The 72089-nt window shown below is 38.5% G+C and overlaps 1 protein-coding gene across 4 annotated transcripts; it reads right to left on the bottom strand.

Moving 5' to 3' along the window:
• Positions 1-16086: 16086 nt before the first annotated feature.
• On the bottom strand, positions 16087-57392 carry TTK (TTK protein kinase). Of its 4 annotated transcripts, none has more exons than XM_068551659.1 (22): positions 57308-57392; positions 56037-56177; positions 53458-53680; positions 52987-53093; positions 50662-50805; positions 49873-49984; positions 49637-49709; positions 49452-49546; positions 47543-47630; positions 46341-46461; positions 42310-42458; positions 35250-35386; positions 33762-33888; positions 30361-30453; positions 26763-26920; positions 26479-26630; positions 25030-25154; positions 23618-23698; positions 20282-20458; positions 19690-19774; positions 19290-19387; positions 16087-17563 (listed from the first exon to the last, which is right to left on the bottom strand). In XM_068551659.1, the coding sequence occupies exons 2-22, from the start codon at positions 56173-56175 to the stop codon at positions 17477-17479; spliced, it is 2571 nt and encodes an 856-aa protein (XP_068407760.1). In that variant the 5' UTR covers positions 56176-56177; positions 57308-57392; the 3' UTR covers positions 16087-17476. The 4 variants fall into 4 exon arrangements, with proteins under 4 accessions (XP_068407760.1, XP_068407762.1, XP_068407761.1 ...); XM_068551661.1 differs by having other exon boundaries at positions 35250-35383; XM_068551660.1 differs by lacking the exon at positions 57308-57392 and adding an exon at positions 57153-57280.
• Between the last annotated feature and the right edge of the window lie 14697 nt (positions 57393-72089).

Here is a 72089-nt window from a genome sequence, read left to right as displayed (position 1 = left end):
ATTAAACATTTTTAAAAGAAATATTACCAGTTATACAAAAAAATTTTCCCAGATACAGAAGACGAGGTAATGCTTTCCAGCTCATTCTGTGATGACAGCATTACCCTGATATTAAAATCAGATAAAGACATTATAAGAAAGGAAAGCTGCAAACAAATATTCTTCATGAACATAGATGCAAAAATACTCAACAAAATTCTAGAAAATATAATAAAGCAATATATAAAAATCATGACCAAATGGAGTTCAACATGGGAATGTAAGGTTGATTTAACATTCGAAAATCAATCAATACAATTCACCATATCAGCAGGCAAAAAAAGACCCCCAAAAGGCCCAACAAAATGCTGTTTACAGGAGACCTATTTTAGATTCAAAGACATGAAAGTAAAAGAATGGAAAATGTTATATCATGCAAACTGCAACCATAAGAAAGGTAAGGTGGCTATACTTATATCAGATAAAATAGACTTTAAAACCAAAAAAAAAGTTTCTAGAGATAAACAGGTACCTTTTATAATGATAAAAGGGTCAACTCATCAGGGAGATATAACCATTGTAGACACATATACAACCTAACAACAGAGCACTAACATATACAAAGCAAAAATTGACAGAAATGAAGAGAGAAATGGACAATGTAACAATAGCAGTTGAAGACTTCAGTACTGTACTTTCAATAATGGACAGAACTAGGTAGACGATTAGCAAGAAAATAGACAACTTGGGCACACTACTATATAACAACTAGACCTAACAGACATCTATAACATTTTGCCCAAAAAAAGCAGACTATACATTCTTCTCAAGTGTACATGGGACATTCTCCAGTATACACCAGGTGTTGGGTCATAAAATAAACCTCAATACATTTCAAATAATAGAAATATTATAAAGTATGTCCCCTGACCACAATGGAATGAAATTAGAAATCAATAACAAATTTGCAGCACTTACAAATATGTGAAATTAAACAAATAATCAATGGGTCAAAAAGAAATTATAAAATACTTTTCAGATGAATGAAAATGAAGATACAATACATCAAAACTTATGGGAAATAGCTAAAGCAATGCTGTATAGCTTTGCTAATAGCTATAGCAAAATTTCTCTCTGTAAATGCCTATGTTGAAAAAAAGATTTCAAATCAACTACCTAAACTCTCACTTTAAGACACTGAAAAAAAGTAAACAAAACCTAAAACAAGCAGAAAGAACGAAATAATAAAGATTAGAGTGGAAATAATGAAATAGAGAATAGAAAAAGCAGCAGGGAAAATCAGTGAAACCAAAAACTAGTTCTTTAGAAAGATCCTCCCAAAAATGAACCTTTAGCTACATTGACCAAGAAAAAAGAAAAATCAAATTACCAGGGTCAGAAACTAAAGAAAGGAAATTATATCAGAAAGAATGAAGAGGATCAAAAAGTGGTAAATAGGTGGGTAAGTATAAGAGCTATCATTCTTTTTTCTTAACTCTATCGAAAGACAAATGAGTGTTTAAAGCACAAATTATAACATTGTATTGTGAGGTTTACAATGTATTTAGATGTGAAATGTATGACAATAATAGTACAAAGGATGGGAGTGTGAATGGGATTATACTACTCAAGGTTCTTACTGTTTGTATGAGGTGGTTTGATATTGAGTCTACGTAGATGGTGATAAAGGTTAATTGATAAGTTTGTTACATTGGAATCATCATCATACTGTGAAAGAAAAATGGCTACATAAATAAATCAGGGTAGGTTAACTGTCACATAAAGGCAGTGAGAAAAGTAATTGGTTTAAATAGCAGTTCTTCCATCTCCGGCTGTATGACCTTATTCTCTCTCAGTCTCGTGGGGAGAACATGAAAACTTACCCAGAAGGATGTCATGATAATAAAATCACATAATATATAAAAGTTACTGGTACACAGCTGTCACTCAATAAGTGCTTGTTGAGTTAATTAATTAACTAATGAACACATATAAAAGGTTTGATACAGTGACTGGCCCAGAAAAATGTCGAATAAATATTAGCTATTACTGTTTTTACTAACAACTCACACTTGGTTTTAGAGTTCTCATATGCTTGGTCCCCCAGACCAAAGTGACATTTATTTATTTGTTCTTTCATTCAACAAATCTTTATTGAATACTAGTTCTTTCTGTTCAGATGATGCCATGACCTAACCGCGTGGCTCCAGAGTTCTCACCAATGTCCGTCATCCTAAAGGAGAAGCATTCCTGGACCTTAATAAGTTCTTGTCCTGGGGTCATGGGATGGAAGGACAGAGAGACGGATTGTCACTGCTACTTCCTTCTTCGGGTGCGGTTCACCACCCAACATAGACCTCGTTTCCAATTTGAAAAACCCTGGTTCAGAAATGTCCATTCATTGGAAATGTGTGTAAGCTAGGACAGATATAGCAGAGCCATTCCGGAGACCATTCTGCGACCCACATAGTGCGTAATACAAACTAGAAAGACATAACATCCTTAAAGAACATGGCAGTGTTTCTCAGAGTGGTCCCTGATGACTGCATCATTAACAGCTAGAATGCAAGTCAAGATGTGGAGTCCTAGACTGTACTCCAGACCTACCAAGTTAGTAGGACCTCCTGGGATAGGGACTGGGAATTCACATTGCGTTTTTAACAGGCTCTTTAGGTGATTGTGGGTTAAAAAAAAGTTTGAAAATTAACTATTGGAGATTTCTTTTAGCCAGGAGAATCAAGGAGAGCTCTATGAAGGGAGTGTCACTGGAGCAGGGCCTTGAATATAGGGAAAGAATATTCAAGACAGGAAAACAACACCTTGAGCAAAGGCAAAGCAGAGTGTAAGAACAGGTGCCTTTGGAATGGGGCAAAGGATGCATGACAGTCCTTAATAAGAAATAAAGTTGGAATGGTCCATAGGCTCAGGTCAGAAGAGCTGTAAACCTCACTCGAGGGAGTGTGAACTTCGATTTTTGGAGTTGGGAAATGAGTTAAGATACAATACTGACTCAAGCCAGGTTTAATGAGGTCCTACACCAACCTAATCCACTGGCTTATTTTCCATCTTCACAATTCCCTCAAGCTTAAATAAACTCAAAGGAGGGGTTTCTTTTGCTCAAAAGAGCCGTAAAATATCAGGAAAAAAAAGACGTTGTTGAGTATGGTGGTTTTCAAACCAAGATTTGCAAAATCTGGCAGCAAGCAAAAGGCCAGTCAACTGGGACTCTGGGGCTCACCTTGTTTAACCAGAGTTTAACTTCTAGTTTGAAGAAACTGCTTTAAATATGCTAGACTCCAAAGGGATAGGGCCAAGAGTCCTGACTGAAAGAGATGGGATCTGTAATTGTTTCTTTAGTCAGTGACCCTATAACTCTCTTTGTCATGGAAAAATTCTCCTCCCTATGCTCCCAATGACCCTCTTAAAGACTGTGTCTCATACTACAAACATCTCAATAGGTTTTTAACTTTGTCTAAAATGTCATTCCGTGAAAGAAACTCTCTCACTACAGCAGAGGATTCTTCAGCATCGTTTCTGCACTCAGTACAGTTAATTCTCAGATAAAACAGCCCATGGGATGATGAGAGTGCGAATGAGGGCTGATCAGTTATGATGACTTTGCAGCGCCAGCCCCCTTTAGAAGGTTGGCTGGTGGAATTGTTCTAGAGAGGATCTCTTTTTCTTTACAGTTAGAAACAAAGTGCTCGGGACTTCCCTGGTGGTCCAGCGGTAAAGAATCCACCTCCAATGCAGGGGACGCAGGTCAATCCCTGGTCGGGGAACTAAGATCCCACATGCTGCAGGAAAACTAAGCCTGCACGCGCCACAACTACTGAGCTCGCGCACCGCAACGAGAGAGCCCATGTGCCACAAACTACAGAGCCCAGGCGCCCTGGAGCCCAGGCGCCACAACTAGAGAGAAGCCCACACGCCACAGCTCAGAGCCTGCACATGGCAACGAACGATCCCACATGCTGCAACGAAGATCCCACTTGCCGCAACTAGGACCTGAAGCAGACAAAAATTAAAAAGAAAAAACAGTGCTCAAGAGAGATAAGTAAACAAAGAAACATTCTGGCAACAATGGTGAGGTGGCAGAAAATCTAGCTCTTTCAGAATTTGTTGAGCTAGATCAGTGGTATCAACATTTAAAATAATATTAAGCATTTTCTACACAAATATTATGTAGTTATATTTGCAATCATATATCTTTTTTAAATATAGGTATAGTAGGGGCTTCCCTGGTGGCGCAGTGATTGAGAATCTGCCTGCCAATGCAGGGGACACGGGTTCGAGCCCTGGTCTGGGAAGATCCCACATGCCGTGGAGCAACTGGGCCCGTGAGCCACAGCTACTGAGCCTGCGCGTCTGGAGCCTGTGCTCCGCAACAAGAGAGGCCGCGATAGTGAGAGGCCCGCGCACCGCGATGAAGAGTGGCCCCCGCTTGCCGCAACTAGAGAAAGCCCTCGCACAGAAATGAAGACCCAACACAGCCAAAAATAAATAAATAAATAAATAAATAAAAGATTACTATTTTTAAAAAAAAGTGTTAAATATAGGTATAGTATAAAATAGTTTATTCAAACCAAAGGATACCAAACTACTCTAGTTAAACAAAGCAGGAAGACTCTTGAGTTGACAACTGCTGACCTTGAATTGACATTGGCTTCTTACAACTAGTCACAGCAGATCAAGATGTCACATGGGAGCAGTTAAAAGAAGCAGGTCAATAAGAACAAGCAAATGGGGCCATCCACCATGACACTCTTCCTCATACCTATTTGGCTTCTGCCTAGACATACCCGCCTCTGAAACAGTCATCTTAAAGGAAGTAAGGAGTGACATTCCTTAGCCCCTTCCCAGCACTCATCTCTCTAGACTGATATGAAACATTGGACACTACTGACCAGCCATTTTCCCTCTTTTCGTCTGCCACTTCTCTTTCCCCACTCTGTTACTTCCTTCAGAGGTTCCTCTTCCTCCTTTCGTCCTTCTCAGTGTAAGTATCCTTCCCAGTGCTGTCCTCAAGTCCATCTGCGTAGAAGTTGACATCCATTTCTGACACATAGGTTGAAGCCTATTCTGTAATTTGGAGGATTAGTGTAATTTTTTTTGTGATTCAGAGTGAAACTCAGATTGGGGTAGCTTCTATAATCATTTACAGAGTTTGGGTTTAATTGGCATTCGTTCATGATTAAATTCAGGTTATGCACTTTCTGGGGCAAGGATGCCAAAGAAATGATATTGTGTCCTGCTCATGGGGGTGGTCAGAAGGCACTTAGTATCAATTTGTCCATTTAATGTTGGGCTAACTTTGATCACTTGGTTAAAGTGTCTGCCAAGTTTCTGCACAATAATGTTACTCTTTTTCTCTTTGTATCTAGTCAGTATCTTGTGGGAAGATACTTTGAACTATGTAAACACTTTCATGTGTTAATTTTAGCATCTGTTGATGAGTCTTGCCTCAGACAGTGACTACCGTGGTTTTTGACAAATATGCTTTCTCTATTTTCGTCATTCTTCCTACACTCATTACTTAGAATTCTACTTTAATAGCTTTTCCTTGTACTTTATTTATTTAATTATTTATTCAAAAATTTACTTACATCAGCATGGATCCACAGATTCTTATTTTATTTATATGAGTTATAATTCATTACTATCATCATTAACTGTGTTGTTTCAGTTGTCTCTGATTTAGCCAATGTGAGTTCCTTTAAGTTAGCTCTTGTCTTTTTTGGCATGTCCCCATCTTATTTTGAGGCTGGAGAGTTTACTTTCTGGTTACCTGCTTTCTGCATGCCACTCCCCTAGTGACTGTTGTTGAAGTCACTATGGACCACTCTTAGCTGTGCATAAATAAAATAATAATAATGAGAGAAATATATTCAAGAAACAATGAAGAAAAATCAGCAATAAGGGGAACTCAGCTTTTTACGTATGTCCAGAAAGACTATCTTGCAAATGTTCTGAATTCATGATTCACTTGTAACTGGATGCAAAGATTAGATTGGAACTAGTGTCCCAAGTGTGTGAGAAGATGACGCAGGGGCTGCTGAGAGATCATTGTCACTAAAGCCAGAATTTGACAACTTCCCTTCTATCTCCTTAAGTAACAAACTTGAGTCTCCTTTCAAAGTTTCCATTGGAGAATACAGTTTTCACAGCCCATACTGGTTGTAGATTTGACAGACTTAGATTTTTCTATCTTGACATCTGTGGAATTAAACAATGTATGTGTTGTCCAAAACAAATAACAGCATTATTCACAGAGGTTGGTAAAACTTGGATTCAGTGAGAGAGATTGTGTCCTGTCCATCTTTGTGACTTAACCCTGACATTCCTGAGGGCAGAATTTCCAGCTAAAGTATGCAGGTGGTAAGTGGAATATGTGCTTCAGGTACACAGTGATGCAAGATGCTGTCCCAGCTGCTTTTTATTGCTCCTGAAAGCTCAGACGGCCTCCTCAAACACCTACTTCTGAATGGTTTGGGATATGGGTTACAGGTCAGAAAGCATGAGTGACAAAATGCAGTACTGGTAGTAATATTTTCTGATCGTAGAGGAAAGGGTTCCTCTCACCTTAACAGGCAGAAATGTAGGGAAAAAAAGACATGGGAGGTGCAGGCCATCAGGTGCAAACACTCGCATAAAGATAGAGAGATGAAAAGGAAAGAGTTTTTCAACTTCAGCCTTGCCAAGAGGAAGAGATCTCTTCGAAGACAGAAAAATCTCAAGACCAATAAGCATAGGAAGAAATATTTTAATGCCGGCTAATATTTATTGACTATTTATGCTGTACCAAGCACTGTTCTAAGCACTGCGGCCTGGAACAGTTGAGTAACATACCCGAGCTCACACAAGTGGTGAGTGCTGGGGCCAAGATTCAGCCTCAGGCAGTTGCCTCAGACCCCGTGCTCTTCCCATGACTGCCTCTTCATGAGAAGGTACAGATTGGACTAAAGTTTCATTGCATGTCAATAATAAAAATAACCCATATTTATTAAGCACTTATTAAATGTCTGACATTGTGCTAAGTGCTTTGAAGCGTCATGACATTTACTGCTCAGAGCAATCACACAAGGTTTTATGAGTTTCATTTTGTAGGTAGAAAAACCAAGGCTTGCAGAGATTAAACAACTAGGAAAAAATTACACAGTACATGACACAGCTGGGGTTCAAATTCAGATCTGAATAACTTCAAAGCCAGTGCCCTTAATGAGGCAAACAAAGGATATGGAGAAACTTTCAGGTGAGGATCTGAATTATACTTCAAAGTTCAGAAGAACAGACCGGCATTAAAGGCCAAGCCTATGCCAGTCAGTGTGACAATTGCTTTTATATCATTATTTCAGTTCATCTCAGTTATTAAACATTTTTTAGAATTAGGTCTCACTTCTGAAAATTTGGGATCAAGTTAGGTATTAATTATTCTCACCTAGATAAAATAAAGATTCATACAATATAGACTCTTAGGGGCTTCACTGGTGGCGCAGTGGTTAAGAATCTGCCGGCCAATGCAGGAGACATGGGTTCGAGCCCTGGTCCGGGAAGATTCCCACATGCCGCGGAGCAACTAAGCCCATATGCCACGACTACTGAGTCCACGTGCCACGCCCGTGCTCCGCAACAAGAGAAGCCACCACAATAAGCATGTGCACCACAACGAAGAGTAGCCCACACTCTCCACAACTAGAGAAGGCCCGCGCACACCAACGAAGACCCAACGCAGCCAAAAATAAATAAAATAAATAAATTATTAAAAAATAATATATATATAGACTCTTAAAAATTAGTAGTTATTATTTTTTAAAGCTGTAGAGATTTAAAGAAAAAATAAGAGGTCTAGGATGGTCGAGTCAGAAGATCTGGATTCTAGTTTCCACTGTGAAAATAAACAGCAGTGCATCACTGGGCAAGGTGTTAACTTTCAGGGCTCAGTTTCTTCATCTACAGAGTGACACAGAGTGGCCTGAATGATACCATTCTAAGAAGATGAACTCAGGGAGGAAGCAATTCCCCAGCTCCTGGAGGTTCACGAATGTCAGAATCACTCAGCTTACAAAGTGAGGCAAGATAAAAGGGTTTTTTTATTTTATCGTCATCTCCCTCGATTCCTACTCACGTGCCCACCTTATTACCTGGATTCCTACTCACCAATTGGCATTAGGGTGACATACCCCTCCCAGGAGAAAATAGGGTGTTATTTAAATCAAACACTTGCACTGTTTTCCTGTCATTCCTCTTTCCCATTGCTGGAATCTCCCGGTATCCGACACCCATTCGCCTCCTTGATGTCTCTCTCCAACTCCCTTTACAGACTCAGGCATTCAACAAGTGCTTATCAAGTGCTTCCAGGGTGTGTCTAAAAAGGCTCCTTCCTTCCTGTTTGTTTCTTTTAAGCAAAAAGCCATCTTGGGCCTCCCTGGTGGCGCAGTGGTTGAGAGCCTGCCTGCCAATGCAGGGGACACGGGTTCGAGCCCTGGTCTGGGAAGATCCCACATGCCGCGGAGCAACTAGGCCCGTGAGCCACAACTACTGAGCCTGCGCGTCTGGAGCCTGTGCTCCACAACAAGAGAGGCCGCGATGGTGAGTGGCCCCCGCTTGCCGCAACTAGAGAAAGCCCTCGCACAGAAACGAAGACCTAACACAGCCATAAATGAAATAAATAAATAATTAAGAAAAAAAATAAATAAAGAAAATAAAGAAAAAATTGATATTATATAAAAAAAAAGCCATCTTAACAACAACAACAAAAATCGACATTTGAACACTTAACATTTCCAGTGGTATTTCACAAACATGCTTGGTGATGGGAAAGCAGTTGGGTACTTATTCAAACTATGGGTCCTCAGGACCTTCCCCTGGAGGTTCCAGTCCCAAAGGTCTATTGGCAGGGAGAGGAGGGGCGCGGTGAGGGAGGGTTTTGGGAATCCATGTTTTTCACAAATGCACCAGGTGTTCTATTATCAGGCCAGTTTTGGAAAGACTGATGGAAAGACAAGGAAGTAATCAGGCCTTTGTGCGTGTGATGCTGAGAAGTTTAATACTATAAAACCTTAAGAAGCTTATACTCTATTTGGGGAAACTGGATCCATATACGGAAAGCAATGGTGGCAATACAAGGTAGGATAAACAAGAGGCAAATGCATGCATTAGACCATACAAGACCAAAATGAGTTCAGAGGGAGGAGAGAGCTCTGGGCTGGGCTCAGGAGTAACACTTGGGTTCCGCTGCTGAAGACGCAAAGACGAAGAGAAAGAATGGAGGGTATGGGGAGGGGACTGGCAGGAAGGACAGAAGTGTCAGAGAGCAGGGAGTCCGACCCCAGCAAAGGAGATGCAGGGTGGGAGGTGAAAAATTCAAACTCACCCCTGTAGGGCGCAGGGAGCCATTCACTGTGCCTGAGCTGTAGAGGGAACTGATGGAACAAGGAGGTCTCTAACAGGTGAGTCTGGTTGAGGTCCATCAGCAGCTCAATGGTTCTCACCTGGAGGGCTTGTTAAAGCCCAACGTTAAGCCCCGCCCCCAAAGATCCAGGAGGTCTGGGATGAAGCCCAAGAATTTGCATTTCTAACAAGTTCCCAAGCGATACTGTAAGAAGATAGGGTAGGGGGTCCCTGGAGAAAGAGAACCACGCATGGCTTTCCTGACATAAGAGAAGCCATTTTGGCCTAAGCCATTTTGTGATCTAAGCCTGGCCACAGTGCTTGCCCTTGAACAGGTCTTAGTAAGTAATGATCTTAAGGGAAGTGAGGGAATGCAGGAACAAAGGAAAAGCAGTCAAGAAGCAATAGTTCAGCAATAAAACAAGACCTAGTTCCTCCTCAAGGGATATGCATACAATCTGATACACGTCTTTGAGTTCTGCAGGAAGGCTCCCACCCTTACTTGGTGGAGGATGGAATGATGGTGTTGACCCTCCTGACTTCAGTCAACTAAAGCTTGGACTCTGTCGACCTTTGCCCCAGTTCTATGCTGAATTCTCCTCTGCTCAATAACCTTCATGAATATGCATGTACCATTAGTTTAAAACTTCCCCAGTTTTGCTGTTCAGGGACACACAGCTTTGGGAAAGATCCAAAGGTGTTCTCCTTACTTGCTGCAAGTAATAAATCCTTCCTTCTCCCTACCTTTGGCTTGGCTGTATCTTTTGGCTCGACACCCACCGAGAGGCGAACCCGGGTTTCAGGTAAACCATACCGACGCTGCTAGCCTGGGAACCACACTTTGGGAACCACCGTTGTACGTGATGGATTGGAGGACACAGGAGCGCCCGGGCAAGGAGGTGGTTTTAAAGATGGGAGTGAAAACACAGGAGGGAATCAGGAAAGAAATCGGCACGTGGTTGGGATAGGTATGGGAAAAGCAGGGGAAAAGGGAGACAAAATTGTTTAGAGTTTCAGTCTGTGGACTGAAATGGCAAGGAAAAAAATAAAATGGAGAATGTTGGACGTAGAGCCGTCCTGATAATCAGAAGATAAAAAATCAGTCTTTGTTTTAAGGAGTTGCGGCTTGAATTGATCCCTTCCTGCCTTGTTCCCTGTTGCCCCCAGTCATAGAAGATTAAGCAGCACGGACCAGCTGGTGAGGACAAAATAAACGCAAAGATCTGCAAGAATGCAAGGAAAGGGGCTTCCCTGGTGGCGCAGTGGTTGAGAATCTGCCTGCCAATGCAGCGGACACGGGTTCGAGCCCTGGTCTGGGAGGATTCCACATGCCGCGGAGCAACTAGGCCCGTGCGCCACAATTACTGAGCCTGCGCGTCTGGAGCCTGTGCTCCGCAACAGAACAGGCCGCGATGGTGAAAGGCCCGCGCACCGCGATGAAGAGTGGCCACCGCTTGCCGCAACTGGAGAGGGCCCTTGCACAGAAACGAAGACCCAACGCAGCCAAAAAAAAATAAGTAAATAAATAAATAAAATAAACCCAAAGTTTAAAAAAAAAAAAAAAAAAAAAAAGAATGCAAGGAAAGTGGTCTGTCGGTGATCGGACAGATTGGGTAACCAGTGCTTGCCAGTGTCTTTCAACCTGACCTGACCCACTTAGCAAGCCAGTCCCTGGCTGAGCCCTACAGCATTGTTTCAAGTGAGTCATTTGTGCAGACTCACACCCAAACCAGAAATTCCTGCCCGGGACCAGAACCACAACTGCTGTCGCAGCTACTCCACACCGGCCTGGGGGCTGTGAACTTTGACTCACTAAGCCTGGCTTCCCAACTTCTGGGGTGGGCGGCACCCTCAGCACCTCCCGCTCCTACCGCAAGGGGGCCCCCTCCAGCCAGCCAAGCGCGTGGGGCAGAGCGAGTCTCAGCCTGGGGTGGGTGGGGAGAGCATCTGGGGGAGACAAGCAGTCAGCTCCGGGGAGTCTGCATGCGAGAGGGAGCCAGGGAGCCCCTGGGAGCGGGGGAAGGAGGGCCCCCGCCCTCGCCTGCTTCCCAGAGCTGTGGGCACACACAGGCTCACTGCTTGCCCCTTGTTCCTGTCAAACTTCCAAGCGTTTGCTCTCCTGGGGCGTCAGCGCGGACTAGAAAGTCAATGCCAGGACATCTGGGCTACAGCAAAAAAAAAAAAAAAAAAAAAAAAAAATTCCCTTCGTATCTTAGGAAGAGGAGAAACACAGAAATAAGCACCCAGGGGCAGAGACTTCAGTTTACTTCATTTATTGGAACACAGAAACACTGCCTCTGTGGAAAGGCAGACCCTGATTCTGTGTGCAATCCTGTCAGTCAAGGGCACAACTGGAAGAAGGGTCTGCCCCTGCGAACATCCTTTTTTCCTCAAATGCCAGTGTCGCAAACCAGGTCACGCTGAGTAGGTGATCGCCATCAAGGAAATTCTCATCTTGTCCAGCACTCTAGGGGTTATTACAGCGGTCTGCTGGGCTAGCCATGGTTTGCTAAAACGGCTCCTATTGCATATCCTCCATAAGAAATGTCTTACAATTCTCCCTTTCCAGGAAGAAAAGCTTTTTATTCATCTTTCCAACCAGGATGTTATCAAGGGGCAACTACAGGCCAGACACTGTCTTCAGCACTGGGGATACAGGAGTGAACAAAACCAATAAAAAGGTTTGCATTCTGGGACTGGTGTTACAATGGAGGGAGATGAACAGTAAAAAATCAATTATAGAGAATGTCAGAAGGATAAATACTATTATAAGTAATCAAGAAAGGAAGGGGATTATGGAGTACAGGGGGCAGGGAGATTATGATTTTATATTTGCTATTTAAGGAGGGTCTCATTAGCAAAATGACATTTGAACAAAGACGGTGTCACGAGGTTTATTTATTTGTGGATTTATATGATTAGTTATGTTTTCGGACAAACATTAACTTCCATTCTTTAAAAACAAAACAGCTTTGTTGAGGTTTATTCTGAATTATTTTACACAAAATAAAAAGTAAGGAAATATGTTTGTATATTCACGTGATAGGATGTTTCCTAGGAATCAAAATTATATTTATGAAAGGTTTAAATGACTTAGGAAAATGCTTATGAGAAAGGTAGGTGAAAAAACAGGAGTATAAAGTTATTAACATATTACCTCAATTGTGCAAATATGCCAAATGTTATCAGTAACTAACTCAGGATGATGGGATTGGGCATAACTTATGCTTCTTTCTACTTTACTTTTCAACTAGATTAAGATGAGACTATTTTCAAGGAAAAAAAAAAAAAAAAAAAAAGGAATTCCCTGGCGGTCCAGTGGTTAGGACTCTGCACCCTCAGTGCTGAGGGCCTGGGTTTAATCCCTGGTTGGGGAACTAAGATCCCACAAACTGTGTGGTACGGCCAAAAAAAAAAAAAGAGGAGACCTTTTTCCTTTTATAATAACATTAAAAAACACACTAAATGAATAAACCAGATAATCAACAAGGACCTACTGTAGAGCACAGGGAACTCTACTCAATATTCTATAATAACCTATATGGGAAAGGAATCTGAAAAAGAATAGATGCATGTATATGTATAACTGGATCACTGTGCTGTACACCTGAACCTAACACAGCATTGTAAATCAACTCTACTCCACTATAAGATAAAAATTAAAAAAAAAAAAACCAACCCACTAAATGACAGATTCACAAGGAAAAGTCTCCATCTATGACTGCTTTCCATTTATCAAAAGAAATGAGCTGCAGGAGGCAACGTACCAGGTCTATTTGGGACGATCGGTCCCACGAAAGAGAAGAGAAGCAGCATGCTCGAGTCTCCCCAGATATGGCTCCTAACCCTTCTCCAAAGAATCTCACTCCTTTCCCTGCTTTCAATACCCCCCGACCCAACCCCACCATCACCACAGACTCCGCTAGACTCTTCTCCCGGCTAGAGTTAGCGAGCCCACCACTGCTCCGTGTCTGGTTATCATTTTTCTTCATTGGCATATGCTTTGAAAAAAGCATATTATACCTCCTACATATTAGATATCCTATAAGGACATAATACATAGTATCCTTAAACTAAGTGGAGACTTTGTAACAGAGTTTGGGCTGGGCCCCCTGCTTCACTTGCTTGAGTGCCAAGGAGACTTTGTAATAGTTTGGGCTGGGCCCTGTGCTTCACTTGCTTGAGTGCCAACTGTGTTCCTGGCCTTACTTCCCTAGTGAAGTTGTAGCCAGAATGTGAACAACCATCCACAATCATCCCCTCCTTACCCTATCTGTGCCTATAGGGGCCTTTCTGACCTTATTCTCTCAAATGCACTAATTTAGTATATTTCTAATAACACAGCATACAAATTATGTATATATTATACATATTCTATACATAATTTTTACATTACTATAGCTCTACAAACATTGTAACCCAATAAAGGTTATTTCTTACTTTAACTATGAAGCAACTAAGTAGTGTAATTACTAATACATTTTCCTCTTCGGTACAATACACTTTCTCCAACGGTAAAAGTGGAGAAGTAGAGGAGAGAGGAAGGAAGGAAGAAAGAAAAGAAGGAAGAGAAAGGAGAAGAATCATGGAGAGCGTCCCAAAGTTGTTTGTAACTACTTCAGGAAGGTAGCATAAAATAAAACCCCTCCAAAGTGACGTAAAAAAATAGAATACTCCTATTCTCTTTGTGCTACTCAACACCCAGTAGTCCTGGGAGGCCCTGAACTACAGGGTAGGAACCCTTGATTGAAGCAAAATAAAAAAGAGTATTGCTATCCTTCCTGATAAATTTTAATTGGTGCTGTTCATCATATATTTCTAGCTCTTTTTTTTTTTTTTTGGAACACATGGTTATTACATTTAACCATGTAAGTTCTTTAGCCAATGAATTGTGAGTGGAAGTAAAGGGTGTCACTTTCAAGGGGTAATTTTAGGAGAGAATGTATAAAAAAATGATAAACCACAACCAAGTGGGATTTATCCCAGATATGCAAGACTGGTTCAACATTCAAAAATCAATTAATGTAATTGCTAGAGGACGGAAGAAATGAAAAGTGCCTACTGAACTGGAAAGGCATCTTGAGACAGACAAACTGATCCATATAATCAGTGGATCCGTTTATTTTATGGTAATTTAATCATAGGGTGGGGTTGGGATTGGGCAGATAATGACCTGGAAGCATTCACAGCTGCACTCGGCACGCCGAGGGGCCACCGGGACAATTTTATAGTTAACTTAAGGTATGGGGGATAGGTGCTTGGAAACAAGACAGAGTACAATCCTGTGCAGGGTCAGCAGAAGGACAGAAGAAATTAGAAGGGCCCAAGATGGTGTCAGTTATAATAACACACAATAATCCATTACATCAACAGGCTAAAAAAAGAAAAATCACATGACCATTATTGATCGATGCAGAAAAAGCATTTGACAAAATCCAACACCCATTCACGATAAAAACTTTCAGCAAGCTAGAAACAGAGAACTTTCTTAATTTGATAAAGAATATCTATAAAAAACATACAGCAAACATCATACTTCATAGAAACTTGAAGTTTTCCCACTAAGACCAAAAACAAGGCAAAGAAGTCCCCTCATCACTCCTTCCAACATCATACTGGAAGTACTACCTACTGCAATAAGAAGAAATAAAAGGTATACAGATTGGGAAGGAAGAAATAAAACTGTCCTGTTTGCAGATGACATTATCATGTATGTAGAAAATCCAAAAGAATCCATAAAAACACTCCTGGAACAAATAAGCAACTATAGCAACGCTGGAGGATACAAGGTTAATATATAAATGTCAATCATTTTCCTACATAACAGCAAAGAAGTGGTGGAATTTGAAATGAAAAACACAATACCATTTACATTAGCAGCCCCCAAAACGAAATACTCATGTACAAATCTAACGATGTATGTACAAGGTCTATATGAGGAAAACTACAAAACTCTGAAGAATGAAATCAAGGAAGAACTAAATAAATGGAGAAATAGCCCATGTTCTTGGACAGGAAGACTCAATATTGTCAAGACGTCAGTTCTTCCCAATTTGACCTACAATTGGGATTCAGTGTAATCCCCATCAAAATTCCAGCAAGTTACTTAGGGATATTGACAAACAGATTCTAAACTCTATGTGAAATGGCAAAAAAACCCAGAACAGCAAACACACTACTGAAGGAGAAGAACAAAGTTGGAGGATTGACACCACCTGACTTCAAGACTTACTGTAAAGTGACAGTAATCAAGACAGTGTGGTATTGGTGAAGGAAAAGCTAAATTGATCAATGCAACAGAATGGACAGCCCAGAAATAGACCCCCCCATAAATATAGTTAACAGATCTTTGACAAAGAAGCAAAGATCTCACTAAAGAAGATATCAGACGGATGGCACGTAAGTATATGAAAAGATGCTTCACACATCAGCTGTCATCAGGGAAATGCAAATTAAAACAACAATGAGGTACCACAACAAATCTACTAGAGTGACCAAAATCTGGAACACTGACAACACCAAATGCTGGCAAGGATGTGGAGCAAAAAGAACTCTCATTCACTGCTGGAGAGAATGCAAAATGGTACAGCCACTATGAAAGACAGTTTGGCAGTTTCTTACAAAACTAGACATACTCTTACCATATAATCTATCAGTCATGCTCCTCGGTAGTCAACTCCTCTGAAGCTGAACACCACACAAAGCCCTGCACACAGATGTTTACAGCAGCTTTATTCATAATTGCCAAAATTTGGAAGCAACCGAGATGTCCTCCAGGAGGTGAATGGATAAACTGTGGTACATCCAGACAATGGAATACTACTAGGCACTAAAAAGAAATGAGCTCTCAAGCCATGAAAAGACATGGAGGTGCACGTTACTAAGTGCACATTGCTAAGTGAAAGAAGCTAATCTGAAAGGCTACGTACTGTATAATTCCAGCTATATGACATTCTAGAAAGGGCAAAACTATGGAAACAGTAAAAAGATCAGTGGTTCCCAGGGGTTGGGGGTAGGGGAGGGATGAACAGGTGGAGCACAGTGAATTTTTCGGGCAGTGAAAATATTCTTACAATAGTATAATGATGGATACATGTTATTACACATTTGTCCAAATCCCTAGAACATGCACCACCAAGAGTGAACTAGGTATATGTATACTATAGACTTTGGGTGATTATTACAGTGCGTCAATGTAGGTTCATTAAATGTAACAAAAGTACCACTCTGGTGGGGATGTTGGTAACGGGGGAGGCTGTCCATGTGGGGGGCAGGGGTTAAATGGGAAATCTCTGCACCTTCCCTTCAATTTTGCTGTGACTCTAAAACTGTTTTAAAAGCTAAAGAAAAATTTGGGGAAAAGAATACTATATGGTAATATCCTTAAGTAATCTGTTCGATTCAGACTCAGAAATTCTGGGACCACATTTGTAATTACTCATTACCAAGCAAGTCGTACAATTGAGGTCATGCCCTATACAGCCTACATCTTAGAATCCGGCATGACACTCTGAACACCCAAAACAATAGATATTATGAAGAATTAAATGGAGAATTAAAAGAGCCAAGTAAAGCCCTAAAATGCTGGAGTATTATCAGTGCCATAAAGCAACTGGAAATCTATTTTAGAATTCAAACACTTTGGAATTTTTTTTCCCCCAAAGTTAATTTACTAAGGTCTACTCTCATGTTTTCCCTTAATCCATATTTATTAAGAATTCTGTTGCCTCACCAACAATATATTTGCTTGAAGAAAACAGTTCTACAACTTTGACATTTTAGTGTCATTTTATACTATACAAAGCCTATTTACGTAGTTCTTCAGAAAATAGTTCCACTTTCACCCACTATTCCAAGTGTGAAAATGATATCAAATAGATTAGATATACAGGGAAGCACAAAAGAGAAAACAATTCTACAATTGAATACATACAGTGTCATTAGTGGTTTTTTACAGTTTTCTTTTGAGGATAATCCACTGAATTTTTCTGCCAATGACATTTCAGAGTGAAGTTGTCTTCAGGAGTAGATTTCCACAGAAAATCAAGAGTATAACAGTCCAATGTATTCTACAGGTGATACCTGACAGTTTATGCGTAGCTGCAAATCACTTTTTTCCCCATTTTTTTTCCAAAGTATTGGATGATGAACAGGAATCGTGACTTTCACCACCACTATAGTGCTCATATAAAGTCTGAAATTAAAAACACACATCCGATTGATAACTTTTAAAATTCAACGTATTACCATATCAGATTAACAAAGGTTTAACTCCACATCTTCTAATATGTAACAAATTTCTCCCTTGTTCTTATAATTAGGAAATTATTTTATACACTATTGGAGATAATGAAAAATTTTTAAACAGCTAGCTTGGCCTAAGAATCAGCTATCATGCGACGCAGATCAGTCTTTCTGTAAGAAAAATGTAACATAGCTATTTATAAGCATATATATGCATCCTCAAGGCCTTCTTAATCTCCCTTACTTTTTCTTTTTCTTTTCTGCTTCAACAAACCTCTTTTTAAATTGTTTATTTTTATTGAAGTATAGTTGATGTACAAATATTACATAGCAAAACTCTTTTTTTTAAAATTGAAGTATAGCTGATTTATATAATATTGTGTTAGTTTCTGGTGTACAGCAAAGTGATTCAGATTATATCTATATCTATATCTGTATCTGTATCTGTATCTGTATCTGTCCCTCTCTATATATATTCTTTTTCATCTGCTTTTTCATTATAGGTTATTACAAGATACCTTACTTTTTCTTAAATAAAGCCAGTCTTAGATAGATTCCTATACTGTAAAATACACTCATCAGGAAATATACTTTCAGCTGATATTTAAACTAAAGAACGGAAGACATTAAAAAAAAATACAACTGCTATACAAATAAGTATAATTAGCTATATTAAAATCTACATATTTAGTAAAGGATTTAAGGCTAAGCCAACATCTAATTTATGAAGATGCAAGATATCTTTGCCATCAAGGAACACATAACCTTAGTGATAAAGGTAACCCACCTCAATTGTATTTATAAAAGGCTTTAAACAATACACTGGTAGAAATTTAAAACATAGAGATATGAAACATAGAGAAAAATTACAAAACAAATTTTGTCCAATTTCAATTCTTAAAGCCATTGATTTAGCTATCAGGACTTGAGAAAATTTAAGAAAAAATTTACCTTATATCATATGGATGCAAATATAATGGTGACTATATGGTAAATTCATCCAAAAATGTATCCAAGTTCTTAACATCTTAGATTGGTGTTATCCCTATCCATAGAGCTAACAGTGTTTTTAGTTTAAGCTCCCATAATTTTACAATAATGTTATAACTGAAATATATAACTAGTAACTAAAGTCAATAAACATACCTAGTGTTCTGGAAATGACTAGGTGTTTGATGTCAGTGAGATCCAAAAAATTATGGTGTAGATATAAACAGTCATTGGGAGACAAAGATTTGAGACATTTGCTTTGAGAAATGTACTGAGTGCTATATACAGCCTCACAGAAGTCATTACATGTGACAAGTACTGTGATTTCTCTATGATGGTTTAAAAATAAAGTTGGCTAGAAAAAAATGAATTCAAAAGCTGTGTTAAAAATGGTGTTGATTTAAAAGATTCCTTATTGAATTTATTCCAGTTGAGACCCGACAGCAGTCTTTTCAATGCACCTTATATGACAATCCATTTTCAATTGTGCTGTCTGCACAATAAGAATGTAAATCAAATAAATCTATATTTGTCAAAAAGCACACGTTAAGTATCTAAATACAGAAACACACTTCATAGCTGATCTGATGATTGGGCCAACTTTCCTTTGGATTACCTGTTTAAGTGTCTAACTCACTAAATTATACAAAACAATTAAAATTAGTGTAGACAGAGAATAGACATACTTTAGCAGCTTTCAAAATGGAGTTAGGAGAATTCAGGCCAACAAGTTGGCCCAGAACGTATTTCATTTCTTCAGTGGTTCCCTTAGCCATCTGGTTACCTGTAAAATAATATATATAATCAATAGCACGCTGGTATCAAATAAGAAAAATGTAAGTTCATATATAAATATGTATTCTGTTTAAAAGCATGATAACTGGCATTCTTGTAACTTATCACTGATCATAGCCCCTTACCTAGGATAAGTAAAAATGAATGCCAGCAGGTAAAGAAAGGTGATCTCATTTATTTTAGTATTTAGCATTAAGGAATATCCTTAAGGAAGGAGGCAGGCAGGAAAAGAGTAGCCAGAAGGCTGTTTATATTATCAATCTGGTAATAAACTTATTCTTAAAGAAGTACCTGGATGAGTTTGAATCTGAACATATGGATGTGCCAGAAGCTCAGGAATGGATATCCTCTGTTTAGGGTCCCTTATTAAACAACACTATAAAAATAAAGATGAATTTTTTAAAAAACGAAGCAAGTTTTCTTATGCAATATTGATACAGTATTTTTCCAGACTGCATCATATTACAGAAGTTGCTTTCTAGAGAGCCTACTTAGAAATGACAAAATAATTTTACACGTCATTTTTGCAAAATCCCCAAGTATTCATAAGTTTTAAAAACCTTCAAAGTGAACTTAACATATCTTTAAAAGCTAACTCAGTAAGCAATTCCTCTCAATAGACCTCTCAGTTATATCTAAGCCAGTTACATAATTCTAATCATTTCAACTATTTCTTTTTCTTTCTTTTTTCTTTTCTGGGTATGCCATGCGGCTTGTGGGATCTTAGTTCCCTGACCAGGGACTGAACCCGGGCCATGGCAGTGAAAGTGCTGAGTCCTAACCACTGGACCGCCAGAGAACTCCCTCAGCTTATTTCTTTAAGTAAACAATTAAGTACTATATGAAATATAGTTCTTCTATATGTATATACTATTAATGTTACCTTTAACACATCTTGAAGATCTTTCTCTGGAATATCAGGAAATTCAATTTCATGATTAGGGTCAATTATGGCATGTAATTTAGAAATCTGATTAATGATATGCTGAAACGGTGTTTTCCCGTAAGTCATATAGTACAAAATGCAACCTAAGGACCAAACATCACTTTTGGGGCTTATCTAAGTTAAAAAAAAAAAGAAGAAGAAGTTACTGTTATTTTAACATAAAATTAAAATATTATACACACACACACACATACATACCCTAATATTTAAAATCATAACTAAACCTCAATAAATGTCCAAGTATTAGATGATGTTCATGACAAAACATTCTCTTCTAGTTTTGATTACACTCGGTTATTTTATCAAAAGAAATGAACTTCAGTTTAAATCTTTCAACAAACTCATAATCAAAATATTTCAACTGAAACAAAATATTACATTCTTGTCAGCCTGTGAAAACACAAAACTAAAAATCCTAAGTGCAAATTTTAAATTTACTTGTTTTCCCGAAAATTACTGAATTAAAATAAGTTTTTATATAAATTCATAATATATAAGCATGTATAGATTTTAAAAAGGTTATTTAAGTTGAGCTATCCTAAACTTAAGAACACAAACTATAGAGCCAGACTGGGCTAGGCTGGGCTTGAATCCTGGTCTTATCACTAGCTAGTAATTCTACATATCTCTGTTTCCTCATCTCTAAAACAGAAATAATAAAAGTATGTTGTCATGGGCCTTAAATGATGTAACCATGAGATATGGGTAAGCATAGAGAATAGTTTCTGGTATAGTAAGTGCTCAATAAATATTACTTATTATTAAATGTTCTTTGTATTAAATAATCTCATTAGAAATAATGTGATATTATAACATAATTATGCTTTTGACTTTTAAAGGAACATGATTAAGACCAAACACAGAAGTGAGCATAATAAATGAGAATGGCTAAATTCCTCTCTTAAAAGATATTCAATATGCATTAAAGCAAAATGTAACCACATGCTCTACACAAAGGATTAATCTAAACCAAATGACACAGAAAGGCACAAGGAAAAAAGAAATGGACACCTATAACCAAATGCAAGAAAGAAAGAAAGAAAAAAAGGAAACGAAAGCAGAGACAGCAATATTAATATTACAAAAAGATAACATGACAAAATGCTTCTAACAGAAGAGAGAAAGCCATTTTATAGTGATAAAAGGTACAATCAACCAAGAAGAGATGACAGTTACGAACTTCTATGCACTGAAACCACATTTAATAGAACTATATAAAGCAAAAATTGTATTATATTCTTTGAAGGAGGGCAGATTTAAACATGCCTTTCAGAACATGACAGATAAAATAGATCCCATTATATGAACACAAAGAAAACTGAAAATTAATAAAAAATAACCTCCTCTTCCTCCAATTTAACCACTTGGAAATTTAAGTCCATTTCTAAATACTAAATCATGAATTAAAAAGAATTTCAGATTCTGGAAAAATGGCTGTGGCCGTGTAGTTTTCAAACTCTCCAAAGCCCCAGATAAGACAGACAGAGCAGCCTGGCAGCAAAACCGTAAACATACGGAAAATATTTACAATAAAAGCGGAACGTGAATGGAGACAAACTACCCACAGCCACAGGTCATGCGTGGTAGAGGCATTTGAAGCAGAGAGGAGAGAGGAGTAATGAATGGGCCCAACAGACCTCAGAACAGGAGGCCCAGATGGCCAAGCCTGTTCACCGGAAAGCAATTCGAGAACAGAGCAAGACTGGGAGGGGCTTTGAGCTCTTCCATAACAAGGATTACCTCCCATGTTGGGATAAAAATTTATCTTCTATTCAGAATCACTAGTTGAGATTGACCAATACTACCTATTTAAGTACTGAGTTGATAACTGAAAAGAATCTGAACACTACATGCAGTTCAAAGTAAATTTTATTTTAAAGTAAAAAAGAATGAAACAATTTAAAAACTGAAATTAGAAATTTTGGAAATGAATGAAAATAAGAAACACTACCGTAAAACCTAGAAGTAGCAGCTAAAGTAAAACTCAAAGTAAAATTCAGTTTTAATGTTTTAATTATAAGGAAGAATACTAAAATTAAATTAGCAATTATTTAAATGCAGAAGCTAGGGGGAAGAAACCTAAAGGGAATATAAATAACAAAGATAAAAGCAGAAATTAATTAGAGGACAAATGAAAATAGAATTAATAAATGAAATCAAGACCTGGTTCTTTAAAATTAACAAAACCATGGCAAGTCTAATCAAGAAAAAGAAAAAGAAAAAGAGAATGACAAATCTAAGTATTAAAAGAAAAGGAGAAGCTAAAGAGGTGTAAAAAGAGTTTTTATAAGAGAGACTACTTGGCATAATTTTATGCCAGTTATTTGAAAAGAAATTTAGAAGCCACAATTTCCTAGGAAGGAAAATATAATTTAGTAAACGAAAGCACATTTATTAAGCAATTGTTTCAAGCTGGACAATGTACTAAGTGCTTCATATTCTTTCTCATTTAATCCTCAATTACTTTTAAAATAGGTACTGTGTGCAAGCCTAACTTACAGATGAAGAAACTAGGCAAGTTAAGTCACAAAGACAGTTGATAAAGAGGCAGATCTATGACGTGAACGCAGGTACTGCACAGCGGTGTGTACCTGCATCCATTTGAAGACACTGGTATAGAGAAAGAAGGATTAGCTTGGGAGCCAGAGGCACCATGGCAGGCAGAATGGACCCAGCAAGGGGCACCAACGAGGCTAACGCAAAAGCTCACAGAGGTGGTGAAATAAGAAAAGTGGGAAGGTACCTGGGAATATTACCTACTAGAGTTGTTCTTGGAAACAGAAAGTTAACAAATGAAGAAATGGTAAATAAAATTTAAGAATCAGAAAGGAAACAAAGGTTATCAGTTCACTGTTATTTAACTTAAGGTGCCCATATCAGAGCTAATTTAGTCTTATTTTTCTTCTTTATTTTTAAAACTCAAAAAACATCCTATGTGCATTTCTTATGGGAGCACATTGTGAGGCATCACCATATTAAAAGCACAACAGTAAAAGAACAGTCTCAAATCAGTAAAGAAAAGTGAAACTGAATCCCATGACAGTTTGCTTAATAAAGCAAGGTCTCTGTAATGGCCTAAAAAGTTTTAGAACTTAAAGAAATAACTTTTCAGTTATCCGTTAAGCTCATTCAGAGCAAAAGTTCATTCATCAGCAAAACCGCAAACATATGGAAAATATTTACAATAAAAGCGGAGCGTGAATGGAGACAAACTACCCACAGCCCATTCCCTACTTGTGCCAGATAAACGGGATGTAAATAACCTCACAGTACCTTCGATTTGGATTTCCCATTTTCTCTTGAGGAAGACATATCTTTGATTGCTTCTGGTGGCATATAATTAACTGTACCAACCTACTTGCCAAATCACAGAAAACACAGAAATCAATGAAAATACTTCACTCTGCTTTAGATTTTTTAAAACACGAATGCCAGATTCTTGGCAACTTGGATAGTTACAGATTTCAGTAATATATTTGAGAAACTCTAATAACTGACAAAAATATTAAGACACAAATTTCTTCACAATTCCAGCAAAATAAATTAGATTCATAATAAAGAAATTTGACTCCTTACAGAATGCTGAGCTATTTCTATGATTATGGTGGGCAGCGACCATAAATCTTTCCAGGATAAAATTATATGAATGGCCATAAACTTTGAAGGAATTGATCAATCGCTCATTTCTGTGCTGGAATAGGCCCAGAACACTTTTTTAAATAAACCAAACAACCAACCAAAAATCTAGCTTTGTCTCCCTGGGCCCATGTCCAAATAGAGATGAGATGGGTGTCTGCATTATGCAAGATTTTCCACGGTAGGAGTACGCCAACTTTACACTGCATTCATTTTATTCTAAAATGACTCCGCTTTCAAACACAGAATACCTATACTTTAGAGCCTTACCATAGACGATATCTTCAAGCTGATTTACAACTAAATGTTCAGCCATATTTTTGATATAGAAAGAAGTGACTGTCAAATAGAATTGTTTGAAGGGCATGCTGCCCATCTACTCCTAAAAAAAATCCAGTTTTCCTGCTAGGATTAAGGAAGATCCACATCAGAAATCTGTATACACGGAACACACTGTCTTGGCTCCAAGCAGGGTTATTTCTAGTCGTTCTTTGGTTGTCATCACCTCAGTTTTTATGGGGACAAATTTATTAAGATTGCTACTGCATATCCTACTACAAAAGTGCAGTTGAGTATATTTATTATGGTGTTTCCAATATGAAGGCCCAATTAAGAATTTTTTTTCAAACGTAAGTGATAGGGAAAGCTTTACTTCTCTGGAAGAATGAAATAATTTTACCTCATGGACAATGAAAAACATGAAACTGCAATTCTCTCTTTGGTTGCTACCAGGAAACTGAGACAAAGTTTCAGGTGAATTTTAGATAATGACCAAGATGATTTCCAAGGCAGGTATTACTGCTTCTCTACCTCAGCTATAGGAAAAGCATTCAAAATTGCTGGATATATTTCTACTGGATCTTGACTCTCTAAATTGTCTTAATCATGTGATTAATTTGTTTTTTATAGTTGTAATATCTGTTCTTGTAAAAAGGCTTCAAATCCTTTGAAAAATGAAGTAGGGAAAAATAAAATCCTCATTAGCAAAATAATACTTCAAAGGCGAAAAGGAATTGAACTCTACTGTGTGGTAACCAGCCATTCATTACCTGAGAGTCTTTAACAATACTTGTTGTATCTGGTTGCATTTGGTTTGCAATTCCAAAATCAATTAGCTTTAGCATGCCATCAACTATCAGAAAGTTAGCAGGCTTCAGATCACTGTGAACAATACCTTCAAAATAAAAATCCATGTAAAACATCCTAAGTACAAAAAAATTTCACAATCTGCTGAGTTGATTCCTTTAATTAGTCAATCAAATTAAATATTCATTTTTAATATATACTACAAACATGTAGCACTTGCTATGTGCCAGGCACTATTAGAAGTTTGTCGCTTGTATTGAATCATTTAACCCTCATACCAGTGCTGAGGTAAGTACTATTGTTATCCCCATTTTTAGCTGAGGAAACTAAGGCAGAGTTTAAGCAATCTGTTCAAGGTCACACAGCCTAAGTTAACAGGGTCATGAGTTGAACCCAGGCAGTCTGGCTTCAGAGTTTATGCTCTTAACAACCACTGCGATTCACTGCCCACGAGAGAGCACTGTAAATTACACCGCCAGGTGGTAGGACCCTAACGCTCCGGACATGTCCATCCCTACGGCCTGGTCTTGATCACTGGGGAATTATCTTTTAACTTACAGGACGGGAGACACAAGGAGACAATTTACAATCACCTACATTATCCGTTATTTAAAATAAGGAAAAGGTAAAGGCAAAGAAGCCATAAAAAGAACCAAGGCCAAGTAAGGTAAAAGCCAACCCAGAACGGAGGGCTAACAGTTAAAAAAAAAAAAAAAGAGTAAAACCAGCTCCCATACAAGGTACACAATACAAAACAACTAGGAGAATGAGTGAAAAAAAAATCTCAGATTTTCAGGATACCTGAACCCCACTCTCATATCTGCTATAAGCCAAGTATTTGGAGACCCAGGATTATGGACTATGTTAATGCTGGCAAAGATACATTTTGTATTATGCATGCTTTATGGATGTGGGGATTTGAGTTCATGCACTATATCCTTTCATTAACAGCATTTTTTTTTTAATTAATTAATTTATTTATTTATGGCTGCATTGGGTCTTCGTTGCTGTGCATGGGCTTTCTCTAGTTGTGGCGAGCGGGGGCTACTCTTTGTTGCGGAGCACGGGCCCTGGGGCGCACGGGTTTTAGTAGTTGCGGCGTGTGGGCTCAGTAGTTGTGGCGCACGGGCTCAGTTGCTCCGCAGCATGTGGGATCTTCCCGGACCAGGGCTGGAACCCGTGTCCCCTGCATTGGCAGGCGGATTCTCAACCACTGTGCCTCAAGGGAAGTCCCTGTTAACAGCATTTTAAAGAAATGGTTTTGTCCCTTCATCTTTATTAAACTTCCAAATATTTAGTTTATCTAGCCTAAAGGTGCCAATAACCAATACCTTAAAATTATAGGTGTATTTCTCTAAGATAGCACTACTAATGAATATTTTAACTTTACATATGAAGAGATTTTAAAATACCATGTTGATGAATCGTGTGAACTGCCTCCAACATATTTTTCCAGTAACTCTTGCGTTCCCATGGATTGATGGATTTTTTCTTTTTAAGCCAAGTATTAAGATCAATATTTCCACATTCCATTACCATGTAGATGTACTGATCTGCGATTTCACTGCCATTAAAAACAAACAAAAACAACAAAACAATAAATGGCTAGGTTATACTACTAAGATTTACTAAGTATTTATCTTAAGAATTAAAGCCAAAAAAAGTCTTCTTTTTCAATTAAAAAAAAAATTCTTACTAATCATAAAGTCGGATGATTTTATCACTGTGTTGTTGTAGTTTATTCAGATAAGCAATTTCATTCCGGTAACTATCAATTGTTTGGCTATCTGCTTCTTCTAAGTTCACATACTTTATAGCATGTATCTGTTTCTTTCCATTCAACACCTGAAATACCTATAGAGTAGAACAAATGAAAAAGGTTAGAATACACTATTTATATACTGCCACAATATTTCTACATTTATTAGATAAAATCTTAGATTAAGGATTATTGATGTGAATAATTTAAAATGTCTGGGCTTCTTTTGAGTATAGAAGGAAAACAAAACATGTTAGGAGAGTAACAGTACATTCTCAACTACCTATGACAATGGGCATAGGTAGTTGCCCTATCTACACGTACGAAAGGTAATTTAAATTTCATATACATTCATAACACTCTATTAGATGTTGCAACCAGGGAAATAACCTGAAGAAAAAGACATTAAAAAATGCTAAGGAAGACTAAGGGCTGTAATAAAGAGTTAATTCATTTCACAGATGGTGTTTATTCCATTGTGCCTGGAGTTGACAATTTCATTCATGTGGTAGAGAATATTTTAAAATAGGTGCTAATTGTAAGCTATCAGTATACTCGGCTGTAAAAAGTAGATCAGGTCCAATTTTCAAAATCAAGTGGACAGGAACAAGATGTTCCTGTAAGCATACTGAGGTCCAGGTCAAATTGCTCTGGCTATAATGACAGTCAACTTCTAAGCAATATTGATAAGGCAGATAGTACATTTCGAAAAACACTGCTAATGCGTCTCACTTTCAGCAAACGTGCAACAGGGATGGGGCTTCTAAATGCAAGAATTCAGACACAAAATGCTAGTGTAAGCAAGAAAAATTACATTCGTTTATCTCCTTGCACCCACTGAAGTAAAACATCATTTATTTAAAAGCCATTAACCTTGACTATCCAGCAGATACTGGCAAGAAATGAGAAAAGAGCCAAAGTGTAGGTGAGGTTCATGCATGTCAAGTGCACTGACAAGCAGAGTCTCTCAGGTACAGCTTAGTTACCTGCATCTTAAATACAAAACTCTGACAAAGTGTTACTGGTTTTACTTGCACAGAAAGCAAATTAGAGGAGGAGGGGCATAAAACAGTGATAGGGCAAGAAGCGGCAGAAAGTAGCAAGGAAGAAAAGTAATTTTCAAACAGCAGAAAGCCATTTTGTGTGAGGTAAACAGCCTTATAGTGTCAGAGTTAGAATCCGTCAGTTTCATGGAAAGTTAATGAAAGAACTAGAAAGTTTAGTGTTTTGAACATTCCCACTAGCCCCATGAATTTTCTAAATGCTCTTAATAGGGTATAAGTTGGTCACTGTCTAAACTCTAGCATAGACAGAGCATAAATGATGTTAGTTTCATAAAGCATGTTACCGTCTTTTCCCTGAGGCGTGATGATTTTGTCAACGCCATCATAATAATTAAATAATAATTCAATCGCACTAAGAAAATATGGGCTGGTCATAGCTTTATCACTTGGCCCTTGACTTAAGTAAGCTTATATCTTCATTATCCTCCAAGGAAAAAATGTTTAAAACACTGTTAAGATTACACTACATCTTCTGAAAACATGTTACTAAATAAATAAATATGTTGATAAAAATCAATTCCATCGTCCTTTTATTCCCATGCCTAAAACGTGAGGCAAGGAAGAGAACAAAGGAAATGTACACAGAAAAGAAATTAATATTATTGAACAACTGCTAAACATGGTAATGTATACACCTTCTTTATAGCAAGTTAACAAGACATCTTAAGCGAGTCTAGTGATTGTCAGCTGGCTTAAAAAATTATAATAAAACTTAAAATGAACCAAACAGGCTTCGTTTCATGTATCATCCTTAACAACTTAAGAGTAGCAAAACCGCTGAGGAGGGCTTTTCATTCAACAAGCACTTCGGTGTTTGTTATTTTTCCAGCCACTGTTCTAGATAACGGAGCAAACATTGGTGAGCAAGTCAGACAAACATCCCTATGCTGATGGAACTCACATTCAAGTGCAAGGGGACACAAACAACAAAACCAAATAAGTGAATTACAGAGCACATTAGCAGATGAGCTACAGAGAAAAATAAAGCAGGAGAGGGGAATGGAGCTTGCTGGCAACTGGAAGGTAGGAGTTGGGGTTTGAGAGCGTGGTCAAGGAAGCCCTGATTGAGAAGACACTAGAGCAAAGATGTGAGGGTATCGAGGAAAATCAACTCTTATGCTAAAATAGACCAGGAGAGCAAGGACTGAGTCAGTGAGACCAGTTAGAAGGCGACTGTAACAGTTCAGGTGAAAAGATGAGGCTACTTTGGCCAAAGGGATAAGAGTGGAGGTGGTGAGGAAGAGTCAGATTCTGGATAGACTTTGAGGTAGAACCAGTAAGACTGATGATTGGTGGGTGAATGTCGAGAGAAAGTGGAGTCAGTGATGACCCCAGGCTGCTTGGCCCGGTAACTGCAAGAATGAAGCTGCCATTTACTGAAATGGGAACGACCATGAAGCAACAGTTATGCTTGGGACATATGAAGTTTTAAGTATCTATCGACGCCCAAGAAGAGATGCTGAGCAGTCAAATTGGATACATAAGTCTGGAATTCAAAGGAGAAGTTTGAGCTGGAAATATAGATTTGGAATTGTCAGCATGTACATGGTACATAAAACCACAAGACTGGATGAGAACAGCAAGGGGGTGAGCGAGTTTAGAGAGAGAAGAAAAGAGGCCAAGAACGGAGCTCAGGGGCTTTGCACCATTCAGATCAGGGATATGAGGAGGACAGAGAAGGAACGGTCGTTAGCGAGGAGGAACACCGAAAGAGGTCAAGTGGGAAACAAAGCTTCAGTGAGGAAAGAAAAATCAACTGTTCCAATTGCTATGTAACCCACAATCAAAGCTAACAATTAGTTTTGGCAAAAACATGGAAGTCATCAGTGATTTTGCTAACAACTGTTTGGTGAATAATGAAGGTAAAAGTAAAAATCTGATTTAAGTGAACGAAATGAGAAGAACTGAAGATGGGAAGTTTAGACAACTCTTTTGAGATCCCTGCCAGCCAGAGAATTAGAACCATATACATTTAGAACTCAGATAAATTTAGGAAATGATCTATTCCAAATCTAGAAATTCACTTGCTGCTAAACTCTGTTTCTGAAAAGAAAAACTCAAAACAAAACGAAACCGATTAATCAAAAACCTTGCTGAATCATCCTAGGCATAGCAGTTATTCACATCACAGTCCGACTCACTTTTAGAAAGACTCTTTAGTGATAATACGAAGCTGTCATTTGCCACCCCCAAGTCAATGTTAATGTTACTTAGAGAAGAAACATGGAATCATAGGACATTGGAGGGAAGAGCAGGAAACTGAAATTCAGAGGTGGGTCTAAAGAAATATGCCATTTGTTGAAGGGAGGGGATGGGGGGAGGGGATGGGAGAAAGGGATGAAAAGGAGTTTTTGGCTCAAGGGAAATACAGGCCCCTAGAAGTTAAGAAAGAAGGCCTCAAAAGGTAAAAAGACAAAGAGAGGAAAGTTTAAAATATTTTTATCCATTCCTTAAATATTCAGGATACCTACCTTACTTGAACCTCCACTTCCTAGCTGCTTCAGTATGGAATACATTTTTCCTTTAACTGAAATGCATTCATTTGCTGAAGAGGATGCTGAAATCTAAATAATTAAAATAGATAAAGATTCAAATGTTCAGAGAACATGCCTGAGAAACTAGCTTGCATTTAGTACAGTGAAATGCTTCCAATTCTGAAATTATCTGAACTCTTAATTAGATGTCACAATATTTCAATATTTTAAAGAAGCAATTTACATACTTTAGTCAAAAAAGTAAACTTATTAAATTAATATATAGGCAAAGTTCCAAAGTCTCCCCTTCTAACTTGCCTTTACCTCTTAACATAATACATAAATAGAAAATTTAAGGGGGAAAAACACCCTCTTAATGTCCAACACACAAACTCACAATCTATCGCTTTTCATCTTTCTTACCTGTTCTTTTTTCTTACACAAACCTTTTTACTTACATACTTACACAGATAAACACACAACTTGATCTATATATTTTTTTCTCCTTGAGCATTACATTATAAAGGAAGCAGCATGCCAAGGTGCTAAGAGTTCCAGAGTCAATCAGACAAATGCAGATTTTAGTGACGCCCCCTTTATGCTGGGTGACGTTCAACAAGCTGCTTATTTTGAACTTGAGCATCTTCCTCGGCAAACTCTCAACCGATGTACTATATACAACACGCCTCCCCTCCCTTCCCTGATGCTAGACCATCTGTGGGCCTATAAACGCTCTGAACAGATGGAGTGTGTGAGGACTTACTCTGAGCTGACAAGGAAGCTGGAGACACAGAGAGCGCCTGATTAGCTGATTAACCAAGTTGAAACAAGGTCTGAATAAACCTCAATTCAACTAAGTCCTGCTTTACAGCCCACATGGTAGAATCTTTCTCACGTGCTCTCCTTCTACATAACATAAAAGATAAGCTTTCTCATAATTCAAAAACAGTCATGTATGTACCCCAATGTTCATTGCAGCACTATTCACAATAGCCAGGACATGGAAGCAACCCAAGTGCCCATCGACAGATGAATGGATAAAGAAGATGTGGCACATATATACAATGGAGCATTACTCAGCCATAAAAAGAAACGAAATTGAGTTATTTGTAGTGAGGTGGATGGACCTAGAGTCTGTCATACAGAGTGAAGTAAGTCAGAAAGAGAAAAACAAATACCGTATGATAACACATATGTATGGAATCTAAAAAAAAAAAAAAAAAAAAGGTTCTGATGAAACTTTATTCCTGTCTGATGAACCTAGGACAGGAATAAAGACGCAGACATAGAGAACGGACTTGAGGACACGGGGAGGGGGAAGGGTAAGCTGGGACGAAGTGAGAGAGTAGCACTGGCATATATACACTACCAAATGTAAAGTAGATAGCTAGTGGGAAGCAGCTGCTTTGCACAGGGAGATCAGCTCGGTGCTTTGTGACCTCTTAGAGGGGTGCGATAGGGACGGTGGGAGGGAGACGCAAGAGGGAGGGGATATGGGGATGTATGTATACATAGAGCTGATTCACTTTGTTATACAGCGGAAACTAACACAACATTGTAAAGCAATTATACTCCAATAAAGGCGTTAAAAAACTAAAAATAAAAAATAACGTTTCTGATTTCTTTAATCTAGGGCTGAACAACACTGTTGAGTCATGAAGTATGTTTTCTGTAAGAAAGTGTTAGGCTTTGAAGTATGTACCCATTATTTGTCATTGAGTTGTAACTTCATCACAAGTCTTCACTGCTCCCTCCCCTCTCTTCCTTTTGGAGCTTCCTCTCCTGCTTAAACTGAAAATTTCTGAGAGGAAAGGAAGCCGTTCAGTAGCCTTCCCCCCTAGCTGCTGAAAGTTTTTAGATAAAGTACTTCTGACCTATTTCCGATTCAAAGCCGATGTGACATTGTTTCCTACACAGGACACCCCGCAAGGCGCTTAGTCTAAGATCACTTCCCTTCTGCAACCTGTTCCCCGGCTTCCTGTCCCTCCTGGGCCAAAACTTAAGGGGCCCAGCAGAGCCCTCAGCCTCACCCCTGCCCCTTGGCGAGCTCCAGCCACACTCTGGCCTCCTTCAGTTTCCTCCTGACACTCGCCTCTCCTAGAAGGTGCCTCGCCCCTTCACTCGGTCGTGTCTGCCTTGACTTTTAGAGCTCAGCTCAAACAGGGCATGACACGACTAATAGCTCCGTGAATGTTTTTTGAATTAACGTATGGGCAAACCTGATCATCCTTCTCTGTCTCCTTTATAATTTATTGTACTGCTGAGTCAATCCTCAAAACACTATTACCTCTGTCCACAGTTAGTATACTCTATTGTTGGCGAATTTTTTTACTCCATTATTTTCAAAATGATGGTAAAATTTACATAACATAAAATGTAACATTTTAACCATTTTTAAGTATACTCTTCAGTGGTGTTGAGTTGTGCGTTCACACTGTTGTACAACCCTTACCGCCATCCGCCTCCAGGACTTCTCATCATCTCATGCTGAAAAAAACCCTGCACCCCTCAAACAGTAACTCACCATTCCTCTCTCCCTCTAGCCCCTGGTACCCATTGTTCTACTTTCTGTTGGCTAGTTTTTTAATCTCTTGATTTGTTTAGTTAATTACTTGTGGTTTATTTGGGGGTTTTTTTGCTGTTTTATTTAAACAATTGCTGCTAAATTTTATTATTTACTAAGCACCAGGCTCTGTTGTAAGAGCTACATATATATTAACTAATTTAATCTTCACAATCATCCTATGGGGTAGATAGGTTTATTACCCCCATTTTAAAGATGATGAAATGAGCACAAGAGTTTATTTAACTTGTAAAAGGTCACATAGCTGGTAAGTAGTGAGGCCGAGAGTCAAGGACAGGCAGTCTCCCTTCAAAGCCTATTCTTTCAGCCAATATTAAGCTGCTTCTCAGATAGTTATTAGAAACAAATTTTCCCAGATGGTAATACCTTACCAGCAAAAAAATTTTTACCTTATCAATACTTTATAATAACTACTTTATAATATATTCTAGTAGTATCTCATATTGCTATTCTGATATTCTTAAAGATTTACTTGTATGTTAATCAGCCAGTGAAATGAAGCTGGTCACTAACAGCTGGTTTACATAGTTAAACAGAATAAAAAATAACCTAGATTATAAAAGAAGTTTTATCTAGCTACTCAAACTAGATATTTCGGGCTAGTTAGTGAAAAGAGCTTCATTAGCTTCTTCAATAACTAACCTCTCAAAGTCGTAAGGCACCTTTATGAGAATATCAGAAAAGAGTTTTGCCTAATGGGACTAAGAATGGACAAGTCTTTAACACCATTCTTAAAAACTAGATCCTGCAAAAATAAAACCTTTGAAATTGGTCATACCTTAACATGTACCATTATAAATAAAGCTTATCAAACCTGCAAGTTTTGAAGTGGAGTAACGGGTATTTGCTGCTGTTGCTGCTGGAAACAGGCAAGTTGGCTATATGGTGTTGACAACTGACAAGCAGGTGGAAAGTCGTTCTTTACAACTGGAGTCCTGAAACTGGGAAAGTTATTTTTTAAAATTTAAAACATTAAAGCTTTAAAAACAAGATTCTGACTCAGATTTTGTATGGTGTATACACATTTAAATGTGTTACATCAAACAGAATCCAAGTCAGTTTTCCTAATACATCTGAATTATTTATTCTAGATAACACCATCACCAGAAATTTCATTTTGGGGGAGTTCTTTCTGAAAGTAATTTTTTGTCCCCAGACAAGAAATCCTTATTAAAATAAATAAGATGTCATTTAAAATATAGAGTTGGGGTTATTTTATAAAATCTAGCCAAGGCAAATCTCAGCCTATGGCTGATCACAGATTTTATGAGTGCTTCTTAACAATAATGTTCTACACAGCCTCCTAGAAATATGTGAAAGCCAATTACATCTGAGGAGTTTGGCCTTTGAGCATAAAGCTGCTCAGCTCACATCTGTGCTTTGCTTGTCTTATTCACTGTTGTATTCTCAACACCAAGAATGGTGCTTGGCACAAAGGAATTCTACGAGTCTTTGTTGACAATAAATAGTTTCACAAGAAATAACTATATACCTAGTTTAGTTAGCTGTCATTCTTTAAAATATTCTAAGTATAATAAAATTAGGTAATATATAGCAAAATTGTATTAAGTAGGAAAGAGACTAGGTTATACAACCCCAAGGCCAGTTCTAATTAAGATCAAAGATTACATTATGAAAATGAAAAGCAAAAGGTATCATGGACTTCAGTTATCCTCTAAGACATTAAAAAAATACAGCCACTAGTTATAGGATATGCCACATCCCTTTCTTTCTTTTCTCAGAAATGCCATTGATGTGCTTTTCCATATCCCTTGTGTTTCCTGTCAATCAGCACTGACCAACTTCTTCACTCATCCCTCACTGCCAGCCACTGCGGTCTTGAACACCACCAGAGCTATGCGAGCTGCGCCACCAAGAGAAACCACCACACTCCAATTAACACCTCCTTTGCTATATAATGTATCCACACTTTACTCGCTCTAGGAATGCTAACCTTTAAAATCTCTCTCTCAATTACAGAGAGTTATCCATGTGGCAATGCATGATTATCAAGAAGTTTTGCATACTTAGAGTATTTAAAGGTACTGCCTGTAGGTAAGTATAAAAAGTACAGAGTATATATAGTAGGTACAGATTACAATATGACAGAGACTTTCATTACAATCCTTAAAAATATATCGTAGCCACCTTCCCCTCCTCTTTTACAGATGAAAAAACTGATGCTGAGAAAAATAATATGACTTTGGAAAGTCTTTAAAGAGCGGGACCCACCTCCAGATCTGTTTGGCCCCGAAGCCCATGTTATTTCTATTGTACCAAGCAAAGAACCAAAAGTAATTACCAGCTCATATAATCATCCAAGACACTGTTGCTGGGTGTCTTACAGATAGATTTTGGGTCAATCCATTTAGGTGTTGATATCGGTGGTGACTGCTTTGAAACCGAAAGGGCAGGTTGCTCAAAACTGGTTTGTTTCTGCTAGACCAAAATAAAAAACATCACGATTTCCGGTTTTTAAATTAGTCACCTGTTGAACAGTTTCACAAACATAACTTCTAAAAGAAAATTAACATATGAAATACAAAAGCATGCTAAAATAGGTAGACGTACGTATTCCAGACTTTCAATAACTTTTTAGTACAGCTCTTTTACTCTAAATTTTGAAGCCTGTTATATTTTCCTCAAAGGGACTTCAAGTAGCGGGAAGGTACATAGCATTGTTTAACAAAACAAGATCTAATATCCTCTCCCATTAGGGCTACTATCACTAGCATTGAACTTTTATAATCTAAGTAGGTACTCTGTGCTTCAGAAAACTAGTCTTTCTTTAATCAGTAAAATCATTCCCTACTTTTATGTTTGGAGGGAAAATGACCAAATACGAATTATTTAGCAAAATTTGAAATGGCAAATACCTATCTAGTGTTCTTCTTTCTCCCTTGTCAAAGACATAGAGCTTGTAGAATTTATCTCATACAAATCCCAAAGCAATAAGGAACATCCTCTACAGTAGAGATTGGCAAATTACAGCATGTAGGCTGAATCTGGCCTGCTGCTTGTTTTTTTGTAAATAAACTTTTATTGGAACACAGCAATGTCTATTTGTCTACATCTTGTCTATGGCTGTTTTCATGAGATAATGACAGAGTTCAATAGTTGCAACAGTGACCATCTGGCCTGCAAAGCTTACTAAGCTTTTGCAGAAAAAGCTTGCCAACTCCTGCAAACCACATTTTGCTTGAACGCTATTAGTGAGTGCTCACTACCTCTATCTACTTCCATTTGGGGACAGCTTTAGCTGTTAGCAAGTATTCACAGACAGTTAGGTTAAATCAGCTTCTATATTATAATTTCAACCCACTGGGTCCACATTATGCTCTGGAGATCCACAATGGATAAATCTATACTATTTTCTGCATTTCAATCCTTTGAGTTTTTGAAGATAGCTAGCATGGCCACTGTATCTCTTTTCCTGGGTAAATTTTCCACTTCCTTTAAGATTTCCTCATATATATATCTGGATTAGTGGTCAGGATGGTACTGAGAATCTGTGATAGTAAGATTATTAAGCAAGGAAAGTGGAAAGGTTGTACTCATAGACCGGCATGTTTGCATTTGAGATTTTGGAGATCAGAATTGAGAATATAGGGATGGGTAGCTAAGGTGAAATTAAGAAAATGGGCATGAGGGAGGAAGACGTTATGAACCTGGAGGCCAGGTGCAGGACTAGTGATACACAGGGGTGTAGAAGCTAACAAAAAGTGATGATAGATGTTGGGTTGAAGTTGAAAGAAGTGATCCAGAGCCTAATATTTTCAAAGAATGATGGGGAGTCACTAGGATGTTCAGAGATGATGGCAACGAGCAAGACAGGAGAGCATATGCAGAAGGCAGGCGCCTCAAAAGGACAGGGTTTTTGCAAGAGAAGAAATGGTCTGGACATAGCTTCGGGGAGCTTGCAGGAAAGTGAGGTGGGAGACAAAAGCAGCCTCCACTTGAGTGGGCAGCTGGAGAAGGAGCAACCTCAAGAAACTGCCTCGTTTTTTTCTTTTTTACCTAAGTGTACTATTCAGTGGTTTTTAATATATTCACAAGAGTATGCAATCACCACCACTATTTAATTACAGAACATTTTCATCATCCTAAGACGAAACTCTGTATTAGCAGTCACTCTCATTCCCCACTCCTCCTGGGCTCTGGCAACCCCTAATTTACTTTCTGTCTCTGTGGATTTGCCTATTCTAGACATTTCTTATAAAAGGGATCACAAAATATATGGCCTTTTGTGACAGGCTTCCATCATTTAGCATGTTTTCAAGGCTCATCCATGCTGTAGCATTTATCAGTGCTTCATTACTTTTATTATTGAATAAAAAAATGAAATAATAAAATCAGAGTAACATATTTGCTTATTGACTCACCAGGTGGTAGATATTTGGGTTATTTCTACTTTTTTACAATTATGAATAATGCTGCCATGAACATTCATGTACAAGTTTTTGTGTGGATATATATTTTCAATTCCCTTGAGTATATACCTAGGAGTAGAATTGCTGGATCATATGGTAACTGTATGCTTAATCTTTTGAGGAACTACCATACCATTTTTTTTTTTTTAATTCAGGACACTCTAATTTCAAATTAAGCACAATTAGTAATTATGATAGGTGCTTTACTTTTTAATATTTTCCCCCCCAAATTCTTAGTAATTAAATATGTTATAATGAGCACTATAATTGATACAATCATAAAAAAATGCATGAATAAACATAAAATAACTAAGCGTACAAAGCAATTTTTATGAATAGCGAAACAATGCAAGTTGGTGGTTGATGAAGCAGTATATAGACACAAACTTGGAGGGCAACTAGCAGGCAGAGGAAAACGAGACCTCACGTGCAACCAGGAGTAAAAGGCAGAAAATTACTAGTAGGAAATCTCTCTTAACAAGGCACATTTAGATTTTTTTCTTAAGTGTAAATTTTCTCAACTAGCACCTCATAATAACTCTGGCAAGGTGATCACCATTTATTTAGGTCTCAGAATGGTCCTCTTCTGCCTTGACCCAAGAAGAAGCAGTGGAGGTAAGTTATACTGCTATGCCATACCATTTTCAAGTGACTGCACCATCCTACATTCTCACCAGCAGTGTATGAGGGTTCATTTATCCACATCTTCACCAACACTTACTACTGTCTCTTTTTAATTATAGCCATCTTGGTGCGTGTGAAATGGTGTCTCATTGTGGTTTTGATTTGCATTTCCCTAATGACAGATAAATAGTTTTAAGTCCCTTTACCATTCTATTGGTTTACAAGTTTTAAAAAGAAAAAAAGAGGAGATACTGTTTGTCCATGGTTCAACCTGTCAGGATTCTTCTCATCTAACATTTGTTACCTACTCCATTACTTAGATCAACAGTTCTCAAAGAGTGATCTAGAAATAGCAGAAAGAGAGGGGTTCCCAAGATCTTTTCTTGGAGTCTGAGAGGTTACAACTATTTTCATAATCATACTAAGACATTATTTGCCTTTTTCACTTTCATTCTTTCATGAATATAAACTAGAGTTTTCCCAAGGCTAGAAGGCATGTGATAGTGAAATAGATTGAATGCAAACGTGGATACAAGAAATCCAGTCTTCTGTTAAGCCAACCATTACAGAAATTGTAAAAATTGTAAAACAATATCACTCTCTTCACTGTAATTATTTTGTTTTGAAAAATACTTATTTTTCAGAGGGAACATAGCTCAACATAAAAAAATCCATGTATGACAAGCCCACAGCAGACATCATACTCAACGGTGAAAAGATGAAAGCTTTCCTCTAAAATCAGGAACAAGACAAGGATGCCCACTCTTCACACTGTTACTTAACATGGTATTGGAAGTCCTAGCCACAGCAATTAGACAAGAAACAGAAATAAAAGGTATCCAAATTGAAAAGGAAGAGGTAAAACTGCTACTATTTGCAGACATGATATTATATACAGAAAGCCCTAAAGACTCCACCAAAAAAACCTGTTAGAAACAATCCCATTAAAAACAATAAAATATCTAGGAACAAATTTAACCAAGTAAGTGAAACACTTGTACACTCAAAACTATAAGACACCAATGAAAGAAACTGAAGACACAAATAAATGGAAAGATATTCTGTGTTCATGGATTGGAAGAATATTGTTAAAATGACCATAACTACCCAAAGCAATCTACAGATTCAATGCAATCCCTATCAAAATTCCAATGGCATTTCTCACAGAAATAGAACAACCCTAAAATTCATATGGAACCACAAAAGATCATGAATAGACAAAGCAACCTTGAGAAAGAAGAACAAAGCTGGAGGCATCACGCTCTCTGATTTCAAACCGTATCACAAAGCTATAGTATTCAAGACAGTATGACACTGTCATAAAAACAGACACACAGATCAATGGTGTTGGGAAAACTGGACCAGCCACATGCAAAAGAATGAAACTGGACTACTTTCTCATACCATACACAAAAATTAACTCAAAATGAATTAAAGACCTGAATATAAGACCTTAAAATATAAAAATTCTAGAAGAAAACATAGGTAGTAAGCTACTTAACACAGGTCTTGGCAATGAATTTTTGGATCTGACACCTAAAGTAAAGACAAAAGCAAAAATAAACAAGTAGGACTACATGAAACTAAAAAGCTTCCGCACAGCAAAGGAAACCATCAACAAGAATGAAAAGACAGTCCATGGAATGGGAAAAATTATTTGCAAACCACATATCCAATAAGAGGTTAATATCCAAAATACACAAGGAGGGGCTTCCCTGGTAGCACAGTGGTTAAGAATACGCCTGCCAATGCACGGCACATGGGTTCGACCCCTGGCCCAGGAAGATCCCACATGCCATGGAACAACTAAGCCCGTGCGCCACAACTACTGAGCCTGCACTCTAGAGCCTGTGTGCCACAACTACTGAGGCCCACACGCCTAGAGCCCGTGCTCCGCGACAAGAGAAGCCACCGCAATGAGAAGCCCACGCACAGCAACAAAGAGTAGCCCCCGCTCGCCACAACTAGAGAAAGCCTGTGCACAGCAACAAAGACCCAACACAGACAAAAAAAAAAAAACAAAACCACAGGGAACTCATTACAACTCAATACCAAAAATCAAATAACCAACTTATAAATGAACAGTGGCGCTGATTAGATATTTTTCCATAGAAGACATACAAATAAATAGTCAACAGGTATATGAAAAGATGCTCAACATCACTACTCATCAGGGAAATGCAAATCAAAATCACAATGAGATATCACCTCACACCTGTCGGAGTGCCTATTATCAAAAAGAGAAGAAATAAGAAGTGTTGACAAGGATGTGGAGAAAATAGAAGTCTTGTGCAGTGTTCGTGAAAATGTAAATAGAACTACCATATGACCTAGCAATTCTACTTCTGGGTATTTATCCAAAGAAAAGGAAAACACTAACTTGAAAAGATATCTGTACCCTCATGTTCATAGCAGCATTATTTACAATAGCCAAGAAATGGAAACAACCTAAATATCCGTTGATGGCCGAATAGATAAAGAAAATACGGTACCTATATACAATGGAATATTATTCAGCCATAAAAAGGTATGAAATCTTGCCATTTGTGACAACACCGATGGACCCTGAGGGCATTATACTAAGTGAAATAGCTAGAGAAAGACCAATACTGCATAGTATCACTTATATGTAAAATCTGGAGGGGAAAACAACAACAACAACAACAAAACACCAAGCTCACAGATAGTTTGGTGCTTGCTGGGCGCGGGGGTGGGTGGGTGGGAGCGGGGCTGGGGGAAGAGGATCAAAAGGTACAAACTTCCAGTTACAAGATAAATAAGTCATGGGGATGTAATGAACAATGTGGTGACAATAGTTAATAATATTGAATTGCATATTTGAAAGTTGCTAAGTGAGTTGATCTTAAAAATTCTCATCACAAGAAAAAAAATTTGTAGCTATGTATGGTAATGGATATTAACTAGACTTACTGTGCTGATCATTTTGCAATAGAGTTGATCCTTGAACAACTGGGAGATTAGGGGCACCAACCTCCCATGAAGTCAAAAATCCACATATAAATTTACAGTTGGCGCTATGTACCCACAGTCCCACATTCTCGGAATCAACCAACCAAAGATCATGTAGTACTATGGTACATATTTATTGAAAAAAATCCATGCATAAGTGGACCCACACAGTTCAAACCCATGTTGTACAAGGGTCAACTGTATATACAAATATACAAATATCGAATCATTATGTTGTACACCTAAAACTAATATAATGCTGTATATCAATTATACCTCAGTAAAACAAAATACTTATTTTTAAATGTATCTACATTCACATGTAAAAAGTTTATTCTTGTTATTTTTTAAAAATTAGTAAATATTTTTTAAATGTATTGGTTTTACTTTCTAATATAGCAAAGACAGATAAACATAGCCTACGTAAACCAAAGCTCTTTTTTTCCCCCCTTTTCGGCCACGTCGCGCAGCTTGTGGGATCTTAGTTCCCCGACCGGGGATTGAACCTGGGCCTGCGGCAGTGAAAGTACGGAGTCCTAACCACTGGACTGCCAGGGAATTCCCCCAAAGCTCTTTCGGAACCTCGATAATTAAGAGTATAAAAGAAGTCACCAAGACCAAAATATTTGAGAACTGCTGAGTTAGAATACAACTGAAAAGTAATAATGACAAGAGTATGGCCGTGAACTACGTACAGGTATGGCTCTCTACCAGATCCTTGCTTCTGAAATGGAGCCCAGCCACTGGGAGTGATCATTCAACCTGTTATGAATTCACATTATCTAGTCTATATTTTTCTATTTTATCCATGAGGACAACAATAGGAAATTGTCAAATGCTTGGTACAGCATTGCACCGGTTCAGCGATCTGCATATTGTTTTCTGGAAAAGGTAAGATAGTAAACATTTTCAGCTTTGCAGGCCAGGTGGTCTCTGTTGCAGTTACTCAGCTCTGCTGTTACAGTTCAAAAGCAAGCATAGACACTATGTAAACAAACGGGTACCGCTGAGTTTCAAGAAAATGTTGTTTACAGACAGGCTGGGAACTAGATCTGGCTCCTAGGCTGTAGTTTGCTGACCCCTGCACCAGTCTACCAGCATCCAAAAATACTATTGAAAACAGAAAAGAATTCAGCTTGACATATACTCTTACTAAACTAAACCTTTATTACTGATCATTGTTTTGTGAATTAAAAGCAAAAAAACACAAGAAACCACACACTTGAGCAAGCTGCTCCAGTAAATATGGTACACAAGAATTTAATAAAAGGAGAAAACATTTAACATGATCATCGCATTATGAACAATAGCAATGCTACACTTGAAAAGGAAAGTTACCTCTGTATCAGCTTTTGAGATTATCTCTGAAATCTGCCACTGATTTGAAGATGCAGCAGGATTCTGGTTTACACATTCTGACTTTCTCTTAGATGGCCATTGTTTCTGGTTACTTTCTGGAACCTTTGGTTCGTGATGTTCTTTAGTTTCTGCAATTGTTATTTGTTGTTGTTGTCATTAAAAGGCAAGAATATTTGATAATAACAAAATAAACCTAAATGATAGAACGTGTTACAAAACTGTATTAGCATTTTGCTCTTAAAAAAACAAAGAAACTAAAAACTTTAAGCCAGCTGCTGACAATTTGCTTTTAGCAAGTCAGTTTTTCAAAGCTGCAACAGTCATCTTCCTAGGTTGTTACCTAGAGCTTTACCAAAGACCATTCTGAATTTAAATGCTTCTGGTCTTTACCAGAAAACAAGGAAATAAATAAGTAAAAATTTAAAAACATGTAAGTCTTACTAATAAAGAGAAGCTAGTTCACCACTTTTCATAGACCTCTAGCTTTTTAACAAAAATTTTACCTTAAACTAGCCTGTAATTTACTTTCCTAAGCGTCTGAGCAAAAGAGCCTCAACAATAATATTGACTATTTTGTGAATGTCAATATTCTGTCCCTATCATAACAGATGCAAAAATTCTAAACAAAATATTTGCAACTGATATACAAAAGATATAATAAATTATGACCAAGTTGTGTTTATTCCTAAATGCAAAGTTGCTTCAACACTTGAAAGTTAATTCAATTTGCCATAATAATAGAGGAGAAAAGTCTGTGGTCAACTCCAAAAATGCAGAAAAGGCATTTCATAAAATTCAATACCCAGTCACAAAAAAACTTTTAGTCTAGGTATAAAGCAAAACTCCCTCTGTTTTGATATTTGATAAAGAATAGCTGTAAGACTCTAAGGCAATTATCACGCGAGGGTAAGATAATGAAAGTGGCTCTCTAAAATAAGGAGTGAACAAAAACGCCACCTATCATTCCTTCTATTCACCATTATGCTAGAGGTTATAAGTGCAATACAGCAAAGAAAAGAAATGAAAGTTAAAGGACTGGAAGGCAAAAAATGTTATATTATTTTCAAACAACATGAAAGAATTTACAGGAAAATATTAGAATTATTCAGTGACTTTAGCAATGTCGCTGTAAATATGATCAATAGCTAAATATCAGTTGTATTTTTATATACCAGCAACAAAGAAGTAGAGGATAAGTATTTTTTTCAAAAAAGATCCCATTCATTATCATATCAAAAAAAAATATCAGATCTCTAAGTACATCTCTAGCAGAAGACAAGCAAAACCTCTACACAGAAAAGTATTTCTTCAATAATGTTTTAAAGATTACTTAAATGAATGATGGGCTATGCCAGGTTAGTGGAGTAGAAAATTTATCTGTTAAGATGTCAACTTGTCCCACTAGATCTCAATCAAAATCCCATTTAAAAAAAAAAAAAAAAGGAACTCTGACAGATTCTAATATTTATATGGAAATCCAAAAGGCTTAGAATAACTAAAATAGCTTTGACAAATAACAAAGGTGGAAGACTTACACTGACAGATATGAAGGCTTACTGCAGTAATTACGTCAGTATTAGCACAAAGACACAAAGGACTATGGAACAGAGAAGAACCCAAAACCAGACATCAAACACAGACTCATCTAATTTAAAACAAATCACTGAGGGGAAAAAGGGTCTTTTCAATAAATGCTGCTGGATCTACTGGATATCCACATGGGGAGAAAAAAATGAATCCTGACACTTGATCTTAACTCTACACAAATATTAAATTCAAGTAGAATCTAACTCTAAATGTGAAACGTAAAATGATGTCTTCTGCAATATATGGAAAGGGCTTCTTCCCTGGTGGCTCGGTGGTTAGGAATCCGCCTGCCAACGCAGGGCACACAGATTTGAGCCCTGGTCCAGGAAGATCCCACATGCCACAGAGCAACTAAGCCCGTGCGCCACAACTACTGAGCCTGTGCTCTAGAGCCCACAAGCCACAACTACTGAACCCACGTGCCACAGCTACTGAAGCCCGTGCACCTAGAGCCTGTGCTCTGCGACAAGAGAAGCCACCGCAATGAGAAGCCCGCGCACCGCAACGGAGAGTAGCCCCCGCTCGCCGCAACTAGAGAAAGCCTGCCCGCAGCAATGAAGACCCAACACAGCCAAAAATAAATAAATAAATTTATTAAAAAATAAATTAAGTTAAATATATGGAAATCTTTAGGATCTTGGAGGAGGAAAAGATTTGTTTAAAGGCACAGAAAACACTCACCACAAAGGAAAAGACTGATAAATTAAAATGCATGCTAATTAAGAATTTCATCAAGTCTTCACCACATAATAGGAGAAGTTACTTGTAAAATATATACCCAACAAAGGAGCTGTATCTAGACCATATTAATGTCTCCTAAAATCCATGCGAGAAAGAAAGGAAACCCAATGGAAAAACTGGTGAGGCTTGAACAGGTACTTCACGAGAGGATAGCCCTATGGCGAATAAACACACAAAGGCCTTCAGCATCGTTAGACATCAGGGAAATGCGAATGAAAACCACAGTGAGATATCACTTAGCAGAATCAGAATGTTCAACCTTAAAGACCAACAATAAGAACTACTGGGAAGAATACGGAGCAAGAGCAACGTAAGTGCTGGTCAAACACAACACTTTGGAAAACCGTTCCGCACTATCGACGAGCTGAATACATACAACAGCCTGTGACCCGACAATCCCACCCTGAATGCGCTCGATGGAAACGTGTGTGAAAGAAATGAGAGCATTAAATTGGGTGCCAGATCAGTACTATAAACAAGAAGTTTTGGTAAAGAGGAGTTTTCAATCATACCAGTTTGTAATAGGTGCCATGAAAATATAAAATATGAGTTTCCCCCAATTATTAGGAAGAGGAATCTACAGTTGGCCCTCCGTATCCGCAGGTTCCACAGGGCTGACTATACTACATCATTTTATATAAGGGACTTGAGCAACTGAGGATTTGGGCAGCCGAGGGGGGATCCTGGAAAAAACGCTGATGTTCCCAATCAAAATCATGGCATCCCAGTTTGCAGGGACTGAGGGCTTTCCTGTGACATGGGACTTTCCGGGCTAAAACCAGAAAAGTCCCAGCGTTCCTCTTCAGTCCAATTAAAAGAAAAAATTACACCCAATCTGGCAACCTTTGTTTGGACAATGATATCCAATTCATGATCCCATTCAAAAATCTTTGATGGTACTCTGACATCTAAAAAAATAAAAAATTGAAGCCTGACATTCTAAGTCTAACTAGTCTTATCTCCCACTTCTATGCTACCTGTGTTACAGTTTTCAGCGTAATTGACCATCTTTGTTCCTAGAATATTTTATTCTTTTTCTTACGTTATTCCCTCCATCTGAAATACTCTATCACTGCTATTTCTTCCTATTTAAATGCTAACAATTCTTCACGTTTCTTCTCCTCCACAAGCTATTTCCTTGTTTCCCCTAAACCAAATTAGTTCCTCAGATTTCTCCTTCCACTGAATCCTCATAGCATTTTATTGATGTGGTTCTCATGGTACTCTATATTCTACCCAGCATTATATTTATCAGTAGATCTCCCACACTGGTTGGCAATCTCCTTGGGACCCTGTCTCATTCATGTATATATCCTTAGAACATTCACCATAGTACTCATATATTGGAAAAGCAAATGTATGACAAAGGAGGAAAGGGAGAATTATCATATAAATACAGCTTCTGTGTCCTTTCCAGAAAGCATCTGTCAAGCCAACTGAGAAAAATAACTCAGTGCCACTGTATTTTCCCTGCAATCTTCCTTTAATGCACCTTTTAGGCAAATAAACTTTCTTTGCTACAGAATTTAGTAGTTTTCATATAATCTATAAAATTTAACTGAAATACAAGATAAAGGGACAGAGTCATAGACTTACATGGCAACTGTTAGGTGGCTGGTCAACTTCCACAAGTACAAAGTGATTCTCTTAATTAAAGAAGCAGTCTGTTTTGTCACTCTTACCTTCTAATTTTGTTAGAAGACTTGATTCACTTTTATTCTTCAGGGTTACTGAATCAGTAACAAGTTCAGAACTCTTCTCATCTGACATCAGAGGTTCCTTGGAACGAATATTTTTAACAGACTACATAAAAAGAATAAGATTTGATTTGATTTTATATAAAATAAAGTCTCATCAACAGAAGTAGTACTAATCTGTCTTAGTGTTCAATATACTAAAGTCTCACTATATGAAAAGACTGCTAGGAAAATTATCTGTTATACTTACATGTGGACTCACAAACTGCCAGCAAAGATAACTTCTTGAATTACTGACTAGAGCAATGGGAATGGCCATAACCATAAAATTGGCCAACTTACTTTCAATAGACACATTAATCAAATGATAAAATACAGTCACTTAAAGAGAGAGGTTAGAAAATTTGAATCTAACATAAAACACACTTCATTATTTTGTTACTGTGATCATATTTTATCACCAAAAATAACAGCACTGGTCAAAATTAAGATTTGTATAAGTCTAAGAGAGTATTATTCTAAATCCAGAAAATAAACTTTTGACACAACTGTGCACTATTCTCTAAGATAGGTGTAAACTAGTTAAACTCATTATTTAAAAGCAAAGACCATGAAAGAGAGAGACGAATTACAAGGAATCGAAAATCAAAAAGACCTACATTGTGATGCCAGGGGTTTAACTCAACTACAGTAAGAATAGTATAACCCCTAAAAATCAGTGCACCAGGGATTAAAGCTGTTTCCTGTCTTTGAGGTTCACACATCTGCCATATCAGGATGCCAGGATTATCTAAGCCCTCACCTCTGCCCCATCACAAAGCCACTCCCTCATTTTTGTCTAAGATGCCCTGCCAGATCATATGCTTAAACATACCAAGAAACAAAAGCTGGGGGGCATGGCTCGCCCCGCTATTCCCAAATCCAGGCCAACTAACCTGATAAAACACTATATAATAATTGCTACTTCAGAGTTACCCCAGGAGATCGCTGATCATTGCCCTACCACCTCAACTGAGGAGAAACAGTTTAGGACTTATGTGCCACTGCCCATCAGTGGTCCGACATCTCTTGGGGCTTCAGGAACACTGCTGGAGATACATAAGTCATGGACTCCTTTCCCGGAAAAAGCTCCATGGACCCTAGGTCAGGAACCCTTGCTTCATGGAAAGATTTAAAAATGGACATACCGTTAAATGTCTCAAGTCACTGGAATCATTTCCACTTGATTTAGATCCAGAAACGACTGTATCTCGGCATTCTGATCCAGAGATCTGTCTGTTACCCATGAAACAAAACAACTGTAATGTTTAACCTGAAATCAATCATTTCAACGTATTATTTTTTCAATTTTAAAGTTGGCTTTTTAACAATATGTACACCTTTTAATTGGAAAAATCACTTGGAAAGATTTTTTTAAATAAATGTATGTATGTATGTATGTATTTATTTTTGGCTGTGTTGGGTCTTCGTGGCCCGTGTGCAGGCTTCAGTAGTTGTGGCACACGGGCTCAGTAGTTGTGGCACACGGGCTTACTTGCTCCGCGGCATGTGGGATCTTCCCGGACCAGGGCTCGAACCCGTGTCCCCTGCATTGGCAGGAGGATTCTTAACCACTGCGCCATCAGGGAAGTCCCCTGGAAAGATATTTTTAAAAATAACAAGATTCCAGTATAAACATGACTAAAGTGCTGGGCAGTGATAAAAGTGAGAGAGATGAGTAGTAAGCAGGTGATTGCCTACCCTGTTATGTAATAAGTAACAGCTGGAGTCAAGGTATGAATGTGGGAAAGAGTAAGGGAACAGCAGTATGTAGATCAAACTACACTTCAGGTTGCAAATAGCTTAAGGATAGGAACTAGGGTGTAGGCTCTCCTATGGGAGAGTGCCTAGCTCACAATCTATCAAAACAAGCACCAAGAAAATGGCTGGTTTGTTTCTGCTCTTATTTTTTTTGAGTGGGAGAAAGTCTCCTTTTTTTCCTAAGCTAGCACTTGAAATGGAGATGACAAGAAAATAGTTATCGCATAAGATTTTGGAGCTTAACCTTGACATCCAAAATGCTCTTTAATATCAATGTTCAGTCAAGCCCTAAGTGTAATAAGGATTTAAGTATAGAAGACACCAGCTAAAAACAAACGGTTATATTTCTAAAGTTTACTTGCAAAATGATTTTCTAGAATCCAAGGAGCCTTTTCCATTAGAAATAATGTAATGAATAGTGGTTATAGTTAAAAATAGAGCAGAAAAATGAGGTCCCTTAGCTAAGCTGCAATACGAGATTCTCAGTTTTCAAGTTGAAGGAAGGAGACCACGTTGGATGTGGTGAACAATACTTCATCTCTACCTACCCTGCCCCACTTCTTGAAGCCTTAGGCTCAGAAGCAAATGAGTGGGGACATCCCTGGTGGGCCAGCGGTTAAGACTCCCTCGCAATGCAGGGGTTCAATCCCTGGTCAGGGAACTAAGATCCCACATACTGTAACTAAGCCTGCACGCCACAACTACTGAGCTCATGTGCTGCAACTAGAGAAGCCTGCATGCCGCAATGAAGACCCAGCACAGCCAAAATAAATAAATAAGTATTTTTAAAAAACAAACAAAAAAAGACTAAGGGCCATGCTGACTGTAAAGTGAGGTGCACATGTAAAAAAAAAGAAACAAGTGAGTGAATTAATCACCTCTCCCACTGATAGCTGCCCCTTTCCTTGAACGAGCTGCAGAAGAAATTGTTCCCAGACCTCCCTTCACCCCTATGGAGACTTCCGTACCCACTGAAGAGAGTCTTACCAGAGAGGCTACCATAAGGGAGAAATGTTCAAACATCAAGAGTTTTTACCCCAGGGCTGTTTGCATAGTCTTTTAATCTTCGTGTTGACTTAATATTTTTTCCTCTGTGTTTCCTAATTTTTTAATAGTTCCTTTAGTGAATATTTGTAATGAGTGCAAAAGCAAAATAAAGTCATATCTCCCACTCATTCCTCATACTAAGTAAAAATGTAATCATAATTACTTTTACATAGTAAAAGACTTTAAGATAATTCTGCCATCAATCTTCAAGTTTTGAAACCAAATTAAAAAATTAAAACTCAAACATACCTTTTAGTAAAAGGGGGTGCAACTGAAGCATCTGTCTTCTCATGGTAATCCGGGCTACTTAGAAGGTTAACTGGGACTCTTCCGAATGGGCATGACTAAAAATGTTTTGAAAGATTAAGTAACTAACTAGGAAATGAGTACATACCTCACCACTCCCACTTTAATCAGAGTTAAAAATAACCTACTCGCTTAGCTTTGTTTGTTTGTTTCAATGGATTTCGATGGCCTATCTCTGCATCTTGAGGGGGTATGTTCTCTCTAAACAGAAAGAAAATACTCCCGATTTTTAAAAGAATAATATTGACACATGCATTTTCATCAACTGTTAAACGTTGTTACTGTAACATGAAAATATATACGCAGATGTATAAATAATATAAATGTAGGACGAGCATTTAAAAAATGGATTCAGTTTCCTTACCCATACAAAAACCTGGCTTTAGTCTGTGCTCTGGAATCACAACTGATGTTCCTATTTGGTAAATGTCCAAGTGTACTGGGGAATGGTTCTTGCACATTTGATACTGTAGATGCTGTAAACATTTGAAATTGTAATTAAATTTATAAAGACATAAGAAATGCACAAAAAAGTAATCTCATAAATAAGAATGTTTTAAAAGTCAATTCATAGTAAATATTTGTCCCCAAATAAGATATGCAGACACGAAGATGTTATGAAGATAATTCTCTAACTATACTTCAAAACTATTCCATAATTCTATAACCGTTTACTCAGAGTAAAGACACATTCCTTATTTCTAATAGCAAAAAGTCATTCTCTTGCCTAGATCAAGTTTTTCTGTTTGTTTGTTTTTAACTGAAGTATAGCTGATTTACAATGCTGTAACAGTTTCTGGTGTACAGCAAAGTAATTTATATATATATGTATTCTTTTTCATATTCTTTTCCATTATTGTTTATTACAGGATATTGAAAACAGTTCCCTGTACTATACAGTGGGACCTTATTGTTTTAGATCAAGCTGTTTTTAACGTGTTACCAATTAGAGTTTGATTAGGGAAAAAAAAATTCCGACAAGAAAGTAATGACTTTGTTACTTCTAAAAGTCTTACCTCCTTTACATCTAAAACTTCATCTTAGATTTTGATCATTCTAAATAAATGATATTTTTCTATAAAATATTATCCTGAATCCTTTTTTGCAGGACAAAACACCGCAGAAAAGTATTAGCACACACTAACATATTTACCTGATAAACTCTTCTTTTCTTCCTCTGAAAGCAGCTGCTTTTTTTGAAGGTTTAAATTCCGAATGGCAATTTCCAGCATTTCTCCTGGTACTGCTCCGCATTCCACAGCTTTATGAAGAAGTTGCTTGCTTTTTTTGAAATTACCTAACAAAGTAAAAAATAATTGTCATTTAAATGCAGCAACCTTCACTCCCCAGAGGCGTATTCATCACGACCTAGGAAAAAAATTTAAAAGTCTTAGGCAAAAAAATGCGCACGTTATTCATAAGGAAGTAAGCAAGTTCTCACTTCTGATAACAAGTCATGTCAAACAGTTTACTTGTACAAGATGTTAACTGATGTAATTATGTATTGGTTTATTGCCACGGTCCATTTTCACAAGTAAAAGAAATGTTAGCAATGCAGTTACAAAATGGGGGCAGCAGAGGTCAACTCAAACAGTTAGAAACTTGAGAGAATTTAGTAAAAGGGAAAACTAAGCCTTAGCTGTTGCAAGAGTCTCAAGAGCATCAATCTGTTACAACACAGCATAATAATTATCATCTATAATAACATTTAGTCATTAAGGTTGACATCTTTTGCTAAAGGGAATTCCCATCGAAAGGATTCATGTGAAAAAATGTAACAATAAAGATTAATCTTTAGCTACCAGACTTAGCTACACCGCCCCCCAAATGCAAAATAACTGAGAAACTACCAAAATCACCTTTTGACTACAGATAAGTTACCAAACAAATTTTCTTTCAACTGCAAACTTACCCAATACATTTAGTTTAGAATTTCATTTATAAATATTAAATGTATACATCATGTATGTTATGAAATGTGTTAGCATTTATGGGAGCCACTGGGCTATACTATGCACTTGGCACTTGGGTATAAAACTGGTTAAGAGTCAGCCTCTAGCTTCTTACAGTTTACAAATTTTAAGAACATAAACATATTTGATAGAGACTAAGACTACATTTATTCAGAGTACTGATATTTCATGTATTGAGCATTTCAGGATAGCAAAAGAAAGAAAGAAAGGCTTAGACATGAACTAGTAATTAGGGAGCTTACTAAGGTCATAGACTCCTTTGAGAATCTGATAAAAACTGTGGAATGTCCTCCACCCCTACAAAAATACACATACACACCAAAAGCACATAGGACTTCGGGGATTCTGCATTTTCCCTGAAAGCCTATTCATCAACCTTGTTCAAAATAATCACAATTTGGACCTTGAGGTTACTACTACATCCCAGTGGTACCAATGAGGTTTATTGCTTATTTACAGATAATATGAGATTTTCAAAATTTGGATTCTAGAGATATAAGTTTATAGTTGCTGTTGATAGGCCATAACACCTCAAAAACTTAAAAAAGTAGAATGAAGGAGAGATAGATGATCTTAAAGGCCTGGCCAAACTCTAACAAGCAACGAGTCAATTCTCCTAGGCAGGAAAGGAATGATTTTTTTTTTAAGTCACCTGATAGTGCACAGGATAGATCAGAGAAGATGATTCAGATAACTAGGACTCAGAAATCATCTGAATAAGGAGAAGTTCAGGATCTGAGTTTATACAGTGCTTTTCTCCAACCTCGGTCCTGGTGAATACTCTCCAAGGAGTTAGCCCTGCTTTGGACATGACTACGAGGATTCTGGCTGAGCCAAAAAAAAAAAAAAATGGTGATAATATGTGTATTACTGGTGGGAAATGGGATCAGGGTTGGAGCAGCAACAAGGCAAATGGAAAAACAGGAAAACGTGGCCAGAGGGCCAACAGGATAGATCCAAATGCCCCAGAAAATGAAGAGTAAAGGTTAATGGCCGGGCCAAAAATGTCTGAGGAAGAGACTGCCCTCGTTCTATCTAAAATGTCCAGACTAGGTAGAACCAAGTGAGCAAGAAATAAAAGCTTCTACAGCAGTTTACTTTTTTTTAATTGAACTACTAATTAATGCTACAATTATATTCTGATACATATTTTGGTGCTATGACACCATCGCACGTGAAAAACTTATCTAAGCTCTGGTTTAAACATCTTATATCCTCATCCCAGAAATATTCAGTAAAGAAGCCACTTTCCTTTAGATGTTTCCTGAATCTAATAGCACACACGTGATGTTCATGCTTATTTTCCTGGGTTACTCCTCACAAGTGGAAGGGCCCGTATGACAAATATTCTCCACATTTACACTTAGGTAGCATTCTTCCCCCATATTCTCATCTGACGTTTTGCCTCATACTTCTATTTCATACACATGATTTAATATTCGAATGTAAGTTACAGTAGGAAGTTATCTTCTACTTAAAATTCGGACTCGACATTTTCAGATTACCTTGTGATAGTTCAAACTGTGCAAAAGATATATGCACAAAAGCAAATTTCTTGCAGTTTGCTCTGGCCATCTGAAAGTAGTCACGTGCGTCATCTGGCTCTTGAATACTGAAATAAAGATTTCAGAGTCAAGTTTTAAGAAAAAGGAAATATTTGCCTAAGTTTGATAACTCCTCATTCTATTTTCCAAAAGACACAGGATATTGTTCTTTTTTCTGTATGTAAAATTAAATAAGTTAATTTTTAAAATCTTTTTAGGCAGAGTCTAGAGTATGTACCTTTGTGGAAATATGTACATAGTAAAGAAGGTTTACATTACTCACTTGTTAATTATAAACAAAAGGATTTCGTCAAAAAATATTAAATTTCTTACAAGTAATTCTGACAACATGTTTTCATTTTACCTTTTGGTGATGTAGTTATGTGTTATGTAATGTAGTTAGCTAAATGCAGTTAAAATGGTAACACTTACGCTTTTAATTCAGCAAATCTCACTTGAATTCTAGCAAAACTCTCATTTTGGCCATATTTATCTGGAGGAAGTGCTTCAATTGCTTGATTGTAACGACCAATCAATTTATTTAAAAGGGCATCATTTAAAGGGACACTGTTTTTCTCTAGTTTGAGCAACAAATTCAACCAGTCCTCTGGGTTGTTTGCCATCATCATAATTTGGTTAACAGTTCCCGAGTTATCTGAATAGGGGACAAAATATACCACAACAGAGGAAAGACATAAAACAAATGCCAAATTGCACTTTTCTTTCAAATTACAGTTAATCACGGATACTCTCAGTATGAACATACACAAACTCCCTAAAATACTTTTTTAAAACTTTAACAACTCATGCAAATATAAGCAAACTTATTTACTGTATATATATATTTTTATGATGGTATATTGTACTACAAAAATCTATATATTTTGAAGGAAAAAAAAAACTTGGAAATAAATGTTTATGAGGAGCTTTAGAAAACCATATGCAGTCTAAGAATGTTGTATGCTGCAGCAGCATAATTCTATCTTAGCATCCTAACGATGCAAAGAAAACCTAAGCCTCTCTCACCACCACCAGTACCAACTTTCTTGGAAAATTCTTCAGGCTTATTCATTAAAAATTTAGAAACTTACTGCCTTAGTCCTAACATAACCTTTACAACCTTATTGATCCAACATTATATCCATATTCCTCAAACTTAGTTTTAAACCGATCAAACAAAACCAGTTTACAAAAGATAAGCAACTGGTATGGTCATTTTCTTCTCCCTCCAATTTACCCACATTTCTCCAAAATTTTCATGTTGTTAATTTATTTTTAACCTTCTTTAGTGTTACTAGTTGTCCTGTTCAGTATATTTTAGTCATTATTAAACATTATTAAGTTTAGATTTCTCAGAGAAATTATCATTCTTTCTATTAGTTTCAGTTACCTTCAACAAGGGTTAAATATTTGCTTTTACAAACAAAATTACTGTTTCTGCTTTTTACTAAAAAAAAAAAAAAAAAAAAAAACAGATTCATAACTTTGTTTTTACCCTTAAATTTAATCTGGTCTGACCTTAACTTCATTTTCAGTTTTACCTCCCATCGCCTTCCTAACAAGTTAGCCTTCAAGGTGTCTAAAAAATGGTCTTTGCAGATGTATTTCTCATACCCCATTCTCCCTCTATTAAAACGTTAAAGCATCCTGTCTTATTGTGTTAGTATTCATTCGATGTCAAACATATATTACAATGTAGCATAGTAGATACTAAATTCTTCTCATCTAGAAACCACGGTTTTAATCTTCCTCAGTATTATGTCTTACATCCCAATTATCAATATATGTTAAGTATTCACAGTTTTGAGCAAGCTAAAGATATTAAATAAGGACTTATCTACCTTGGCGTACAAGCTTTGTTACCACTGTTTAAATACACAAATGTGGTGATAGAATACCACCATATTAAGAATTTGCTTAACACCAAAATGATCAGTTTCTAAGTTGTTTCAAGTGACTATGACCTGCCATCATGACTAGTTATAGGTTCTTCCATTTGCTTTCAATCCCTCATCCATTTAATGGTTAGTACAGATACAACAAACTTATCCAAAGGTCACTTTTCAAAAAAACTCAACAATCTAAAATATAGTAAAGATTCGGCTTCTGAGCTAATACTTTTCATAAAACTAGGGCATTAAACTTTGGGCACTTTCACTCATTCATCATTCAATAAATATTTAAGTCCCTACTACTTGCTAGGCACCATTCTTAGTTCTGCAGACACAACACAACAGATAAAAGCCACACCCTCAGAGAGCTCACTTTCTAGTGGAGGAGAGAGACAATAAACACATGAGTAAATGAGATATAAGGTGACTAGTGCTATAGAGAAAAATAATACAGGGAAAGGAAATAGGGGACACACACCCAACCCCACAGGTTGCTATTTTAAATAGGTGGGTTAGGGAAGGCCTCGATGAGATGACATTTGAACAAAGACTTGAAGGAGGTAAGAGTGGGCAGATAGCTGGGGAGCGGTGTTCCAGGCAGAGAGCAAGAACAAAGGCACTGGGATAGGAGCTGGTCCAGCACACAGGAGGCATATAGCAAGGGAGCTGCTGTGGCTGGAACAGTGAGCAAGGGAGAGTAGGAAAGAAAGGCCAGGAGAGTAAGAGGAAGATTCTTCAAATCAAACACTGAATGTTTAACCTTAAATCTGTACATCATTTTATTGAGATTGGTGAGGTTTTCTCAGTTTGCAGCAAAAAAAGGAATGGAAAAAAAATGGCATACCTATTGATGGCAGGCATATCAGCGGAAATGACAGCTGCCAATAATGGAAGAGTTACGAAAATTACCTCTGAGCACACTGTAATAAATGATGTTAAGTGTCCTTTTTTAAGAAAGCGGAAAATTGTGGGAATATTTCCACACACAAGGGTTAAAACATAAAATGTTTGTGCTCTAATTGGTAAGCATCAATTACTGAGAAAAGTACACCATGTGAACACCCAGTGGTTAACATTTCCTTCCTTTACCTCAGAGGTATTCAAAACAAGGGAACTCACCTGTAGTATCAGCAGAGACTTTATTCAAGCTTAGCTCATCAGTAAGATCTTCGTTTTTAAATTTATTTTTAATATCTCTCACTTTGTTCATTATGGAATCAATTGTCAACTCTCTGCCACTTAAATCCTCAGCCTCCATTTCTAAGGAAAAAAAAAAAATCGAACTATTCAGAATTCTTATTTTTACTAGCATTAAAGAAAAAAATGTTGCAACTAGCCTTTCAGAACCCAGGAGGCTAAAGCATTAATTATATGAATATCTCAACACAGATATTATCAGGGTGGTATTTGTGAAGCTATGTGCACAAAAACAACAGCATGTCTCTGTAATCTGCCCAGCAAGGATTCCAACAGGTAAGTCCACCTCTCCTTTCCACCAGAACGTCAATGAAGCCATTGCACAACACAGAAGAAGCTGCCCCCTTTCCAACTTTCCATTTTTCTTCTCTGCCTTCCTTTCACTCTTTCTCCAGAATTATTTTCTCTGGGCCATCTGCAAATTCAGTCGTTTTAAAAAATGTGATGGTACGTTTGCTTGGATTCTGGTAGTGACATATAGGCATAAAAAAAAATCCTTTTGGTCGTGAGAATAACCATTCCTTTATTCATCTGCTTTATGTCAGTAAACCTGCACATTGCAAGTGCTTTCAAAGCATGATACATACAACATCACTGCCCTTTACTGATAAATGGGATATCAGCAGCTTGTTCTTGTGCATATCTGGCAGAAACATGATGTGCTACCTTAATCATTCTAATACCAAGAATCTACTGTATTAGTACAGTACTGAGCACTTGCTCATCTGCACGGTGTTGATGTTTAGTCCACAAAGTGTCCGCAGTCTTTCTTCCTGTCAATCTCATCTTTGTGATTCTCAAACCCATCAATCCAGTAACCAAGGGTCACTGATATCAATGGCGCCCCAGACCTCGAGCGTAACAATGAAAAAGGGGGATAAAGCGAGCAGCTAGGTATCACCCCTTGAAGCCAGGTTCCAAAGGTAACTGTCAGAATCAAGGCCACCATCTCCTCTCCCAGTTCTAAAACACCAGACAAGAGAGGGAGTCTCCCCAGATGCCCTGCCAGGCCCTCTCTCCAGCCAAGTCCACACCTACCTCTCGTCTCCCGGGTCCTCAACAAAAAAAATCTCCGGCACTACCGGGAGGATTGGAGGGGCACAGAGCCCGCCCCTCCCCCTCCAGCCCGTTGAGCCGCACCCTACGTCTTCTGCCAGGCTGCGAGCCCTCCCCGCTTCGCCCCCACTGCTCACCGGCCCGCGCGGCGCGGCTAAAGAGCCCACACACCGGCCGCCGCCGTCCCTCCGTGCGCCGGCAAGGTAGGACTCTCCGCCGCAAAGCTGAGTTGAGAACAAAAGATGGAACCCCAGCCCCTCTCCGCAAACACGTTTGAATTTCCCCGCCGCGGCCGCCGCGGCCGCCTATTGGCCAGTACTAGCCACGTGGACGCGTCTGCCGTGATTGGTTCGTGTGCCCAGGCACCGCCCCTTCCCCTGCGGCCCACGAGCCCAGCCCCGCGGGGTCTTCCGGTCTGACTCTGCCTACTCGGCGCTGGGAGTCAGAGAAGTGCTGGCAGTGGGCGGGTGTCCCCGGGGCGCCGGCAGCCTGGCTTTCCTGCACCTTCCCGTTTAACAAGGCCATAGTTTTGCCCGAGAGGTAGCCACTCCCGGGCAGAGTGACCCGGTGAAAGGAAAATAGGAGTGCAGACGCTGCTCCCAGCATCAGGACCTAAAAGGGGCCGCGTCAGTCGGCCCTTCCCCGCCACCGCCCCCTCACTCGGTTCTTCAGGCTCCTCACTGCCCGACTTAGAGAGGATGCGGCAAGCAAGGATCGTTCACAGCGCCAACTCAAGAATCTCAGTGCTTTTTGTCCTTGAGCTTCCACTAGCCTTAGTTCTTCCACTAGACTTAAATGACCGTATGCCTCGTCTTCAAGCCAAGGCCCTCCCCTTTGTCAGAATTCTGCGCGGAGCTCACACGCCCATCACGATTGCTATTTCTGAACTCGCCGTGTCAGCCCCCCTCCCTCCGAGCCTGTCCCACTTTAGAGCTCGAGTGCCCTTGGGGGAAGGGCACCTCCCCGGTAATCTACGCGAGGGCGAGGCTCTGCGGCTAAGTGGCTTTGTGGTCCAAGGCAATGCTTCTCTTCACCTGCGAAACGAGATGCCTGTTGTACCAGCACTATGACATATGCTCTATGGCAAGACAGGTTGGTTGGTTTTGTGTACGTGTAGGAAACTAACTGCAGCTGTCAGTTGTTAACTCCAAAGCTGTCCTTAGAACCCTCGCATTCCCAGCTCTGACTAGCCACCCGGCCAGCCTGAAAGCCCGTCCTCACCGAATACATCTTTCCATACCTTCTGGCTCTGTATTTTTGCTTCAGCACAGCAAAATGATTTGCTATACCTGGTTGGCTAATCACTACCTTTGCATCATTGAGCCTAACACTGCTTTTAATTGGAGGAATATACTATTCCACCAATTCTTGTTGATCTCTTTGGGGCCTGATCTCAAAACTTGCATTTTCCTGAAAATTCTGCTACTAACTCTTCTTTCTGTACACTCACTCCTCTGGTGAGCTCCTCCAATCTTACTTTTTTCTCTTTTTTTTTTTTTGGCCACACTCTGTGGCATGCGGAACTTCCCTCACCAGAGATCGAACCTGTGCCCCCTGCATTGGAAGCAGGGGAGTCTTAACCACTGGACCACCAGGGAAGTCCTCAAATCTCACCTTTAAAATATCATCAATGCGGACTTCCCTGGTAGTCCAGAGGTTAAGAATCTGCCTTCCAATGCAGGGGATGTGGGTTCGATCCCTGGTCAGGAAGCTAAGATCCCACAGGCTGCGGGGCAACTAAGCCTGTGTGCCATAAGCACGCCACAGCTGGAGAGCTGGGAGGCCCCGACGAAAGATCCCACGTGCCACAACCAAGACCCGACGCAGCCAAAAATAAATAAATAAATATTTTATAAAATAAAGTACTGTCTATGTGTTAATGATTCCCAAATGTATAACCCCAGCAGAACTCTCTTTCCTGAACCCCAGACTCAAATATCCACTGTCTACTTAACATCTCCACGTAAATGTCTCATAGGTATTTTAAACTCAAAATGTTCAAAACAGTCCCTGATCTCCCCACTCCCAACCTACTTCCTACAAAATCTTCTCTGTAAAAGACATTCCTTGTTCCATTTTTTTAAAATAAGTATTAACACATTTTTTTTAAAAGTTTTTAATTATTTATTTATTTATTTTTGGCTGTGTTGGGTCTTCGTTTCTGTGCGAGGGCTTTCTCTAGTTGCGGCAAGCGGGGGCCACTCTTGATTGCGGTGCACGGGCCTCTCAGTATCGCGGCCTCTCTTGTTGCGGAGCACAGGCTCCAGACGCGCAGGCTCAGTAGTTGTGGCTCACGGGCCTAGTTGCTCCGTGGCATGTGGGATCTTCCCAGACCAGGGCTCGAACCCGTGTGCCCTGCACTGGCAGGCAGATTCTCAACCGCTGCACCACTAGGGAAGCCCTGTTCCATTTTTAAGCCCAAAACCTTGGCGTCATTCCTGACCCCACAGCTAATCCGCAAGCAGATTGTGTCAGGTCTAACAAGGTAGTCCTGGAATCCTACCACCTTTCTCCACCTCCACTGCTACTGCCCTAGTACCGGGCACCTTCCTCACTCACCTGGGTTATTGCAGTGCCTCGTGGCTGGTCTCTTTGCTTCTGCCCTCACCTCAATTTGTTCTCCAGCACAGCAGAGTAATCTTCAATGAGATCATGTCACTCCTTTGCTCAAAACCTTTCAGAGCTCAGAATAAAAGTCAAAAGTCCTTACAGTGGTCTAGAGCTGCAGTATTTAATATGGTAGCTATTAGCCACATAGGGCAATCGCGCACTTGAACTGTGGCTACTGCAACTGAATAACTGAATTTCTTAATTAATTAATTTAAATTTAAAAACTGATACTCAGTGCAATTCTTGGAAGAATTTTAAGTATATTGGAACAACCGGAGAATGTGAATCTACTTTTTCAACTGAAAATTTTGTGAGCTCTAAATGCAGATGAAGTACTTCCAATGAAAGTGTCTGAGTTTAATTTGTGTTGTAAGTATACACACTAGATTCTGAAGATTTAGTATGAAAAAATAATGTAAAATACATTATTGATAATTTTTAAAATATTGATCAGTTTTAAATGATGTTTTGATATATAGTGTTAAACTAGATTATTAAAATTAATATCCCCAGTCACAGACCAGAGGAGACTAAGACTTGCAAATAAAAGCAAGGTGGTATCATGGATTGGATCCTGGAACAAAAAGTGGAAATTAATGGAAAAAACTGATGAAATCCAAGTAATAAGTAATTGAGGTTTAGTTAATAGTGATGTACCGGCGTTAGTTTCTTAATTTTGACAAAGGTACCACAGTATATACGATCTTAATAGTAGGGAAGTTGAGAGAAGAATGCACATCAACTCCCTGCACTTTTGCAACACTTGTGTAATCAAAAATTACAACAAAATAAAAAATTTCTTAAAATTTGGAATTTTCAAAGGAAAGGTAGGAGAACTAAAGAATGTATTTGAAGGAAATATGGCCAAAAATTGTCCAAATATGGTAAAAGCTATAAACCAACAGACTGAAGAAGCTCAATGAACCCCAAGCACAAGAAACTTTCCAAAAATTATGTAGGCACATAATTAAATTGCTCAAAACTGGTGATACATATATCCAATGGAATATTACTCAGCCATAAAAAGAAACGAAAGTGAGTTATTTGTAGTGAGTTGGATGGACCTAGAGTCTGTCATACAGAGTGAAGTAAGTCAGAAAGAGAAAAACAAATACCGTATGGTAACACATATATATGGAATCTTAAAAAAAAAAAGAAATGGTTCTGAAGAGCCTAGGGGCAGGACAGGAATAAAGACGCAGACATAGAGAATGGACTTGAGGAAATGGGGAGGGGGAAGGGTAAGCTGGGACGAAGTGAGAGAGTGGCATGGACATATATACACTACCAAATGTAAAATTGATAGCTAGTGGGAAGCAGCTGCATAGCACAGGGAGATCAGCTCGGTGCTTTGTGACCACCTATAGGGGTGGGATAGGGAGGATGGGAGGGAGATGCAAGAGAGAGGAGATATGGGGATATATGTATATGTATAGCTGATTCAATTTGTTATAAAGAAGGAACTAACACACCATTGTAAAGCAATTATACTCCAATAAAGATGTTAAAAAAAAAACACAACTGGTGATAAAGTCTAAAAAAGCAACCAGATTAAAAAGACAAATTACACAAAGAGGAAGCATCATAAGGCTAACAGAAGACTTCTTATCAGAAACAACATAAGCCCAGAGACAGTGGGGCAATATCTTTAAGATCAGGCATACCTGAGAGATATTGCAGATTTGGTTCCACACCACTGCCATAAAGCAAATATTGCAATAATGCAAGTCACATAATTTTTTTGGTCCCCAGTGCATATAAAACACATATATGTTTACACTATATTATAATCTATTAAATGTGGAATAGCATTAGGTCTAAAAAACAATATACATCCCTTAATTAAAAATACTTTATTGGTAAGAAATGCTAACGATCATCTGGTACTTCAGCAAATTGTAATCTTTTCACTGGTGGAGGGTCTTGCTTCTATGTTGATGACTGCTGACTGAGCAGGGTGCTTCAGGTTGCTGAAGACTGGGGTGACTATGGCAATTTCTTAAAATAAGACAAGCAAGTTTGCTACATCAATTGACTCTTCCTTTCCCGAATGTTTCTCTGTCCTCTGCATTCTCTGCATGCATTGCTGTTTGACAGCATTTTGCCCACAGCAGAACTTCTTTCAAAATTGAAGTATCTTCTCAAGCCCTGCAGCTGCCGTTTCAAACAAGCGTATGTAATATACTCGATACTCTGTTGTCATTTCAACAATCTTCACAGCATCTTCCCCAGAAGTAGATTCCATCTCAAGAAACCACTTTCTTTGCTCACCCATAAGAAGCAAGTCTTCATCCACTCAAGTTTTATCCTGAAGCTGCAGTAATTCTGCCACATCTTCAGGCTCCACTTCTAATTCTAGTTCTCTTAGTATTTCTACCACATCTGCAGTTACTTCTTCCAGTGAAGTCTTGAATCTCTCAAAGTCATCCATGAGGGTTGGAATCAACTTCCAAATTCCTGTTAACGTTGATATTTTGACCTCTTCCCCAGAATCATGAATGTTCTTTATGAAATCTAGAATCATGAATCCTTTCCAGAAAGTTTTCAATTTACTTTGCCCAGATCCATCAGAGGAATCACTATCTATGGTAACTATAACCTTATGAAATGTATTTCTTAAATAAGAAGACTTGAACTTCTAAATGATTCCTTGATTCATGGGCTGCAGAATGGATGTTGTGTTAGTAGGCATGAAAACAACATTAGTCTCATTGAACATCTCCATCAGAGCTCTTGGGTGACCAGGTGCATTGTCAATGAGCAGTAATATTTTGAAAGGAAACTTTTTTCCTGAGTAGTATATCTCAACAGTGGCTTTAAGATACTCAGTAAATCATGTTGTAAACAGATGTACTGTCAGCCAGACTTTGCTGGTCAATATATAGAGTAGGGGCAGAGTAGATTTAACATGATTCTTAAGGGCCCTAGGATTTTCAGAATGGTAAGTGAGCATTGGCTTCAACTTAAAGTCACAAGCTTCATCAGCCCCTAACAAGAGAGTCAGCCTGTGCTCTGAAGCTTTGAAGCCAGGCATTGACTTTTCCTCTCTAGCTATAAAAGTCCTAAATAGTATCTTCTTCCAATAGAACACTTTCATTTACATTGAATATCTGTTGTTTAATGTAGCCACCTCTATTCATTATCTTAGCTAGATCTTCTGGATAACTTGTTGCAGGTTCTACATCAGCACTTGCTGCTTCTCTTTGTACTCTGTTATTATGGAGACAGCTTCTTTCCTTAAACCCTATGAACCAACCTCTGCTAGCTTCAAATTTTTGTTTTGCAGCTTCCTCACTTCTTTCAGCCTTCACAGAATTGAAATGATTAGGGCCTTGCTCTGGACTAGGCTTTGGCTTAAGGGTATGTTGTGGCTGGTTTGATCTTCTTTCCAGACCACTAAAAATTTCTCTGTATCGGCAATAAGACAGTTTTGCTTTCTTTCATTCATGTGTTCACTAGAGCAGCACAATTAATTTCCTTCAAGAACTTTTCCTGAACTTCCCTGGTGGCGCGGTGGTTAAGAATCCGCCTGCCAATGCAGGGGACACAGGTTCAAGCCCTGGTCCGGGAAGATCCCACACGCCGCGGGGCAGCTAAGCCCATGAGCCACAACTACTGAAGCCCATGCGCCTAGAGCCCATGCTCCACAACGAGAGAAGCCACTGCAATGAGAAGCCCACGCACTGCAACGAGTAGCCCCCTCTGGCCACAACTAGAGAAAGCCCGCACACAGCAATGAAGACCAAACACAGCCAAAAATAAATAAATAAAATAAATAAATTTATTTTTAAAAAAAAGAACTTCTCCTTTGCATTCACAACTTGGCTAACTCTTTGGTGCCAGAGGCCTAGCTTTTGGCCTATCTCTGCTTTTGACATGCCCTCCTCGCTAAGTTTAACCATTTCTCACTTCTGATTTAAAGTGAGAGACAACTAATTTTTCCTTTCACTTGAACACTCAGAGGCCATTGTAGAATTACTAATTGCCCTAATATCAATATTGTTGTGCCTCAGGGAATAGGGAGGTCTGAGGAGGAGTGGGAGAGAGATGGGGGGATTGCTCGTTGGGGGAGCAGTCAGAACACACACATTTATTAATTAAATTTGCTATCTTGTATGGGTGTGGTTGGTGGCACCCCCCCAAACTAGTACAATAGTAACATAAAAGATCACTGATCACAGATCACCATAACAAATAATAATGAGAAATTTTTAAAATATTGTGAGAATTACCAAAATGTGGCACAGAGAGGTGAAGCCAGCAAATTCTGTTGGAATAATAGTGTCAATAGACTTTCTCGAAGCAGGGTTGCCACATACCTTTAATTTGTTAAAAAAAACCCAAAAAACAAAAAAATGCAATATCTGCGAAGCACAAGAAAATGAGGTATGCCTGTACTAAAGAGGGAAAAGATGATCAACCCACAGTTATATATGCTCAGAATATTTTTTTCACTATGAAGGAAAAATAAAGATGTTTTCAGACATCCAAAAGTTGAAAGAATTAATCACAAGTAGAATTGTAATACTACAAGAAATATTAAAAGAAGTCCTTCAGGCTGAAAAAATTCTGAATCTACGTAAAAGAACAAAAAACACTGAAGGTGGTAAATATAAGTACATATAAAAGACATTTTTCTTATTTTAAAAATCTTTTAAAAATATAACAAAGCAAAAAATAAGAACAATCTGTTGTTAGGTTTATACAAAAGTAAAACATATGACACTAGCAGCACTAAGGCCAGGAGGAGGGAAGGTTTTTTGTTTAAGGTTTTTCTACTTCATGTCAAGTGGTATAATATCACTTGTGATAAGTTAAAGATGCATTCTATAAACCTCCATTGTCTGCTACTGTAGCTATTAGCCACAAGAAGCTCTTGAGCACTTGCAATGTGACTAATCTGAAAGGAAATATCCTACAAGTGTAAAATGCACATCAGATTTCAGACATAGTGGGAAAAATAATATAAAATTTCTCATTAATATTTTAATACTGTTATAGGTTGAAATGATAATTTGGGTGTATTGTAGTAAATTTTAAAAGTATTAAAATTAATTTCATCTGTTCCTTTTAACTTTGTTTAACATGGCTATTAGAAAAATTGTAAATTATATATGTGGCTCACATTTTATATCTATCGGATAGTGTTGCTAGAAACTCTAAAGTAGTAAAAAAAAAAAAAGAAGAAAAAAAAACCCTCTAAAATCAGTAAAAAGCTGAAAACCAAACAAAATTAAACAACCAAACAAATAAAAACAAAAAGTTACGGCTAATCAGTGAACAAAAGAGGGAGAATGAAAATATTCAATTAATCAAAAATGAAGCAGAAAATCAGGAAAGAAAAAAAAGATCAAAAAAAGAGAAAATAGGGCTTCCTGGTGGTGCAGTGGTTAGGAATCCCCCTGCCAATGTGGGGGCCATGGGTTCGAGCCCTGGTCCGGGAAGATCCCACATGCCGCGGAGCAACTGGGCCTGTGAGCCACAGCTACTGAGCCTGTGCTCTAGAGCTGGCGAGCCACAACTACTGAGCCTGCCCTCTAGAGCCCACAAGCCACAACTACTAAAGCCAGTGTGCCTGGAGGCCATGCTCCGCAACAAGAGAAGCCGCCGCAACTAGAGAAAGCCGGCACACCGCAGCGAGGAGTAGCCCCTGCTCGCCGCAACTGGAGAGGGCTGGCGCACAGCAACAAAGATCCAGTGCAGCCAAAAATAAATAAATAAAACAAATAAATTTATATTAAAAAAAAGAGAAAATAGTAGAATTAAATCCACTAAATCAACAATCACATTAAGTGTACATGATCAAAACAGCCACTGAAAAGGGTAGAGATTTTTATATTGAATAAAGAAGCAAATCCCAACTATCTGCTGCCTATAATAAACCCACTCTAAATATGAAGACACAAGTAGAATAAAAGTAAAAAATGTAAAATGATATAACATGCCAACACTGCTAAATACAGAACCAAAAAGACCTAACTTGGTAGAGATCTATAAAAACAGACCTAAGCATTTTTGATCATCGAGATCTCTGATCATCTAGGTCTTTGATCTCTGATCTAAGATATGTTTTAAAGTGTCCTCAGACATGGATCCAGAGTAGAAACTTATTAAAAAGTGAGTACATCTGCTGGAAGCCTAGATCAAATGTTTTCAAGGCCAGCCCCAGATTCTACATCCCAAGTAAATATTTGGACAGCTGTGAAAATAGGCACTGCTTCTCTCTGATGGTCAAGGGTCGTTTTTAACACATATCATAGCAATGGATTGAATACAATTATCTATAAAAACAGGCGTAGATAGTTCAGAGTCACTAGCAACTAAAATGTGTCTGCTAAAACTTCAGAATGGAGAAATGGAATTTAATTGGAATAACTTGCCTCACCATTGGAATAAGTAATCTAACTACCCAGCACCACCATCATTCACCGTGACCTCAGGTCACTGATCTGGAGAGGAGAAGAGAAAGTAAATCAAGAAAAGAGAAAGGAAAATAAAGGTGAAAGCTGCTCTCCTATGATTTACTCTTTTAAGAGCTAAGATGATATCCCTTCTTGGTGTACCTAAAGTGATCAAAATTTCAGATGAACCAAATAAACATATGAAAAGAAGAGCGTAGAGATGTGTATTAGTCAGCTTGGGCTGCTGTAACAAAATACTGAGTAGTTTAAACAAGAGAAACTTATTTTCTCATGCTTCTGGAGGCTGGAAATTCAAGATCAAGATGTCAGCATTTGATATTTGATGATTTGGAGTTTGATGGAGAGGATACAGCCTTGCCCACTAGGCTTGTGGCGGGAGTGGTAGCCTGATGATCTCTGAATGGATCATTTTTCTCTTTTCTTCAAGGATAACACATGTTCATAACTGAAAAGCTCTATTTTTTGTCCTGTGGAATCCTGGAAGTCTGACAGTCTTCCTTCATTCTATCCCGTTTTCTCTGTCTCTGCCTCAGCTGGCAGTGTTTCTGCTGGTATAATCTCATCCTTATTCCTAGCTTCAACTGAGATGGCTGATTAAATCTCTGGGTAATCTTTATTTGAAATGATTGTCCAGCTATAAGCGTGGTGTTCTCTCAGGATATGCTTTCTCATTCTTTGCAGTATGGATAGGCTGAGAATTTCCCAAATCTTCAAGTTCTGATTACTTTTTTGCTAACACTTCCCTCAATTTATCTCTCTCCTCTTGCATTTTACTATAAGCAATAAGGAGAAAGCAGGCTGTACCTTCACCTTCAAAACTTGCTTAGAAATCTCCTCTGCTAGGTATCCAAGGTTGTCCCTTGCAAGTTCTACCTTTCACAAGACACTAGAACACAGTTCGGCCAAGTTCCTTGTCATTTTATAACAAGGATAATCTTTCCTCCAGTTTCCAATAACATGTTCCTCATTTCTGTCTAAGATCTCACCAGAAACACCTGTAATGTCCTTTTTTCTACCAACATTCTGTTCCTTGTGATGTATGTATTCTCAAAGATAATAAAAGCTTCCTCTGACAATTAACAGTTCCTTCCATTTCTCTCTCTTCTTGCATTTAACTGTAAGCAATAAGGAGAGACCAAGCTGCATCTTCACCTCCTTCAATCTCTGATTGTTTCCTCTTTGCTTTCTGAGCTCTCACCACAATCACCTCTAACATCCATAATTCTATCAACAGCCCCTTCAAGCAATTTAGGATTTTTCTAGCGTGCACCTCAAAACTCTTCTAGCCTTGACCCATCAAAGCCATTTCTGCATTTTTATGTATTTGCTACACCAGCATCCTACTTCACGGTACTAAAATCTGAATTAATCTGCTTGGGCTGTCATAACAAAATACTATTGACTGAGTGGCTTAAACAACAGAAATTTATTTTCTCACAGTTCTGGAGGCTGAAAGTCAGAGATCAAGGTACCAGGGTTAGTTTCTGGGGAGGCCTCCCTCCTCGGCTTGTAGATGGCACTATCTCAGTGTGTCCTTACATGGTCTTTTCTCTGCGTGCAGGTGGGAAAAGTCAGAGAAAGATCTCTGCAAGCCTCTTCTCTTCTTATAAGGACAAATCACATCAGGGGTTAGGATTTCAACTTACGAATTGGGTGGGGGGACACACACCTTCAGTCCATAATGATTGTCATATATATACGTCAGTATATAAAGTGACTAATATAGTTATAAATAAATAAATGAATAAATAAATAAGACAATGTAAGCATATATATGTATACACACAAATATATATTTCTTTAATGGTTGTTGAATGGATGAAAGCAAAATAAACACAAATGATTCATCACATCCAGAAGCCCTGAATATTTTGAAAATATTTAGAGGCTATTTTGAAGATGGACGTGCTGTTCCATGTTTTAGCCTAATTGCCCTTCCGTTTCTTTGAAAAATGCACATTCCTCCAATATTTCTGAGAGTCCCTTGAGTTTTGCACGTGTTTATGTACAAGAACACGCAGCTACTACATAAGATTGTAATCGTCTTCCTTTATCTGCTTAAACCACCCTTCTCGGGGTCCTATGTGGTTTGCAGGACATCTCTGCCATTTTCCCTGTTGCGTGACTATTACTGAGATTCTATTAGACCAAAGGTTGTATGTGTATGTTTGCCAAATTCTTCATCATAGGGCTGTTCTCACCTGAAAGGTAGGCCAGTGGAAATCTGACCTCCATGAACCTCTTGGAAGAGGCAGTTGCTAGATAGTCTTGGTATGGAAGTCCTTCAGCAGAGAGGAGGAAACAAAAGCCCCCCTTGTCCCCCCAACCAGTGTCTCAGGGAGTATCCTATCTTATGGCCCCAGGAATAGACAGAAACTGATATATTTGAGTCAATGCAGAGGCATCACATATTAGGGTAAAGAGTGAGCTTGGTTTTGGGTCACTGAGTAGTGCCACTTGACAATTTCCCAGGACCATCTCTAAAGAATTTGTTTCTTGGGAACTGGGGGAGAGTGCTGTTAGAAAATAGAAATGAAATATCTCAGCACACGTTACTGCAATTTCTCAGATCATGACAGTCCCCTGCTTACAACATTCCTGGCTTTCCTAGGCTCTTAGACGGGAAGCCGTGCTCCTTACCAAAGCCTTGAAGGCCCTGCGTGACTTGACCCTTTCTGATTCTCCAAGCCCATCTCATCCCACTCTTTCTCCTTTCCTACTAAGCTCTAGCTCACTGGCTTCTTCTTAGTTCCTTGAAGACGCTGAACTATTTCCTGCCTAAAGGCCCTATTTTTTATTGTTGCTTCTGCCTAGAACATGCACCTGCAGATCTTCAGTGGTTGGCTCCTTTCCGTCTTTCAGGTGCCTGTTCAGACATCATCTCTTCAATAGGCCTTTCAGTTTTTCTTCATCACATCGCCATGCTTTTTCTTTTCACAGTACTCATCGCTATCTGTAGTTATCCTGTTCAATTATTTATCTTTGTGTTTATTATGTCTCCTCCTACCAAGTAAGCACCTTGAGACTAAGATCCTTCCTTGCTTACTTGTTCATAGTTGTGCCAAAAACACTGAAAGGTATCTAGCATTTTGTAGGCAGTTATTAAAAATTCTGAATGGACAAATGAATAAATCTGTTCATGCATCTCGCTCACCAGGCTCTGCAGTCTTTAAGAATTGGACCAAAATATGTCTTGCTCACTGCTATATTTTCACACGCCGAAGATGTAATAAAGAATATGTGCTGGGGGCTTCCCTGGTGGCACAGTGGTTGAGAATCTGCCTGCCAATGCAGGGGACACGGGTTCGAGCCCTGGTCCAGGAAGATCCCACATGTCGTAGAGCAACTAAGCCCGTGTGCCACAACTACTGAGCCTGTGTGCCACAACTACTGAAGCCCGCACACCTAGAGCCCGTGCTCCGCAACAAGAGAAGCCACCGCAATGAGAAGCCCGCGCGCTGCAACCAAGAGTAGCCCCCGCTCGCCACACTAGAGAAAGCCCGCGTGCAGCAACGAAGACCCAACGCAGCCAAAAATAAATAAATAAATAAATTTATTAAAAAAAAAAAAAAAAAAAAAAACCAAAGTGGCTAAACCATTCTGACCAGATAGTAGTTCTCTATAGCAGCATCTTCCATCTGTGGGTACATGAGCCTGCGTCTAGCTCTGAAGGGAACTCTTCAGCTGGTAGGTGCGTTCAGGGTCACCTGAAAATGACTCAGATTTCAGGTCTTATCACCCTTAGCTGCATAATGCTGGTCCTCGGGTCCTGAGCTATTCCCTTTGGCATTTCTGAAAGTCACAGGGATTGCCTTACTTGTGATAAAGCAAAGAAAGAAACAAATCTAGCCTTACTGGAGAACACATTTCTCATTCAAGGGTCACCATTGCTCTCCAAGATCCTGTCCCTCCAAGCATCTCATTCTTTAGCAAACCCTGTGGCTACTCCATTGAGCACAAAGGACTCTGCCACACTCTGTGAGGTGTAGTTTGCAGCACCAAAACTTGGTGATCTGTGGCCAGTTGGGGTTACCTGTCTCCCCTTTGTAACTTTCAATATGAGGTGTCAAAAACAATGCAGTATGTGTGTGTGTGCCTTCTTTTTTTTGAAGTGTTCAGTGACCGTTCTTTCAGTTTTTACTTATGACCCTCACTTGGCCTAGGACCCAGACCTGAATGTATGGGACTGGGCTGGGAACAGATGTGACAGTCACAAAGCTATACACACTCAGAATCCTTCTCCTCTAAAGATTAAGCTCGTTGTGATTCCCTCCTTCTGCCCTTTGATGAGTTCTCTCCCAGGAGATTCTATAGCACCCCTTCAATTAGACTTTGGTCCAAGTATCTCACAATTTACCTCAAATACCTGTAGTCCAAGCAGGAGACAAAGCTCACACTCTTTCCCATAGGCTCTTCAGGCCCCAAGAAAATAGGCCTGAAATTCCCAGACGTGTTCTCACAGGCCTGAGCCTGCGTGAGTTACACCCCAGCTTTGCTATCCTGATGCACAGGAAAATCTTCAAATCGACTCAGTAGTGACAAACCTTCCCATCACATAAAGCCACTCCACATCCTTGGCAATAAAGGCAGCTGGCAGCAACAGAAGGCATGAGGTGTCAGCAAGAGCAATTTAAAGGCCACCGGAGGGAACACAGAGGCCAGTCACCACACAGGATATTCTACCAAAAGCAGGAAGGAATTGGGGCTTTGAACAATCCTGCTGAAATTCTTCCATGTTCCTCCTCAGACTGGGGACTCAGGTTCCTTGTTAATGTATAAGTATATTGACTGGAAGGATATACACAGCATTAAAATAGTCGTTCTACAGGCTTGTGGTTGCCAAGGGGGAGAGGGGCTGTGGGAGGGAAGGATTGGGAGTTAGCGATTAGCAGATGCAAGCCATTATATATAGGATGGATAAACAACAAGATCTTACTGTATACTACAGGGAACTATAATCAATATCCTGTGATAAACCATAATGGAAAAGAATACAAAAAAGAATATATATATATAACTGAGTCACTTTGCTGTACAGTGGAAATGAACACATTGTCAATTAACTATAATTCAATAAAATTTTTTAAAAAATGAAAAGATAATAAAATAGTTGCTTTATTTGGATGGAATTTTAGTGCCTTTTCTAAATAAAGTGAAGTTTTTACACTTTGTTTTCACAATGAAAAGACAATGAATAAAATTGAAGATTGCTGTTATCTATCTGTGAGCCTAACTGTTCTAAGATCATCAGCACAATAAACAAGAATTCGTAGTTAGTTATCTTCAATTCCTGGTTCAGTTTGTGAATGTGTATGTTAAAAGCCATAACGAAAGACTAGCAGAAGCCCAGGTCGCGAACTCTAAAGTCGAGAATTATCATATTTGTTTATAATCTCTAAATCACTTGAAATCCAACTCCGTGCCCCTCTCTTACAGGCTGGGAAGAAATTTAGTAATAGTTGGGGCTCCACCCACACAAGGCTATCTGTACCTTGTGTCTTGAGTATCACTAAGGCTCTGGAGGGCACCGCTCGTCAATCAATTGCTCACAGTGGTTACCGTTGAAGTGCCAGGACATTTCCAGAGGATCTGCTGCTTTGGTCCATGTTAAGGGCCCTGGAATCGTCAGCAGGGGTGATAGTATCTATGCGGAAGGTACAGTCTTCTAAGTGCCCTCAGAAAGAAGCCAGCTCCTCTCCGGGGCGTGCCACCTCTTGCTCCTGAAGCAAGGAAATGGTAAGGGACTGGTCACCTATTTAGAATGAATAATTCCAAAAAAAGTCAACAACACGAATTCCTAGAGAACATTTATAACAACTAAAACACATACAATTAAGTTTGTAACACAGTGCCGTGGTAATCAACATAATAAGCACTATTCTGTATC

The sequence above is a fragment of the Eschrichtius robustus genome, chromosome 9, assembly GCF_028021215.1.
Source record: "Eschrichtius robustus isolate mEscRob2 chromosome 9, mEscRob2.pri, whole genome shotgun sequence".
NCBI classification, from domain to species: Eukaryota; Metazoa; Chordata; class Mammalia; order Artiodactyla; family Eschrichtiidae; genus Eschrichtius; species Eschrichtius robustus.
Note: the sequence above shows the minus strand (reverse complement) of the source record. Positions and strands in the feature narration are given on the sequence as shown.

Coding starts and splice junctions, on each gene's coding strand:
- TTK (XM_068551659.1), bottom strand. CDS start 56,175: ATGGAGGCTGAGGATTTAAGTGGCAGAGAGTTGACAATTGATTCCATA. Junction 26,921..30,360: donor GAAGTGGAGGTTCAAGTAAG/GTAGGTATCCTG, acceptor TCTACTCTATAG/GTATTTCAGGTGTTGAATGG. Junction 25,155..26,478: donor TCACACGATTCATCAACATG/GTATTTTAAAAT, acceptor TTTATTTTGAAG/GTATTGTTCACAGTGATCTG.